The sequence below is a fragment of the Apodemus sylvaticus genome, chromosome 18, assembly GCF_947179515.1.
Source record: "Apodemus sylvaticus chromosome 18, mApoSyl1.1, whole genome shotgun sequence".
Classification (NCBI taxonomy): Eukaryota; Metazoa; Chordata; class Mammalia; order Rodentia; family Muridae; genus Apodemus; species Apodemus sylvaticus.
In genome coordinates, this window is record NC_067489.1 from 37,717,922 (window position 1) to 37,790,010 (window position 72,089).

The following is a 72,089-nucleotide window of genomic DNA, read 5'->3' on the forward strand; positions in this document are numbered from 1 at the left end:
TCCAGTTTTTTTTCTTTCCTTTTCTTAAATTTATTTTTATTTTTTATTTTCTTTTTGTGGGGAGGTTCCAAAGATGGAGGGTGGATATGGAAGGACTGGGAAATGAATGGGATTTGGGTAAATGATGTGAAATTCCCAAAGACTTAATAAAAAAAATCATGTTAAATTTTTAAATAATAGAAACAAATAAACAGTTAAATATATATTTAAATACTTATAAAATTATTAAATCTGTTAAATTATTTAAAACTATATTTAACTTTGTAATTCTTTCACATTTATAAACTCAATAAGGACATGTCCCTTAATAATAGGCTGCTGATTTGTTGTCATTAACTCTATCATTAATTCTATCTATCAAAATAGATGTTCTGAGTCCTACTAGAAAGAACAAGTCCTCAATAAAATCATGGTCATAATCTAGAATAAGAGACAAAATTATGTCAGTCATAGACTAGCGATGACAATACAGAGCAATGTGCTTTAGGAAAAACTAGGTTTAGAATTAACACTATTTAGTAGCAGCTATGTGGAACCCCTTCTATAGAAACAATTGAAATATCAGCCTTTGAACAGGGCCCAAGTAAACCCATGAACCCCATAGTATTCACCTATGGTTTCGACATTTAGAACTCCATCATCACATGCCTAGCCCACAGAGGCTGAAAGCAATTCAACATAATTTTATTCAATCCAATATTCATTAGTCAATGAATAGAAACAGAATTAGAGACTGTCCTGGGGAGGAAAAATAGTTTTAGAATAAGCAGACCCGGCGTAGCTAATGGTATAACTAGAAAGACAGACATTTAACTCTTTGAAATTTTTTTAAATCATTTAAACTACAAATGGCTGGGAGGGACTTGAGAGACTTAAAAGTTGTGAGCAGAAAGCAAGCGATTTCAATATTCTACTGTTTCATTTAATAGAATGCAACCTTTTTTTCATAAAAATAGTTATAATGGTATAAATGTTGTAAAACCTCTCTGAATGTGTACACTCTATCATTTTGGGCAAATGCTGCATAGCAGACACCAAAGGCACATTTTATCACTCTCAGTAAGGACCTTGGAAATGTGTTTCATTTGGTGTTTTGCACTCATCTCTGATCTCTTCCTCAAAGTCTGAGCAATTTGGAACTGCCTAGATTTTTACAAGTCTGTTCTTTCCGAAATGGCTAACAAGACATCCTTTGATCTCAGAGAGATTCATCAAGTAGAAGGCCAAGATTAATTGCTGGATTTTTACCTGGGTTCTCCATTTAAAAGCAACATAAATTACTGAAATCAAAGCCTATAATTATTAATTTGAAGTTAAACCAGTGAAGATATTCCTCCTTAAAAATCATATGATAATCATCTAGAAATCTATAATCTTCTGTGAAAAGAAAAGCATGCATTTCATAATTAGAATATAAATTCTAAACAAACACAAGAGAAGTTAAAATATGTCAACAAAATGGAGAACTCTGGGTTCTAAAAACGAAAAGTCTAAAAGCTGAATAATTATAACTTTCTCTAAGTTAAAGAGAGTGACTCAAAGAAATCTTAGCACTATTGACACAACAGAAGTCTTACTGAAATCAAAAAATGTTATTACATTTTTTACATACGTGTGTATGTGTGTAACTGCAGTGTGTAACATGTTGAACACATGAAGATCTGAACACAACTTGTGGTAGTAAGTTATCGCCTACAACATGGTCTTAGGAATTGAACTCAGATCCTTAGCAGAAACTGTCTTTACCTGATAAGCCAACTTACCAGCCATATATTAGACATTTTATATTATGATTAAATGTTAAAGCTATGTTCCTGGTTTATACACAATCCAAAGTGGACATCTTTTGACACCGAGTGAAGCTTCCAGTACCAAAACTGGGTTACATCTATTGAGTAGTTGGCCAAAGAATGCCCATTGGAAACCCCAAAGAACCAAAGATATTGCCAAGACTATAGGTTTTTCTCCACAAATGGACAGCAAGGCCTCATTGCCCAAGAAAATCCCTACATAATTCGCTGAACATGGAGAAGTCCAGCTAGTGCTTACATAAAGCCTTCACCCCTATATGCTAGCATCTTTGGTATAGAAAGGAAACTTTCACACTATCAAAAGAGAAATGTAAACACCAAGCCACCCAGAAACCCATATCTGATTTGACTTAAGACTACTTTATGAGACAGAACACATACCCAATGCTTCTTGGGGGACCAAGAACCTGAGATTAGATAGTTAAGGGATCCAGAATAAAACTAAATACTACTGCTCTAAAACAAACAAACAAACAAAAATGTACCAATAAAATGACCAATAATGACACTCATTTATATCCATAGGTCAGTGTCTTGCTCAGACATCATCAGAGAAGTTTCCTCCTACAGAAGGTGGTAACAGAGAGATACACAGTCAGACATTATACAAAGAGTGAGAGCCTTTGGAACACTCAACCCTAAATGAGATGTCTTTACCAAACCCCTCTCTGCAGGGATCCTAGAACCCTGGGAACAGAAGGTGGAAAGGATGTAGGAACCAGAAAAGATGGAGGATACCCGGAAAACAAGGACCTCTAAAACAACACAGCAATGCTTATAGGAACTCACAGAGACCGCAACAACAAACATTGCCTGAATGGGTTTGCTGCAGGTCCTCCATGATATATTATGACTTCCAGTTTAGTGTTTTTATGGAATTCCTGGGTGAGCCATGGATCTCAGATACTTGTGCCTTCTCTTGGGCCCTTTCCTTCCAGTTTATATGTGTCTTCTTCAACTGTGATGTGTTCATTATTGCTTTATTTTATTTTATTCTATTATTATCTCTTAGAAACCTGACTTTTTTCCTACTTAGAGACAGGAAGGGGGTGGATCCAGATGGAAGGAGGGGAGGGGAGGAACTGGGAGGAGCAGAGAGAGGGGAATTGTAATCAGGCATATTATGTGAGGGGAAAAATTGTTTCAAGAAAATGGAAAAAAAACAAGCATTTTTTTAAATGTTTAGCTAGTCATAAACACACAAAAAATCTAATAAATAATGTGATTTAACATTTTCCTTCCACACTACAATTGTAAAAATAATATATCAGAAACAATCAAATGTGTTTTACTCCCTATATGATTATGCAACAGCTTAGCTCCACAACATATCACTGTCCTTCCTGTGTGCCGCCATGCGATCACATAAAAGCACAGGTGAATATCAGTGAACTGCAGTGCATAGATAGATGCTGAGGTACAGACATGCCATAGTCCAAAGAGCACGGGCTCTGGAAAGAAATGTCAAACAAAACATTAACAATGGGAGTTTAGGGCAGAAAAAAGTAGAGGTGGCCTTGAGACAATAATACTTCACAAACCTTGTGAACAGAGTCCTGTGAATGAATCAATACTACCGTCAACTTTAAAATCCCACAACAAAATGATTTTATAGATAGCTCTTTGATGTCCATGCTAGATAGTTTGTGCCTGGACTATTTATCCTCATTCTCCAGCCACTGCCTCATCTTTCTTTCTTTCTTTTTTAATATTTTTTATTTTCTATATTCTTTGTTTACATTCCAAATGATTTCCCCTTTCACGGATTCCCCCTCCCCATATGTCCCAAAAACCTTCTTCTCTCCATCCATTCTCTGATAACCTCCCTCCTTTTTCTCTGTCCTTATATTCCCCTCCAATGCCAGATCAATCCCTTCCAAGATCAGGACCCTCTCCATACTTCTTCATGGGAGTCATTTGTTATGCAATTTATGCTATTGGTATTCAGGGCTTCTGGGCTATTTAATATCCACTTATCAGAGATTGCATTCCATGTGTATTCTTTTGTGATTGGGTTACCTCACTTAGGATGATATTTTCCAGATCAATCCATTTGCCTAAAAATTTTGTGAATTCATTGTTTCTAATTGCTGAGTAGTATTCCATTGTGTAAATATACCACATTTTCTGTATCCATTCCTCCTTTGAGGGGCATCTGGGTTCTTTCCAGCTTCTGGCTATTATAAATAAGGCTGCTATGAACATAATGGAGCATGTGTCTTTATTGCATGCCGGGGAATCCTTTGGGTATATGCCCAGGAGAGGTATAGCAGGGTCCTCCGGAAGTGTCATGTCAAGTTTTCTAGGAACCGCCAGACTGATTTCAAAAGTGGTTGTACCATCTTACAGCCCCATCAGAAGTGGAGGAGTGTTCCTCTTTCTCCACATCCTTGCCAACACCTGCTGTCTCTTGAGTTTTTGACCTTAGCCATTCTGACTGGTGTGAGGTGAAATCTCAGGGTTGTTTTTATCTGCATTTCCCTAATGACTAATGATGTTGAGCACTTCTTAAGGTGCCTCTCGGCCATCTGAATTTCTTCAGGTGAAAATTCTTTGTTTAGATCTGTACCCCATTTTTAATAGGGTTATTCGGTTCCCTGGGGTCGAACTTCTAGAGTTCTTTGTATATATTGGATATTAGCCCTCTATCTGATGTAGGGTTGGTGAAGATCCTTTCCCAATTTTATGGTTGCCATTTTGTCCTTTTAACAGTGTCTTTGCCTTACAGAAACTATGTAATTTTATGAGGTCCCATTTGTCAATTCTTGATCTTAGAGCTTAAGCTATTGGTGATCTGTTCAGGAACTTTTCCCCTGTGCCCATGTCCTCAAGGGTCTTCCCCAGTTACTTTTCTATTAGTTTCAGTGTGTCTGGTTTTATGTGGAGGTCCTTGATCCACTTGGAGTGAAGTTTAGTACATGAGATAAGAATGGATCAAAATTTGCATTCTTCTGCATGCTGACCTCCAATTGAACCAGCACCATCTGTTGAAAAGGCTACCTTTTTTCCACTTGATGTTTTCGGCTCCTTTGTCGAAGATCAAGTGACCATAGGTGTGTGGATTCATTTCTGGATCTTCAGTTCTATTCCATTGGTCTACTTGTCTGTCACTGTGTCAATACCATGCAGTTTTTAACACTATTGCTCTGTAGTATTGCTTGAAGTCAGGGATACTGACTCCCCGGAATTTCTTTTGTTGTTGAGAATAGTTTTAGCTATCCTGGGTTTTTTGTTATTCCAGATGAATTTGAGAATTGTTTTTCTAACTCTGTGAAGAACTGAGTTGGGATTTTGATGGGGATTGCGTTGAATCTGTAGATCGCTTTTGGCAAGATGGCCATTTTAACTAAATTAATCCTGCCGATCCATGAGCATGGAAGATTTTTCCATTTTCTGAGGTTTTCTTCGATTTCCTTCTTCAGAGACCTGAAGTTCTTATCATATAGATCTTTCACTTGTTTGGTTAGAGTCACACCAAGATACTTTACATTGTTTGTGGCTATTGTGAAGGGTGTCATTTCCCTAACTTCTTTCTCAGCCTGCTTATCCTTTGAGTATAGGAAGGCAACTGATTTGCTTGAGTTGATTTTTATAACCAGCCACTTTGCTGAAGTTGTTTATCAGCTGTAGGAGTTCTCTGGTGGAGGTTTTCTGGTCACTTAAGTAGACTATCATGTCATCTGCAAATAGTGATAATTTGACTTCTTCCTTTCCAATTTGTATCCCCTTGACCTCCTTATGTTGTCTAATTGCTCTAGCTAGAACTTCAAGTACTATATTGCAAAGATATGGAGAGAGAGGACAGCCTTGTCTAGTCCCTGATTTTAGTGGGATTGCTTCAAGTTTCTCTCCATTTAGTTTGATGTTGGCTACCGGTTTGCTGTATATTGCTTTAACGATGTTTAGGTATGGGCCTTGAATTCCTGTTCTTTCCAAGACTTTTAGCATGAAAGGATGCTGAATTTTGTCAAATGCTTTTTCTGCAACTAATTAGATGATAATAGAGTTTTTTCTTTGAGTTTGTTTATGTAATGGATAGCATTAATGGATTTCCTTATATTGAACCATCCCTGCATCCCGGGGACGAAGCCTACTTGATCATGGTGGATGATCATTTTGATGTGTTCTTGGATTCAGTTGGCAAGAATTTTATTAAGTATTTTTGCATCAATATTCATAAGAGAAATTGGCCTGAAGTTCTCTTTCTTTGTTGGATCTTTGTGTGGTTTTGGTATCAGTGTAACTGTGGTTTCATAGAACGAGTTAGGTAGAGTTCCTTCTGTTTCTATTTTGTGGAATAGTTTGAAGAGTATTGGTGTTAGGTCTTCTATGAAGGTCTGATAGAATTCTGCACTGAAGCCATCTGGTCCCATGCTTTTTTTGGTTGGGAGACTTTCTATGACACTTTGTATTTCTTCCGGTGTTATGGGACTGTTTAGATGATCTATTTGATCCTGATTTAGTTTTGGTGTCGGATTTCTGTCTAGGAAACTGTCCATTTCCTCCAGATTCTCCAGTTGTGTTGAGTATAGGCTTTTCTAGTAGGATCTAATGATTTTTTGAATTTCCTCAGTATCTGTTGTTATATCTCCCTTTTCATTTCTAAGTTTGTTAATCTGGATACTGTCTCTGTGCCCTTTGGTTAGTCTGGCTAAGGGTTTATCTATCTTGTTGATTTTCTCAAAGAACCAGCTCCTGGTTTTGTTGATTCTTTGTATGGTTCTCTTTGTTTCTACTTGATTGATTTAGGCCTTGAGTTTGATGATTTCCTGCCTTCTACTCCTCCTGGGTGAAATAGCTTCTTTTTGTTCCAGGGCTTTCAGGTGTGTCATTGAGCTGTTAGTGTATGCTCTCTCCATTTTCTTTTTGGAGGCACTCAGGGCTATGAGTTTTCCTCTTAGCACTGCTTTCATTGTGTCCCATAGATTTGGGTATGTTGCATCTTCATTATCATTAAGTTCTAAAAAGTCTTTAATTTATTTCTTTATTTCTTCCTTGACCAAGGTATCATTGAGTAGAAGATTGGTCAGTTTCCACGTGTATGTGGGTTTTCTATTGTTTTTATTGCTATTGAAGACCACTTTTACTCCATAGTGATCTGATAGGAGGCATGGGATTAGTTTGATCTTCTTATATTTGTTGAGGTCTGTCTTGTGACCAATTATATGGTCGATTTTGGAGAAGGTACCATGAGGTGCTGAGGAAAAGGTATATTCTTTTGCTTTAGGATAGAATGTTCTATATATATCTGTTAAATCTAATTGGTCCAAAGCTTCAATTAATTTCACTGTGTCCATGTTCAGTTTCTGTTTTCCTGATCGGGCCGTTGAGGAAAGTGCAGTGTTGAAGTCACCCACAATTATTGTGTTAAGTGCAATGTGTGCTTTGAGCTTTAATAAAGTTTCTTTTATGAATGAGGGTGCCCATGCATTTGGAGCATAGATGTTCAAGATTGAGACTTCTTCTTGTTGTATTTTTCCTTTGATCAGCAAGAAGTGTCCCTCAGAGTCTCTTTTGATGACTTTGGGTTGAAAGTCAATTTTATCTGATATTAGAATGGCTACTCCAGCTTGTTTCCTGAGACCATTTGCTTGTAAAATTGTCTTCCAGCCTTTTACTCTAAGGTAGTGTTTGTCTTTGACCCTGAGGTGTGTTTCCTGTATGCAGCAAAATATAGGGTCCTCTTTACATATCCAGTCGGTTAGTCTATGTCTTTTTATTGGGGGCATTGAGTCCATTGAGGTTAAGAGATATTAAGGAATAGTGACTATTACTTCCTGTCATTTTTGTTGTTATTTTTCAAATCTGATTGGTTAACTTCTTTTGAGTTTGATGAAAGAAGGTTACTATCTTGCTTTTTCCAGGGTAAAGATTCCCTCCTTGTATTGCTGTTTTCCTCCTATTATCCTTTGTAGGACTGGGATTGTGGATAGATATTGGGTAAACTTGGTTTTGTCATGAAATATCTTAGTTTCTCCCTCTATGGTGATTGAGAGTTTTGCTCGGTATAGTAGTTTTGGCTGGCATTTGTGTTCTCTTAAAGTCTGCATGAGATCTGCCCAGGATCTTCTAGCTTTCATAGTCTCAGGTGAGAAGTCTGGTGTGATTCTGATAGGTCTTCCTTTATATGCAACTTGGCCTTTTTCTCTTACTGCCTTTAATATTCTTTCTTTGTTTTGATTATTATGAGACGGGAGGTATTTCTGTTCTGGTCCAGTCTGTTTGGAGTTCTGTAGGCTTCTTGTATATTCATGGGTATCTATCTCTTTAGGTTATGGAAGTTTTCTTCCATAATTTTATTGAAGATATTTGCTGGCCCTTTAAGTTGTAAATCTTCACTCTCATCCATGCCTATAATCTTTAGGTTTGGTCTTCTCATTGTGTCCTGGATTTCCTGAATGTTTTGGGTTACAAGCTTTTTGCATTTTGCATTTTCTTTAACTGTTGAGTCCATGGTTTCTATGGAATCTTCAGCATCTGAGATTCTTTCTTCTATCTCTTGTATTCTGTTGTTGATATTTGCATCTATGTCCCCTGATTTCTTCCCAAGGTTTTCTATCTCCAAAGTTTTCTCCCTTTGAGTTTTATTTGTTTCTACTTCTGATTTTAGATCCTGAATGGTTTTGCTTAGCTCCTTCACTTGCTTGTTTGTGCTTTCCTGTAATTCTTTAAGAGCTTTTTGTGTTTCCTCTTTCATGACCTCAGCCTGTTGACCTAAGTTCTCGTGTATTTCTTTAAGTGATTTTTTCGTTTCCTCCTTATTGGCTTTTGTATTCTCCTGAATTTCTTTCAATGATTTTTGTGTTTCCCTTGTAAGGGCTTCTAACTTTTGATCCATTTTCTCCTGAATTTCTTTAAGTATGTCCTTCATGCGTTCCTCTACCAGCATCATGACCAGTGATTTTAAATCCAAATCTTATTTTTCTCGTGTGATGGGGTATCCAGGACATGCTGTTAAAGGAGAATTGGGTTCAGATGCTGCCATATTGTCTTGATTTCTGTTAGTGATGTTCCTGCGTTTGCCTTTTGCCATCTAGTTCTCACTGGTGTTAGTTGGTCTTGTCAGTGCTGGACTCACCAGTGCAAGATGCCTCTTCCCAGGTGGCCTCTGGTGCACAGCTGCACTGCCTGGAGACAGGGTGCTGTGGCCCAGGCTGTTCAGATCCTGAGGTAGACACCTGAAGGCTCCCGCTAGGGCCTGTTGGACTCACTAGAGCACACTGACTCCTCCCAGCCGGCCTCTTGGGTGCCCCTCTGGCCTCCTGCAGGACCTGGAGATGTGTTGTTGCAGCCCAGGCTGTTCTGGATCCCGAAGCAGAGATTAGAAGGCTCTTGCCTGAGGCCTCAGGACTAGAACCTAAGCTCTGTGGTGCTGACCCACTGGAGCAAGCTGTGCGCTCCCAGTCTACCTCCGGGTGCACACCGGGCCTCTTGCACTTCCTGGAGACCGAGTGCTGTGGCCCAGGCTGTTCAGATCCCGAAGCAGGCACCTGAAGGCTCCTGCCAGGGCCTGCTATACTCACCAGAGCACACTGACTCCTCCCAGCTGGCTTCCCGGGTGCCCCTCTGGCCTCCTGCAGGACCTGGAGATGAGGTGTTGCAGCCCAGGCTGTTCTGGATCCCGAAGCGGAGATCTGAAGGCTCCCTTCATCTTCATTTCTTGAAGGAAGGGATTTTTTATGGTTTCTTAATAATCAGAATATGGAGGATATGATAGTAAAGTCCATGACTTTGCAATCAAAGTTGCAATAAATGGAGGCAAGAATGAATCCAACTTTATATATTACCATGACTAACAAATAGATAAACCATGTTGAATACCTTCAGAAGCAACTGACACACATCATTTTAGCACTATTTGTAATAGTGATAGTAAAATTCTTGTTGATACTGTCATTATAATTATATAAACATGTCTCACTCACTTTAGTACATCATTAATTTTTTTTTCAAAACAGGGTTTCTCTATGTAGCTCTGACTGTCCTGGAAATCACTCTGTAGACCAGGCCAGCCTCAAACTCAGAAATATGCCTGCCTCTGCCTCCCAAGTTCTGGGATTAAAGTCATGCGCACCACCACCACCCGGCCTGCATCATTAATTTTATCTACTATCATTCTTACTAATTGACAATAATTATATCTTTTCTACAGTCCAAATACATTGGAAGTTGTTAAGCAACTTTTAAGTAATATTTATCAAACAGTAATCCTAAAAGCACTTAAGTATTGGTAGTGAGAGAATGACATACACATTATCATCTAATATTAAGACTCATTGCTCAAAGGTTTTAGAGAATTATGAATTAATAGAAAATATAGTTCATGATTTTTAATATGGATTAAAAAACGGGTCCGCAGAATGTCTCTGGAACAAGTATTTCTACCACATGAGAGAACACTGAGTAATTATCTATAACATTTTTTATATTAAGTAATATACATAATGGTATCAGAAAATATAGTCTAAATACATATGAGACTTTACACAATGTTGCATTTTAAATTTCATTTTACATTTCTTTTTTCCATCTTTTTAAGTGAGGCCCAAATCATCATTTTAGATGAGTAATAGACACTTGAATTTATCATTCTTCACAAAAGCCTCACCATCCCCCCAAAATGCCACAATGTGATACAGGCTCATACTAGACGAAAGATTTGGCAAGCAGTGATCCACAGGATCCCAGCTCTCAGATGTAAGAGAGAACTCTGTCTCATGGAAGGAGAGTAAAGAGCGGACGCCCTCGAGTGGAAGAGAACCCGTGAGTCTACGTGCAGAGAGACTCCGTGGAAGGAACCCCAGACTCCAGTAAACATCTGCAACAATGGAGAAAGTCTCATGCAAAAATATACAGCACGTCTTACACATTCTATCTTTTAAAATCTTTAAATGTTCTCATTCTAAAGTGTATTGTTTTTATTTGTTTCTCTGTTTTGTGTGTGCATGTGGGTGTTTTATGTGCCACAGCATGTATGGAGGTCAATAGGCAAGTTGCAGAAATTAGTTCTCTCTTTCTGCAGTATAGGCTCTAGTCATCAGCTATAGCAGCAATTCCTTGACCAACTCACTTGCCCCACTGATCTTCAAAATCTCTTTAGCAACCCCTATTTAAACACCTTTGCAATAAAAATCTTGAAGGAACTACCTCTTCACTCAGTATCCTCCTGTATCTTAATGATTGAGTCATAACTGGATGTAAATTAGTAAAAATCTATCTAGAAATAAAAAGCATCATTCTGAATGGCCTATTTCCAGTACATAAAACCCAGTGGGGGCGATCAAAGTGGTAAATGGCGGGACATGGAGTTACCGTATGAGAACTAACTATTGGAAAAGTTTTCACTAATGAATGGTTTTCTATACATTTTACAAATGAAGTAAAACAGAGATGGTTAAGGGGTAAAAAGGAGCAGGAATCTTGTCACAAAGAATGAGGGAGAGAGCCCTGCAAAATTATGTGGCACACACATCACTATACAAGAAGCAGCAGTGTTTTACAAAATTGTTATCATGAAAATCTAAAAAGTTAAAGTTGAGTTTCAACTTTAAAAGAACAATTTTAAAATTCTTGTCCAATCCCCTACCCTTGTCTTTTACTTTAAGGAATTTCAAGAAATGCCTGAAGTTGTGCTACAGTGAATTGCCTCATTGTGTGATGTACTTAGAGGTCTGTAAGAACAGTCCTTTGAAATGAGAATTTTATACAGCAAGACTATCTACTCTCACAGAGAAAGCGATGGGTATCTCTCAGCATCTTTTGGCCACCCATGAACAAGTCAGAATATCTCTGATTTTGCAAATTACTAGAAAATATAAAGTATTTATCACACTGAATCTCACTTCTTTTTAAGTAATTTTCTTTTCCATTTGAGGGCATTTGCTGATCTGGGAGATGAACAAGAAAAACAGAACAAAAATCTAACGTATTCCATCAGAATGGATTGACAACTGGTGTAAATTTCTGCCTATCACTTTAAGATCAAGAAAGTGACTGTTAATAGGGTTGGTTAACCATCCAGTGCTGATTGGTTTCCAGTGTGTGGACCCTGATTTTCAAATAGGCAGGATCACATAAGAATGTCAGCCGTGAGGGTGGAAAGGAATCTCTAGTCTCAATTCCCTGCTTTGATTCTTCTTTTATATGATCCTTTGTCCTACTTCTTCTGTTCTCTTTCTTTACCCTGCAAATGCCCTGTCTGTCCCTTGGTCCGATTTCTCAGTATCTCCTGTCTCCTCTTTCTATGCCCTCCTTTTCAAGTCTCCTAGAGGGAACCCGCCTCCTCCCACTTCTGAGTCTCTCTGCTCTAAAAATCATCTTCAGACTCTCAGATCCCGCTTTGGTTTTTGTTTTGTTTTTATTGGGTATTTTATTTCTTTGCATTTCAAATGTTATCCACTTTCCCGATCCAGCCCCCAGAAACCCCCATTCTATCCCCATCCTCCTGCTTCTATAAGGATGTGTCCACACCCACCCACCCTCTCTCGCCTCCCTGCCCACACCTTGAACTGAACGCACCAGATCTCATCAGATCCTGCCTTTGTAATCAGTGCTTCCCAGCTCACTTTTGTCATTTCTCTACCTACTCTCCTTGGCACTCAGTCTCTGTGAAGTCCATCTGTTCAAGCATGCTAAGTACTGGAAGATAAGTGCTTATTCTAACCTAGTCTTGACCATCAAAATAATAAATCAAGTGTGAACCTGGAAATTTTAGTCATTCAAGGAACATGCTTCCAGAAATGCAAAGCCAATCTGAACCATATATATTGTATGAACACACTCCCAGAGAGGTTGTTGTCCTTGGTGGTTTGGTTTGGTTTGGTTTGGTTTGGTTTGGTTTGGTTTGGTTTGGTTTGGTTTGGTTGGTTTGGGTTGGTTTGGTTCGATTTGATTTGGTTTGGTTTTATGTACTAGGAATTAATTACTAATGAATTACACTTCATATGTGTAGGGCTACTTTTAACACATTAAACTATTTGACTTCAGTCAAGAATTACCGTCAATGGCTATGTTTAAAGAGAAGAGAAAAGATGAATTTAACAAGCTTAAGGAATGGAAAACGTGGAATTTAGAAGCAAAACTGCAATGATTTTCCTTGGATGTCTGCTAGATGGCGCTAGAGCATGTCTGTGGCATTGAACGGGACAGCTGCTCAATAGAAAATACAAGGCAAACAGATGCTTCCGTGTATTTTAGAGTATTCAGATTCTTTTAGGAATTAAAGAATATACAATAATTAGAATTTTAAAAATCTAACACTTCTTGGAGGAATACGTTGTATCTTTGAAAGAAAATATCCATTAATATTTCATATGTATATGTGTATGTGTATGTAAATGTGTATGTGCATGTGCATGTGTATGTGTATGTGAATGTTTATGTGTATGTGTATGTGTATGTGTATATGTATATGTGTATGTACATAGAAGCTCCATCCATATTCGGTCAGATGCATTTTTAAAATATTTTACAAGTTTTATCCATTAGTTAATGATATTGACATTTTTTGTGAGTTTTAAAAGTTCTTCAGTCAAGGGAATAGCTTCCAAAACCTGAAGGATCTTGGGTTTCTAGCATTCTGCCAGCTTTGCCTTTGATCAAAACTGACAAACTCCCTCTTTCAAAATTGCTCAATTCTCAAATAACTTTAAACAGTACCAGTGGACACACATGATTTGGGCCATTTGTGTGGTGTGCATTTAGGCATACGTTTAGCTGTTGTGTGGATTACTGTTTAGAAATGAGTATTAATTGCTTTTAAAACTTCTGTGATCGAACAACTGATAAGAAGTAGTTAAAGGAAGGATTTCTTTTGGCTCTCACTTCAAGGGTAGTCTGTCCTGGAGGGACAGCCATCGTGATGGGAGCCACGGGCATCTGGTCACATTGCATCTGCAGTCAAGCAGAGAGAGAGAGAGATGAACACTGATACTTAGCTCAATTTCTTCTTTTTATTCAATCTAGGATCCCAGCCCAGGGAATGGCCCCACCCACCTCAACAAGGGGGCCGTCCCATCTCATTTAACTGAATCTACAAAATCCCTAATAAGTAAACCCAGCAGTTTCCATGGTCATCCTGAACTTTGCCACGTTGATGGTCAGTGTTAAAAATAGCCCACATTTATCAGCAAATTTGCTGTGGAGATCATGGGACTCCCTCCTACCTCATCAAAAGAGTACAAATTTAAAATGGCTCATGGGTAACCTACTTAGCAAAAAGCTGGAGAAAGAGAGAGGGAGGGAGGGAGGGAGAGGGAGAGGGAGGGAGAGGGAGAGAGAGAGAGAGAATTAGTGTCTAGTACTTTTCAGAATATTTATTTTCTCATAGGCATGATATAGATAATATAGATAGATAATTTGAATCGTTTCAGGAATTTTCAGAAAGTAACCAAGAATGAAGCAATTATAACTGATATCAGTACTTAAATATATTTTATAATTTCTCTGCATAACAAATATATTTGACTAATTCAGATATGTCCATTAAAGGGATTGAAATTAAACCTGTCATTTGTGACAAACTCTACCTTAGTTTTAGAATCCTTTTATATCCCCAGAAGTGCCTTGTAGAATCCCTAACTCAATAGACTTCTCCTGTCTTATTGGTAAAGCCTTTACTGTGTACTCAAAATACAGAATTTAAGGACACCTTATCCTCTACACTCGACTCTGCAAGTAGTGTAAATAGTTGGAATACGTGTTTCATCGAAAGTGTCACATTCGTCTTGATCTTCTTGATTTACTCTAAAAGATTCAAATAAATAACTCGTAGTAGAAGGAAGGAGAGATTAAAACTGACTTATTCTACCCTTTTCTTCAGGGTTGTTCTGGAACTGTAAACAGTGTGAAAACTTTTCAAGCTTTATGGAGTTGCTGATGAGCCAACTGCGAGGACCTGTAGCCCCAACACCTCATCCACCCATCGATCTATTCGTCCTTCCACTCATGTATGTAATATTTATTGAGCACTCAGTATGAGCCAGGCACTTTATGAGGCAATCCATTTAAAACAAATTATGATGGTCTTCCGATACATTTGGAAATTCCTAGAATACATTGGTCAGGAAGATGCTTAATCGAGCACATGAAGCACAGTGAGGAGCATGCGATGTTGAAGGGATAATGACGATGAGAAACCAAGATGGCTTCCTGGAGCAGGCAGTATCTGACGCAAAGGAGGAGTCCTCCAAATCATCTTGACTCATAGTAGGAGCTTTAAAACGAAGCATGCAGAGACTGGCAAGAAAACAAAAATTTAAGGATTAAATAGCTCAATAACAAACTCCTCTCTCTTTATCCACTATTATCAAATAGTAGAAAAATAGGCCAGGCTGTGGTGGTGCACACCTTTAATCCCAACACTTGGGAGGCAGAGGCAGGTGGATTTTTGAATTCCAGGCCAGCCTGATCTACAGAGAGAGTTCCAGGACATCCAGGGCTACACAGAGAAACCCTGTCTCGAAAAACCAGAAAAAAAAAGAGCATAAATATGTCTAAGAGCTGAGTAATATTCTATTTGTATTTCACAATTTTGATGAGATAATGGCTAGAGGTGTCTGTTAATTTGTTTGCAAAAATTAAGAAATCATTTCTTTACAACCATAAAGAGTTGTAAAAACTGCATGATCTCATGCATGCAGTACATTGTAACTATTAATTTCTTGCCATCTTTTGTTATTAGTCCCAAATACCTAAAAAAAAAAAATTGACCTGGAGTTTGGAGAAAAAACACTATGGAAAAAGGACTAGATATGATGTTGGAAGATTTTAATTGATGCTCAACCCTGTTATAGTTACTAAACTCATAACTTTGAGTCAATGGAGTATTTTTTTTCTTACAGAGCCATGGGGTGTATTTATACAAAGCAAGATGACTATACTGTCTCTAAGTGATAAAAATATATGAAATCCAGTTTGTGGTTCATTGTTAAACAGTGCATAGTTGTCCAAAATACTAACTGTCGGGGTGGGGGTGGAATAGACACCAGTCAGAAGCTTCTAATCACGTCGGTGAATGTCTCAATTTCTTCTTTCTATGTATTGCTTTAAGCATAGTTCATAAAAAATAAAACTTTGCATGAATATAAGTAATAAATTGGTTAAGTCATTGAAGACTGACACCTAACAAAATATCCAAGAATACTCACCAAGCTCTGACAAAGAAATACTTATGTAACTTACAACTAAGAAACTACTTATGTAGCTAGCCGCTCAGGAAAGCTTTTTAGTCAAAGAAGAGAAGAAATATTCACCATTTGGTACCAGATGTTCCACAACCTTTCTGTCATTGAAGTTTGGCCTTCAGATGGGCACACTGTTTTGGGAGATCCTGGAAGCCTTGGGAGGTAGGGTCCAGGTGGAGAGATCAGGCTGCTAGGGCTGAGGCTTTGGGAGGTATCCTGGCCCTGGCCCCATTCCTTCCTTGCTCTCTGTCCCTGTATTCCCTAGGGTGGAGAAAGTCCCACAATCATCATATCTCGCCTTATTCTATACCCAGAATCAATGAAGTCAAATCAAGTAACCATGAATTAAGACAGCTAAAATATAAAGCCCAAAAACATAAGGCCCTTTAGCTGTTTCTGTAGTTGTTTTGGTCCTAGCAGTGCTAAATTAACTAACACAGGAAGGAGGCGGGGAGAAGAAGCAAAAGAAAAAAGAACTTAGTAGATATTGGTTATTTAAAAAACTTAAATGTTGGGGCCTAGAGAGGTGGCTCAGTGGTTAAGAGCACCGACTGTTCTTCCAGAGGTCCTGAGTTCAATTCCCAGCAATCACATGGTGGCTCACAACCATCTACAGTGGGATCTGATGCCCTCTTCTGGTGTGTCTGAAGAGAACAACAGTGTACTCATATAAATAAAATAAATAAATCTTTTTTAAAAAAGAAACTCAAATGTGTGACATTCTAGTTTAAAACTCTACTTCTGCGTACAAGCACTGCAAGGGGCCAGATATTGTAAATGCCAAATTAAAAACATAAAATATTCATTATTGTTGTTATGAAATTAGAGCTATGTCTATATAATTATAGTTAAGCTTTTCTCCTGTGGTAAAGGCACATTTGGTTACTTTGTTAATGATTTATATTACAGTGAAGAGGAAGGCTGAAACAAATACCTCTTAATATAATAGTCTAATTCTACTTCACAAAAGCAGGAAATTATTTTTTTACTTAGGATTTCTTTACAAAACAAAATTTAAAACCCCATATGACTGCTTTATTGTAATCTTTCTTTCCTATAACTAAAGTGGATAGTATCATGAGAACTGAACACACTTTCCTTTTACACTAGCCCAGGTTCTTACGCTTCACAAAATCACTTGTGGGAAGAAAGCAGAGCTGTCTCTGAAAATAAAAGGCCTGTGTATCAGCCAGGGAGCTTATCTGATTAAGGAAAGACAAGAAGGGTTACAGTCCAAGAGCAATCCCCCAGCATCGCACCACAAACTCAGCAGCAGAGGATTGTGTCCTGTCCCTCTAAACTCCATTCACAAAAGGCAAGAGGAGTTTTTCAACTCTTCAGGCATCATTGATGCTCAGTTGTAGATATGTGGCCCAATCTCTGGCAAAATTTCTGGGAACAAAGAACAAATACTGTCATTCAACAGTAAACTGGAGTTGTTCTGCCTATGGCGTGCATAAAATTGGAAGCCAGTTTCACTAAAGGAAGTAAAGTGTGTGTTTAAAAATAGATCCTTTAGCAAGGAGCCTCCTCCAGTGAGGTTTCTTTTCACAGTAAGAGAAAATAATTTGGTACTAACCAATTTTCATGTTTAAAAAGGATGTTTTACATCTGTAAGTCTATTTGTAAGTCCAGTTAAGGAATTAAATAAATAAATTGACGGGAGGTGTAATTTGTTTGATAAAGAAGGATGAGGAAGAAGAGGGTGAGGAGATAGTTGAGGTAGATGAGAAGGAAAAGAAAGAGAGTGAGAGGGTGAGAGGGTGAGAGAGAGCGAGAGAGTGAGAGAGAAGGCAAGAGAGTGAGAGAGAGAGAGAGAGAGAGAGAGAGAGAGAGAGAGAGAGAGCAAGAGAAAGAGCAAGAGAGAAAGATTATTTTTAAAGTTACAGGACTTAACATTACTTCATTTTATATTGAATACAGTGTTGGTAACTCCCATAGTGGATAAACAGGTGTCAGTTCTAAGACTCATCTTCTCTCATGGGCTTAAAACTCCAAAACAGCCAAAGTCAAAAATAGCTTGCTGCTTGTTGCCTCTTCCGTGTGAGTGCTGTCTCTCGACGACCTGCATTGAAGATATTTAAAAAGGGAAAGTTCAAAGCCTGAAAAAGACAAAGCAAGGAGCAGACAAATGTTTCTCCCGCCGAAGGCAGAAATTTTCTCCTCACCTGCCTTTGTTCTGCCAGAGTGCTCAGGGGTGCGAATGTTGTTGTTATGTAAGCAAAATGATATTGAATCATTATCAAAGCAGCAACTGTAATTCAACAGTTTAGTCACCAGACTAACCACAGAAATTCCACATGGTTGAACTGAGCCGGGAAATTAAGTTTCCAACTGGAGTCAGGACGTGAGTTCTGTTTAAAGAGCCCTGCTCTCCCTTGAGGGTACGTACCAGAGACAGAATGCAACAGATAATGACTATTTTGTTCCTATCTTATCAATGAGAACTTCAATATAGATAGAGAAAATGAAATCAATTTTGTATTGATTTCTTCTTAATTTCAATTTTTTCTTATTTTACCACTAAGGAGTCTAACCTTGGTTAATCCTATTTATCTACCTACATTGCCCAACAATATCTTTTTGGATATTGCAATATATCTAGATTTAAATGCTAATTTTTCCCAGTTACTACTTATAGTACCTTCAAGTAAAAAAAAACAATAAGCAAAAGCAAATATTAATAATCAATGCCACTGAAGCAAAAGTCCTTAAGCCGTATCTGCACAACAGCCACAGGTTTCTCTGTAACCATAGGAACAAAAATTCTGCCAGTTTAATGTTGGTATATAAAAGATGCCTATGGCACATTTTATACTGAAATCTGCAAAGAATATTTTTATACTTGATGAGGGAAAGATGACTGTAAATTTTTGACAACTCTATCTTCTTCCCCTAATCTAGTAGCAGATAGAAATCACTGCTTAACACCAGCAAAGAGTGAATAAATGTAAGAAAGTACAACCAGGAGAACAGGGCTCACAGACCTCAACCAAATGGGGTTCATAGAAGTTCGTAGGGACTCACAGAGACCTACATTAGAAGCAGCATTAATGACCCTACACGGGGCTGTGCTAGGTCTTCTGCATATATGTTATGATTGTATAGCTTGGTGTTTTTTGTGGGACTCCTAACAGTGGGAGGGGACGTCCCTGACTCTTATTCCAGATCTGGAAGCACTTTTGCTCCTGTGTTACTTCTCGAAGCCTTGGTATAAGAGTTTGTGCCTAGTCCTAGTCTATCTTGCTATGCTGCGTTCAGTTGATATCCCTGGGGAGCCCGCTCCATTCTGAAGGGAAACACAAGAGGAAGGTTTCTGGGGGCAAAGAGGAGGTGGAGGGCAGATCTGGGAGGAGTGGAGGGATGGGAAACCACAGTTGGATATATTGAAAATATTTCGAAGGAAGGAAGGAAGGAAGGAAGGAAGGAAGGAAGGAAGGAAGGAAGGAAGGAAGGAAGGAAGGAAGAACAGCAGAGCAACAGAGCAACAGAGCAACCCAGGTTCTACATTTCACCTGGCTTTCAGTCTCAGCAGAATCAAGCTTGTTCAACAAGAGCACACCAGGCAAAGTCACACAAACAGCCACAGCTTTCCTGAACAAATATCAAGATCACCATGAGCCAGCAGTGGGAAATCCCAATGGAAGTTACTTCACGGTCAATGTTGCACCGTGAAGAAATGTGACAAGCAAATGAGATTCTCTCTAGATCCCCATTGAGTTATATATTATAGCACCTAAGACAGTTCTCTAAACTTTAGCCTAAAGGAAAGGCCCTTCTGGGCTGGGGGGGGGGGGGAAGGATGTGGGGGAGGAGTTCGGTGGTATAGCACTTGTTAGTATGTGTAAGGTCCTGGAGAAATACAAGAGCTTTTTAGCTACTTTGCAATGGTTTTTCTGGAAAGTTGTCTCTAAAGAAAGCTGCAGGAGGAGGAGGGAAAGGAGGAGGGGGGAGGGGAGGGGGAGAGGAGGGAAAGGAGAAGGAGGAGGCTGAGATGGGCATAGGAGGGTTAAAAGATTATCTCTAAGCCACTTTTTTTCTCAGAACTACAGGAAAATTCCAAGACACCACTTCTTATTGGATGACAAGAGTGGATTTGAGATTCTTATCTTTTGACCTTTACGAAAATCTCTCTGGTTTTCCCTAATTTCATTTGTTTTCAAACTGTTAATAATCCTCAGAAGAAAACAGCACAAGGTTTTACATTTCAAGGACTTATCATTTTGCAAGCCATTTATATCTACTGACCTTTAAACTAATGCAGACTACAAGCTGTGTGAACCGTTTGCAGAATTTAAAAGCGGTGACATTTGCTTATTATAAATACTCTGATAGCATTTGGATATTTTGGTTACAACTGAAATGCACTTTATACTCACACTGACATACAAAACTAAGGTGAGCCAAAAATGTATTTTAACTTTAGAATATAGAAATGTATATTATCCCACCATTCCATGGGAAAGTCAGAAATCTTATAAGCTTCAAGCTCAGTACTTCATATAATTCATTTTTTCTTTTTTCTTTTATATATTCTTTGTTTACATTCCAAATGCTTTCCCCTTTCCTGGTTCCCCCCTCCCCATATGTCCCATAAACCTTCTTCTATCCACCCATTCTCCACTCACCTCCCTCCTTTTTCTCTGTCCTGGTACTCCCCTACAATGCTGGATCAAGCCTTTCCAGGATCAGGGCCCTCTCCTTACTTCTTCATGGGAATCATTTGTTATACTAATTGTGCCTTGGGTATTCAGAGCTTCTGGGCTAATTAATATCCACTTATCAGAGATTGCATTCCATGTGTATTCTTTTATGATTGGGTTACCTCACTTAGGATGATATTTTCCAGTTCCAACCATTTGCCTAAAAATTTTGTGAATTCATTGTTTCTAATTGCTGAGTAGTATTCCATTGTGTAAATATACTACATTTTCTGTATCCATTCCTCCATTGAGGGACATCTTGGTTCTTTCCAGCTTCTGGCTATTATAAATAAGGCTGCTATGAGCATAATGGAGCATGTGTCCGTATTGCACTCCGGGGAATCACAAGTTGGCTGGAGAAATAGCTTAGCAGTTTAAATGCCCTGGCTGATCTTCCAGAGGACCTGAGTTCAATTCCTGACACCTACATGATGACTAGTAGAGATTTGTAACTTAGGTTCCAGGAGGTCTAATGTTCCTGTCCACATCCTTGAGCAATGCACACATGTGGTACATAAAGGCAAGTAAAACAAAACCCATATATATATATATATATATCAAATATAAATATATAAATAAATATCTTTTAAAAAATTACCAACAAATAGTTCCCTTACTGTATCCTTGCAAGATTAACATTAGAATTAAAAATATAGGACGATGAGGGTATACAAGTTACAAGAGTAGAATGGTTTTCACAACTGTAAATTACACAAGAAATGGTAATATAGAGTTCACACATAAACTGTGGTAAATTAAAGAGACAATCAAAACCATAAATAAACTATCAGCATAACAAACGGTGAATTTTTGGTAATAAACCAAAAAAGTAGCTGTAATTGTTACTTGGTTGTCAACTTCACAAGATCTAGAATCACCTAGGAGACAAGGCTCTGGGACCCTACAAGGCATTATCTAGGTTAGGTTAGTTGAGGGGAGAAGACACACCTTACCTGTGGGTGCCAGCATTCTATGAGCTAGGATGCTGAGCTGAATAAAACTGGGGCAATGCGATCAGGGGGCTTCTTAGTGCTTTCTGTGCTGGGTGAGGAAACAATGTAAGTAGCTATGCTAACCCCCTCAGGTCTCCCTTCTCCTTCCCCACCATGATGGACTGCATCCTCAAACTGTGAACCAGAATAAACCCTCTCCTACATCACTTCTGTTGGTGGGTGTATTGTCATAGCGATGAGAAAAATAACTCATACAGGAAGCAATAGAGGAGGTGGATTTTAAAATACTTGACTGAAATATAAAAGAAAAAATAGCAAAGAGGAGTACACTATATTCTGGCAAGAAAGAAAAAATATTAGAAATCACAGAAATAAAACAGCACAGATTAAAAATAAGACAGAGAAACTACACACACACACACACACACACACACATTCACACACCTCTTAATGCAGAAGGCAAGAGATCTCACGGAGTCCTTGTCCTAGACAATTACAGAAAACTCATGATTAGACTAATGAGATGGAGAATTAGACTCTCACAGGGATGGGCCCCTAATGGATTATCCCTATAGTGGTCATCCCTAAAACCATATACAGACTATATATGTATGTATGCATGTATGTATATATGTATATGTATTTGTGTGTGTGTGTATGCAACAATAATAATCAAGGGGGGAAAGGTCATCAATTTGAGATGGAAACAGAGAAGGGACATGTAAGGGACTGGAGGGAAGAGAAATGATTAAGAATGGAGTGAGAAAAGGGAGAGGCGAATGGTGTGACTACATTTTAACATAAAATACATTAAAAATGAAAAGGTATTTTTAATATCAGACAAAGCAAGCTTCCAAGAAAAATTTAAGCCAAGTCAGAGATAAGGAAGGATACTACATATTAATAAAGAAGACAATCCATTAGAATGATATGACCATTGATATGGTTTGTACCATAACATGGTACAAACAATTTCATAAAACAAACATCAATCAGAAAAAAAGAAAAGATAGGTCCAGATATGAATAGTGGTGCCCTACAAAACCCCATGTGCATCAACTATCCAGATTCAAAGAGATTAACAAAGAACCTTCAGAGTTAAATAGCACCACATGAAATGGACAGAATAGAAATCTACAAACTGTTTTATCCAACAACTGAAGGATATTATGTTCTTCTCAGCAGCATGTGGAACTATCTCCAGCACAGATCACATAATATGCTATTAAGCATTCCTTAAAAAATACAAAAGAAATTAAATAAGTTCTTCCATATCTAGGCAAACTAAATGAAATCAAACTAGATGTCAGCAGCAAAGGAAATTGTAGTATCGGAAAATGCAGGAAGGTTAAACAGTATACACCATTGGATAAGCAGCAGGAAACCAAATAAATGAGAGGCTGTGCAGAACCTCTGAGACATGGCAAGTTCAATGAGAAAAGTATACAAGTTTAAATGTCTAGATTAATTTTAAAAAATACAGAGAAGGTAAATAACCTAACAATGCACCACAAGGTCTTTGGAAAAAAAGAATGAACAAAACCTAAACTTAGTAAGAAAAAAACAACAACAAAGATCAGAGAAGAACTGAGTGGTGTACAGCAATATGAAGAGACAACAAATCAAGGATGTGTTTCAATAGAAAGGTAGCTAGTATTAGCTCTCCCTAAATCAAAATAGCAAAAAGAAAGAAGAAAGAGACAAAGGAAGAGAAGGCTAAAATAACCAAAATAAGCATTCAAAAGAGAACTCTGCCATCAAATACCAATAAAATCCGAAGAAAGGTCAGGAAAATTTTGAAAACATATAATAAAAAAAAGTATAAAAAATGAAAATTGGAAAGTTTCTAAGTACATATAAATTAACAATTTAACTAAAGACCAAGAATCATAGTGAATGCTGTGATCAGTTCTTAGGAGCCTGAGGCAGGAGGGTTGCCACAAATTGAATGTCAACCTAGCCTCTGCACAGTGAATTCCCAACTGTCCTAGTCTACAGAATGAAGTTTATTTTTAAAAATGAAATCAGAAGTGTTTTATTATAATTATATTATATTATATTATATTATATTATATTATATTATATTATATTATATTATATTATATTATATTAGAAGCAAATCTATAATGATATTGAAACAGTAAGAGTCTCAACAGAGAAAATCTTAGAAACAGAGTCTCAGCTAAATTCCATGAGGCCTTAAGAGATTTGACACCACTGTTCTTCAAACTATTCCATAAAATATAAAGGAAAGGAATGCTTTCACGCTCATGCTATGAGTCCAGTACTGCCCTGATACCAAAAGCAGACAAGAGCACAATAAAAAAAGCAAACTGCCAGCGCAAAGTCTCTCAGTTAAATGCTAGCAAATTGCAAGATCATATACCATAACCAAATGGGTCTCATTCTGGAGATTCAAGGGCGGTATTGCAAATACAAATCATTAAATAAATTAACAGCAGGCAAATAGTCTCAGGTCAGAACACAAGATCATCTCAATAGATGTACAATTCAACATGCCTTTTATAATTAAAAAGCCTGAAGAAACTAGGGAAAGGAAGCATACTTCAACAAAATCACCACTATATGTGACAATTTAATAACATACTAAATTGGAAAAAATTACTTTTTTAAAGTCAGGAATAAGAAAATGGTGACCTCAATAGCACAGGCCCCAAGACCAGAAAATCATAAATGGAAATTTATGAAACTGAAAAGCTTCTGCATGGCAAAGAACACCATCATTCAGACAAAATGGTTGACTACAGAATATGGAAAGAGCTTTACTAATTACACGTCCAATAGAGAGTTAATATCTAAAACACATAAAAAACTAAGAGAAAATGGGCACCAGTAAAACATCTCAATTTTAAAGTGATGCACAGAACTAAACAGAAAGTTTTCAAAAGATAAAACACAAATGGTTGAAAGGTACATAAAGAAATGCTCAAAGTTTCTGTAAGGCAAAGGACACTGTTAAAAGGACAAAATGACAACCACCAAATTGGGAAAGGATATTCACCAACCCTACATCTGATAGAGGGCTAATATCCAATATAAACAAAGAACTCAAGAAGTTAGACCCCAGGGAACCAAATAACCCTATTAAAAAATGGGGTACAGATCTAAACAAAGAATTTCACCTGAAGAAATTCGGATGGCCGAGAGGCACCTTAAGAAGTGCTCAACATCATTAGTCATTAGGGAAATGCAAATCAAAACAACCCTGAGATTTCACCTTATACCAGTCAGAATGGCAAAGATCAAAAACTCAGGAGACAGCAGGTGTTGGCAAGGATGTGGAGAAAGAGGAACACTCCTCCACTGCTGGTGGGGCTGTAAGATGGTACAACCACTTTGGAAATCAGTCTGGCGGTTCCTCAGGAAACTGGACATGGCACTTCCGGAGGACCCCGCTATACCTCTCCTGGGCATAATACCCAGAGGATTCCCCAGCATGCAATAAAGACACATGCTCCATTATGTTCATAGCAGCCTTATTTATAATAGCCAGAAGCTGGAAAGAACCCAGATGCCCCCTCAAAGGAGGAATGGATACAGAAAATGTGGTATATTTACACAATGGAATACTACTCAGCAATTAGAAACAATGAGAATTAGAAACTAAATCACAAAATTTTTAGGCAAATGGTTTGATCTGGAAAATATCATCCTAAGCAAGGTAACCCAATCATGAAAGAATACACATGGAATGCAATCTCTGATAAGTGGATATTAATTAGCCCAGAAACCCTGAATACCCAAGGCACAAATCGCATAACAAATGACTCCCATGAAGAAGTATGGAGAGGGTCCTGATCCTGGAAAGGATTGATCTAGCATTGGAGGGGAATATAAGGACAGAGAAAAAGGAGGGAGGTGATTGGAGAAGGGATGGAGAAAAGAAGGTTTATGGGACATATGGGGAGCGGGGATCCTGGAAAGGGGAAATCATTTGGAATGTAAACAAAGAATATAGAAAAAAAAAAGAAATGCTCAACATCCTTAGTGATTGGGTAAATGCAAATAAAAATCACTGTGAGATTTCAAGTTGCACCAGTCAGGATTGCCAAGACAAATAAAACAAATGACAACTCACGTTAACGAGGATGTGGAGTAAGGAGAGAACTCCTCCACTGTTGATGGGAGGAGTTGAAAACTCGTAATCACGATGGAAGTCAGTGTGGTTGCCCCTCAGGACACGGTGACTAGGTCTATCTCATAATCCAGCTGTATTATTCTTGTCATATATCCAAAGGATGCTTCTTCCTACCACAGAGACACTTGTTCATCCTTGCTTGTTGCTGTTTTATTTGTAATAATCAGAGATTGTAAACAGGCTAGATGTCCATCAACAGAAGGATAAAGAAATGTGGTAAGTTTACACAATGGAAGATTAATAGTCTCTCTCTCTCTCTCTCTCTCTCTCTCTCTCTCTCTCTCTCTCTCTCTCTCTCTCTCTCTCTCGGTTTTAGATGACTGTTTCATTTTTGAATGAGAGATCACAAGAAAAAACTGACTTTGAGTGTGCAGGGAGGACCTGGAAAAGGGAACCTTAATCAGAATTTAATGGGTTAAAAAAATCTATTTTCAATTAAAAAAAAGAAAATGTTAACCCATAGCCTCCACTCCTGAATACTGCGGCTCTGAGCACATCCCTCTTACGCTACTTTTGTATTTATAGCAGGATTAAAGATTCATTTACATTCTTTTGAAATATGAACATATATATGTTCATATGAACATATATATGTTCATATCATTCAAAAGCATGTTAAAGCAAGTTTGTGAGCCTGTGTTGACTTATTTCTCTGAGTCATTTTTGTAATAAACCAGGTGGTATTTCTTTTCTTGGTTTTTTTGTTAACTGAGGGTTGTGGCATGTATTTCATTTGGTGATAAACACCGCTGTTCACACAGAGAAGCATGACTCTATATAGAGAGAGACATATATAGAGACTCATATATAGAGACATATAACTCTATAGCTTTCTGCATAGTTTTAAATATAATTTTTAAAAGTTCTTTCTGAAAATTGAACAAACCACCTGGGACTGAAAAGGAACTCTTGGCCTTAAGCCAGAAGAAAATTTCAACCTCAATATCATATGTAATGAAAATATGCCAAAGGCCATTGTTGGTCTCTTGTGTAATGACTCTTACCCCAAGTCCTGAACCCTGATTGGCATCATTGTCAGCAGTCATGACACTACGAAGAGCCAGCAAGACAAAACTGGAAATAAAGTCATAGATCAATCCAAGTCCTCCTTAACTTGTGACGGTAACTGCCCTTATAGAAATTCCTTATGCAATATCACCAAAAGAGCAAATACAAAATGTAAGCACATGACTCAAGTCAGGGGTGGGTTTCATTTTATGAATTTGCTTCTCACAAATTGGCACTTGCACAACTTACATGTAGAAAACTTGCATTAGTTTCTATGTCGTCTGTGGAAGTGTAGAGTAGCTTCCAGTAGTATTGCCAGCAGGAAAGAGTTCAGATTGTCTAGAGGGCATTGAGTCTAGAGATTCTAGGCTTGCCAGACTTTAAAGCTATTAAGTCACCTTAATAGCTTTAGAACTGAAATTATAGCTCTTACTGGAACAAGGGAAAAGAACACACCACCACTTGCTGAGTTTTGAAGAGCAGAGAGAAGACTCACAAATCATATAGGCACCTGAGGATGAGAACTGAATAGCCTAATATCCCTGAAAAGTCTCATAACTATTTATATAGAGATAAAAATCGACTCTTCCATTGTTTAAGCTACCCCAGCAAAACCCAATCCTTAGACCATGACATTGTCATTACAGGTGCAGTAAATTCTTAAGTTTTTCAGACAACTGCTAGAACAGAATCTAGGCATTTTCAAAGTGCTTTTTCACAACTTTTAAATAGAGAAATATGACTGGTATTTCTTAAATACTTTAAAAATCTTGGGTGCTAATTGCAAGGCATTGAGAAAAACTTATGAGAAAAATTAATAATAGCTCTAGCAAAAACTTTAGTAATTCTGACCTTACCAAGAGACATCATAAAGATTATATTCCTAAAACCCACAGTCCTATGATTGGTCAAGCTAAAATGTATTCAGCAATACTGGTTAATTACAATACTATGAGAATTTTGAACTCTAAATAATCTGGTTTTATTAACAGTAATTTTTAACATTTAAATACATTTTAATATAGGTTTGGGGAGGTTAATTAAAGTACATTGTTTTTATAATTATAATGATGTTTTGATAATTTGCTAATATCATTTGGGCACTGAAACTATGCTTGATGATAATAATAATCAAACAGTGCACTGGATTTAGACAGAACACAAAATACAAAAAAAGAAAGAAGTCTGGAATATGGTTGACAGCATTATCAAGCAAGAGATGTCAAAATTCAAGAAGCCAAGGAAAGTTCTGTATCACATTGTGGCAACTCATACATGTAGTTCACCAGAGCAACACCTCCTTTCTTTTAAAAATATTCTTGTTTTGTGGTGTTTTAAAATTATTCAACCTTAAGGACTACTCTTTCCCTTAACTACTTCTGTTTTATGAGACTGTAAAACATAAATTTTCTACTATCCTCTTTTAATGAGTATAGTCCCCATCTTGCTGCTAGAAGGGGTTGATACCAGATTTTATTAATTTTTGTCTCAAGGGCTAATTACCACATAGCACAATTAGAAGCCAATACTTTTCATGTGACCTGTAGTTCTGTAAAATTCAATACATATTGCATCCTAAGCAATTTCACTCTGTCAATGTCTGGGGTGATGACTGTGATGGTTTGCATATGCTAGTCCCAGGGAGTGGCACTTTTAGAAGGTGTGGCCTTGCTGGAGGAAGTGTGTCACTGTGGGCATGGGCTTAGAGATCTTCCTCCTAGATGCCTGAGCATGCCCAGTCTGTTCCTGGCATCTTCTGGATAAAGATGTAGAACCCTCAGCTCCTCCTGCACCATGCCTGCCTGGATGCTGCTGGGCTCCTACCTTGATGTCAATGGACTGAACTTCTGAAGCTGTAAGCCAGCTCCAGTTAAATGTTGTCATTTATAAGACTTGCCTTGATCATGATGTCTGTTCACAGCAGTAAAAACCCTAACTAAGACAATGACAATGTCCACACTCAAACCACAAACTAGGGCTCTTTGCCACTCTGTGACAGTATGGCCTAAAAGCACCAATGAGTAATTAAAAGGGGAGAGGGGACCCTAATACCACTTGGAAAGATGAGCATGCGTTCTTGTTGTTCCTACCTTTGGAAGTCAAGTTAGGATACAACTGTCTGTACCCTAAGAAAGTCAGAAAGCAGAGAAAGAATCTCTGGGAAGTTTGATTCTGTGTGCTTCTCCTTCTAGATGCAGATGCTCCTGGAATCAGTAAGCTTTGCATGGACATAAGCTTTGCAGTGTCCTTGAGAATATGAGACGTAGAGATCACTTAACAGAGGCTGCGAATGAGCCCGTGTGTGTTAAAATAGCAGAAGAGCAAAAAATAGAAACAGTTACAGAAATATCAAAATTGCGTCATAAGTGAATCAGGCAATCCTGTTTTGAATGATTTCACCAACTTAATCCTGAAATTCTTTTTTTCCCCTACTAATATATTTATTTATTCATTTTACAACCTGGATCGCAGTCACCTATTCACAGCCACCACCCCCCAGTCACATAGTCCCATGCCCTCCCCTTCACCTCTAAGAAGAGGGAAGTCCCTCCTGGACAACAAGGGAGAGGGGGAAGAGCCCAGGAGAGAGGCCTGGAGACTGAATGGAAATGTGGGGAGGACCACTGGGACATGCCAGAGACCTGGGGTGGGGGAGGCTCCAGGCAGTCCACTGTGGTGACTCTAGCTGAGACCCCAGCAGTGGGGGATATGGAACCTGAAGTGGCCACGACCTGTGTAGTCAGGCAGGATTCCCAGTGGAGGGTGCAACCAACCCACCCTCAAAACTTTTGACCCCAAATTTGTCCTGCCTACAAGAAGTGCAGGGACAAAGGTATCTTGGAGACAGAGGGAAATTTGAAGTTCTGAACTCACTCTCTTAAGATTGAAAAAAAAGCCTTGAGACTTTTCTGTATATCACACCCATACAATTTTCCAAACTTAGAAGGTAAAACACCTTTGTCAGTCTATCAGAACAAAAGTTTTCTTTTTTTAGATTCTACCTCGATCTTCAAAGAGGCTTGCAGCTAAGACTTGGAAAGCACACTCCATAGGCAGAGGGTGTGGGTGGATGCCTGTAAACACAGTTCTCTGCTCTCCTTTGAAACTACACTTGTAAAAGTTATTACACAGGAAATCCCCATGGATGAGTAATGCATAACTACCCAACACGTCTTAAAAATCCTAGAAATAGTGATAGAGGAAAACAGTCAATGTCTTCTTCCACATTTCTGAGAAAAACAACTAAACACCTTCACTAATCATTTACCCGCTGATGAAAAACAGATGCTTGGCTGCCTGCTTAACATAATGAGATTCAGTAGGAACATACAAGTTCAAATGTCAATATTTTCCAACGTAAGTGCAAAATCAAAATACCGTATTTTAATTTCACTCACATTCAGAATTTTTAAAGATTTTTAAGAATCTCCAGAAATTTAGTGTATTTTAAACTTTTTTTATTTTATGTGTATATGTACATGTATAATATATAACATATTTGTATGTGCATATATATAATATATGTATATATGTGTGTATACATATACACACACAGACACACACACATATATATGTATATATACATATATATGTACATATATATATACATGTATATGTATATATATATATAAATGCACATACACCACATACATGCAGATACTCATGAAGGACACCAGAGATATCATATCCCCTGAGTGAATATAGGAGCTGGAAACAGAACACAGAACCAGCTGTAAGACCAGAAAAGGAAAATTCGGGAACACTGAATTTGGTGTATCATTGGTATTTGATGTAGAAAAGTAATTAAAGGCCAGAGAGATGACTCAGTGGATGAATGCATCTTCTACCAAGAATGATAAGCAGAGTTCGGTCCTAGGGACACATACAGTGAAGGAAAAAAATCCACCCAGCATTATGACACACACATACACACCAATTCAGATACACAACAAATTAACTATGTAGTCAAGACAGTTTTTTAAGCTTTAGGTAACCTTTAACAACTTACATAATTTAAAATAATAGGGGAATTTCTAAATATATAACACCAGGCAGGCAGTTTAACAGGATGACTAAGAGTGTAAGGAGCTTGAGGGCAGATCAACTAGAGTTGTAATTCTGATCTAATATTCGTCAGCAATGTTGCACAATCAGGAATTTAATAAACTGATGTGGGTCTCAGTTTCCTTCTCTGTAATACAGGAGATGATAAGAATGCCTACTTCTGTGATAGGTACAAATCATGACTAAAATATATTTAGTTTTAAAATGCTTTAATTTAAAAAGAGAAAGAATACTACCTCAAAGACATGTGTGTAAAGACAAGTAAAAATTCATGAAGGAATTAAAGGCCTACCTAGCTTCAGAAAAACAATAAATGGACATTATTGCAATTGGGCCTCATCATGGTGCTTCTAGAATCACTTTTGGAGGGTAAGGGTGAGGCTAGCCCAATGCTGCATAGGTCTACCTGTGATAACTCGAAGCCCAGTGAGGATCCAGGATTCTCCAACCTACCCCAGCAGGCTAATTTCAATGCCTAAATGCACTTTGTTAGTACATCCCATGACTGTTGCGAAGTGAAGAGATTTCTACTCTCCACTCACAATCATCTTTCCCTGCCTTTAATTCCAATTACTTCTTTATCTCAAACATTAACATAGTTTTGCAACCCTTTGAATATGCTCTCTCCACTAAGGCAACATAATTTTACGTTGTTTGCTATCTGATATGAGAGAGAGAGAGAGAGAGAGAGAGAGAGAGAGAGAGAGAGAGATGCATATAGTCCACCTGGTCTGTGGGTTTCTACAATTTTGTTTTAATATGATTACATGTAAAACCTAAACTCTTTTTTTTAAAAAAAACTTTAAAATAGTTTTATTGCTATACAGTTCATCTCTCACAAATCCACCCATCTAAAATGTACATCCTATTCCTTTCAAGTCCACAGCTCCATGTTTTCAAACATTTACAGTCTTGGCTCTGGGACCTCATATTAAAACATTACCATAGCACAAGGAAGCCATGCACATGGTCGCTGGCCTCATGTTTCCCGTTGCCCTACTAGATTTCTCTAAACTACAGCTTTTTCCCCCAAATGTCTTCTCCATAATCTTTTCTTTGATGTCAAACTTAAACTTTTTTTTCCCAAAATAACCTAAGCTTATCTTTTCCTATACTTCTGTCAAAGTAGCAAATTATACCTTTTCCAATTTAGCTACCGTGTTTTCCTTGACTCTGTCACAGTCTTCATTTAACACTGATATCTACAAATCTTTTCTGGAGACATGCATGAAATACAGTCCTTGACTTTCACTGCCAGTTGGTTGGTGTCTGCACATTAAGAGAGGCGCCAACAGGACTCAGAAACATATTTATTCGTGTCTTATCCACAAAATTATGATTTCACCTGAAGATTTACACAGAAGAGACACAATGGTCACAATTGAATTGTGACCAAATATAAGATATAAGATTATCTGAAAAACTGTCATGGTTGTCATGGTGTAGAACAAAGTTCTTGTGTCTGAAATCAGCTCTGTGGCTGACATGGGGCCCATTGTTTGATTTGGTTGAACCTGATCCCTTCAGCCTGCCTGAGATCACATTACCATGCTACACATGGATACGTAAAGCTGTCTGAGTGTTGTTTTAGAATATGCACAAGGAAGGGCATGATGGTGGGGTCATCTGCTGCCAGGAATATGGCTTCATGGCAAGGTGTAGCTGTTTAATGGTCCATCGGTATTCCTTCAGACACCTGCAGTGTTTAAAATTTTAGCCACGCAGGGTGTATAAAACAATGGTAGTCAAGCTTTAGATATATCCTTTAGAGTATTTTTCAGCCCCTGGGCTAAATTATGGTTACAGTTTTAAAATTCAAGTATATGAAAGAATCACAGAGAAAAGCAGAGCAAAGCAATGTTTCTATCACGTTGCATTAATACAAAAAATGCTTTTCCTCATAATCTTCTCTCTAAAGTCAGATACATTGTTTCAAACATTGGCTTGCAATTAAATTGTGACAGAATGTAAGATATAAGATTATCTGAAAGCGAATCACCCCCATCATCTCTTTTTTTTCTTAAAAAGGGGGAGGGGTTAATTCGAAGGCCTATTCTTCTGAAATTTTGTTTGTGTATGTACTGTACTTGTTCATATATACATGTGATATGTATATATACACACATCATATACATATGCATATATCAGATAGAAAGGATTACTCATCTCTGACACTAAAAATTTAAGTGAAATCAACATCATGATTATCTCACACCTAAAAAAGCCCTTACATTCTCAGTCTGTGCCTTCAATCTCAGCCAGAATCCACAGTGGCTCAGGTTAGGGAGGAAGTAAAAAGATGAAACAAAGGAAGGGGAAATAAAATGTATTTGCCTCTCTTCTGTATCAGATGGTCCTTCATTTCATGAGATGCTCTGTGGCCCTAAGTTTGATGCACTGACTCTGAACCCACACATACTCCTTTCTATTTGAAGCATTCATACTTCAGATTCAGTTGCTCCCATCAATTTGTTATCTGGTTCAGCAGTAGCAGCATAGTTTCTGGTAGGTTGGCTCATAATTATTTTATTTTTAAATATACTATCGGGGATTCCATGCATGTAGTAGAGTGTATTTTGATCATATACACTTCCTGCCCTCTCTAATTCTCTTCAGGTCCCCATCACAACTCTGTCTTCTTCTGTGTATTATTTTTTTATGGTGTATTGAGTCCAATTAAAGAGGGAATAAAAACTCAACACATGGTTTACAACTAAAGGACAGAAGGCCCTTGAAGTGGCACCAGGTTTTTCCACAAATAGAGATTTTTGTTTGCTTGGTGAGAGTTTTTCAGACACGGTCTCGTTATATAATCCAGGCTGTCCTCAAGCCATCTGGCCTCCTCCATCAGCCCCCAAAATCTGTGATCACAGCCATGCACCCTCACACTCTGCCTCAAATAAAAAATTATAAGCTTTATATTTTTAAATCATTTTCATTATACTTCAATCAGAATCATAGTATGTCTCAGAATGTCTTGGCGCTTCCAGGGTTTACTGTCTCAATACTAACATTACTTTATATCACCTATTCTCTTTGACCTCTGTAAGGTGGTTGAACTGTAAAAGAAAAGCCCCCAGATATTTGTGGTTAAAGTTTCTTCTGGTACACAGCTTTTTTGAGGCAGTGATAAACCGCAAACCTACAGTTAGAGATTAACCTCTGTATCATGTAATAAGAATCCCAAGTGTCCCTTGAAGTGGTAAAGATTGTGGTGTTCTACTCAAGAAACTGTGGTGGGATTTAAAGCTAATAAATTAATTAATTAATTAATTAATTAATTAAAAAAATCTCCCAAATCGAGGATTAAGTGGGAATTTGCTTAAGTATTTTTTTTTCTCAGCAAACTTTTAGAACCAGGACTGCCTTTATTTCTTTCTTACGTGCACTAATGCCTTTGAGTGAGCAGGCTCTTTCCTGGGCTAGGATCATTCTCTTACCTCTTCTTCACAATTACGGACAGAAGATTGCATTGCGTGGGTTGACAAAAACAGGAGAGGTGTGGTAGGGAGATTCTATGGATAAGCAAATATTATATTTTTTTAAAAAAATAGCATGAAGATGGGGAGATGAATCAATCACCCAGAGTTCTGTCCTGCGAGGAAGCATGAGGACCTGAGTTTGATCCCTATCACCCAGAAAATAAGGTTGTTATCCCAGCGTGATAAGCAGAGACAGGCAGATCCCTAGGACTTATAGTTAGCCAATCAAATTAAATTGGGGAATTAGTTGTTCAGTGAGAGGCCCTGTCTAGAAAAAAGAGATAGACAGGAATGGAGGAAGATGCCAGACATCAGAATCAGGCCTCTACACAGGCATCCATCGCATGTGTATGCCCACACATATATGCATGCATATATACTCCAAAAGCTATAATATCAATCCATTTCATTTTAAGATGTCTGATATTATCAGAAATAACATGCACTCTATATTTCTCAAAGTTTGCTTTGATTTTTTTACATCTTGGAGAGTGTAGAGATCAAATTCATTTTGTCTAATGTATTTCTCTATATTTTTCTCTTCTGTGATGTAGGAATATTTGATTCATTATTCTTTATCCAGGAAAAATTTAATTCTACATACTAGATAATCTGAGGTTTGTAGGTTAATGAAAGACATGTGAAAAAGAAAGTTATCTAATTCACTAACATACATAACATATGTAATAAAATCTCCCTAAGCTACAGACACAGGCTTATGACTTATGCAATCTGCACATAACCAGATACATATATCATGAGCTTTGCGGGATATAATGAGACATTGCTAGATTTCCTAGTTTATCACAGCAATTAGCAGAAGACCTTGCAAACAGAAGGGCTTTGCTAAAAGGAATTGAACAACCACATAATTGCTGGTATTCACAGTCAGGTCCTCTGCTTCTGCTTCAGGAGTAGTTACTAAAGACATTGCCCGGGAGTCGTGTACAGAGTTCACACACAGGGAGACAGGACTCTGAACTTTATCAACTTAATATAATCATTTGATCTGTGCTTTCATAGATGGTAAACTTCTAAAACCATTTTCATTCTCATGAGTAAACAGGTTGTCTTTTGTTCATAATCAGCTCCAAAGCAACGTGGCATCTTATTCCAATATTAAAGTTCACTCTAGCACCAGTCCCCAGAGACCCCTAAATGAGCTAGTTGGACACCACCTCTCCCTCAAACTCTCCCATGCCCTAAACCCAGCACCAAGATTTTCAGGGATGTTTTTGGCAGCCACAGGTCCTGTCTCTGCATGTTCTCCAAGCTAAACATGCTTGGTCTAGCGCACACATCCCAGTAAGCAGTCCAACTTTATCGACGCCCCAGAGCTACCGTGGGCTGAGACCTCCTTAGAGTTCCCCGAAAAGGTTCATGAAGGGAGCCACCGTTAACAGAGGATTTTAGGCTTGATAAAGAAACAAAACAAGGAGAGCAGGCTGTGGATGTCATGGAGTGGAAGCATGCATGCCCGTGTGTGTGTGTGTGTGTGTGTGTGTGTGTGTGTGTGTGTGTGTGTGTGCACATGTGCATGTGAGCTCACACATACACACACACACACAACACACACACACACCAACAAAATGGAAAGGTGTTCCCCAGCTCATCTATGACATAGCTTCCTCCGGTGTACATGAGTTGGTCTGATGCCAAGTCATTAAGAAAGTAATGAATTTCAAGGGAGTAGATACGTCACAAAAAACGTCATTAAAGGGCAATATATCGTTTTGTTTTGTTTTTACATTGTGGGGAGTGTTGTGTCTAAAACCATTCAGAATTATCATAGTTGTGTAGTTACATTTAAAATTGGGTTTCGTGCATTGTGCATCTATTTTTTTTTAAATTTTATTCGATATATTTTTTTATTTACATTTCAAATGATTTCCCTTTTTCTGACTCCCCACTCCCCGAAAGTTCCATAAGCCCCCTTCCCTCCCTCTGATCTCTCACCCATCCCTTCCCACTTCCCTGTTCTGGTTTTGTCTTATACTGCTACACTGGGTCTTTCCAGGACTAGGGGTCACTCCTCCATTCTTCTTGTACCTCATTTGAAGTGTGGATTATGTTCTGCATATTCCAGTTTTCCAAGCTAATATCCACTTATTAGTAAGTGCATACCATGATTGATCTTTTGAGACTGGGTTACCTCACTTAGTACTGTTCAGCCATTAGAAACAATGAATTCATGAAATTCTTAGGCAAATGGATGGTGCTGGAGAACATCATACTAAGTGTGCATCTATTATAAAAACTCTTCGTTCCTGAACAGCCCAATTAAACCAACATTTTCTGAACCTCAAACACATGCTGAACATTAGACCATAAATTTTATACACATAATTTGATTTAATACACGTATCATTTCTTGGTAGATAGTGAGTCCATTGTATAGACTGTTAACCCTGTATTTAAAGATGTTGGGGAAAGAATGTGAAGGATCTACAGTTTAGGAATTAGCCACCTAAAAGCCAAGCCTTTCTTCTGTACATTGCCCAAAAATATAAACTTATGGTACCTTAAAAAGACAGTTTTCTCAAAGGAGTGCATCTCAGACTCACAGCAACTTCTAGACTGTGCTCTTTCTGTTTTGAAAGTATCATGGAGTTACAGGCACAAAACCAGAGCCAACTCTGCCTTCATTTCAGCCTAATATTGAAGAGAAAATGTGTCAGATCCAAACGTGGTTACCTTAACTGGGAGTTAACTGCATGCTTTTTCTTTGACTTCAGGGAAGAAAAAAGGATCACTTTGATAATGAGTGACACACACTTGGGTATATCTAAAATATGAATAATTCTAATCTATAGAAACTAGAACCTACCTGTCTTCCTGTTGTAAGACATTCTAAGTGTAAGATGGAGCGAGACATTTTTCTTCTATTATACATGTTCATAGCATACTTAACTTGTGCAACTACATACTTGGTAAAGCTAATAAAGGCATAATTGAAAAACTGTGCTAAAAGTTACATTTGGCAAGTTTATTATTATATGCATTGTGTTTTCCAATGTACACAGCTTTGACAACAATGTCATTTGTATAATGACATTGGGCGTGTGACAAGGAACTCGGGCTGCCGGCAGGGCGATTTGAGTAGCAATAAATAATTAATGCAACAATGTCACCTGTGGGAGGAGGGTGAAGGAATTTTCGCACATTGTATTGGCTCCAGTGATTTTTTGCACGCACTGACCTAACAAATCATCCTCTTTTAAAGTGTACAGTTCTCTATACTCAAAGGGAAACAAGCAGTTTTTGCTCACTGTTTTGAATACAACTATTAAATTCCACCTGGTATTTGTCAAGGATTGGAAGCAGAGCATCTATCTGTGATCCCAGTTCGTGGTGCTGTAAGGTCACTTTGGCAGGGAATCAAATGCCTTGTCTGCATCTAACTATATGCTAATTGTGACCCCTCCGTTCAGTAAATGCGAGAGCCCCGACAAGCACTTTGCGGCCTTCTCTCTCTACGTTTTCCTGCAGAATGTGATTGAAGTGTAGGAGAGCAGAGCTTTTAACATCGTTAACCTTAAAGAGCCCTAAAAGCATCCCACACCCTCCTGAATGTCGAATGCCTCTGAAGTAAGGAGGACGTGTTGCATCTCAAGGACATCTGATTTCTAACCTGCGACCTCTTACTTTCAAGCTTTCACAGTCTCGGGAATTGCAAAGAAAACAGTATAAAAGCCCCCTCGCAGATTAGCAAAGCATTACTATCCTCAACACTTCAGCAGATGAACCCACCCTGATCCCAGACTATAAAAACGCCTTCAGAAGGCTGTCCAGCTCCGCTTTGATTTTTGGCCCAAGTCTTAATTTTCTCACAACACATAGATCTGTATTTCATTAGGGATACCATGTTAAGCCCCTCTGTGCCCCAACTTTTTTTGACAGGATTTTTTTCCCTACAGATTCATTTGTATCAATTTTGAAGATGAACGAATAAAGATCAAAATACATTTTTAAATCAATCGATTATTTGAACTGAAATTTTATCCAAGTAAATTGCCACAGTTCTGCTCCTGAATTTTTCTCGTTCCTGTCTGGTACACAGTCTGAATATTATAGCCTTATGTGAAGTTAACTTATTCAGATAAGGTTGAGACTTCATTTCCTAGCTTTCAACATTATTCTTGTTTTTTCCAACTCTGTCTATAGATTCTCAAATGACAACCACCAAATCACAAGGAAGCAGCAAATTAGATCACTGAGTAAAGGTAATTGCAACAAATTCTAATGAACCGAGTGTCAGTCCCCAGGATCCACAAGGTAGAAGGAAAGAACCAACTCTATCAAAATGTCCCCTGACTACCATACTCTCCCCAGAGTGCACACACAGCGATACCACACTCTTGCCATAGTAGGTACAGAGATACCACAGACACACTGAAAAGATAAAATAAGAAAAATTATCAAAATGTTACAAAGTCCTCTTATTCCAAACAGCATAAATAATGTCGACAGAGTCCAGGTCCATGTACAGAAACATAGCAGTAGTTAACAGAAAGCAGAGACTCTGACTTTTCTATTAAGTATCAATGACAATTCCAGAAGACCCTGCTATACCACTCCTAGGTGTATACCCAGAGGATTCCCCGGCATGCAATAAGGACACATGCTCCACTATGTTCTTAAGCAGCCTTATTTATATAGCCAGAAGCTGGAAAGAACCCAGATGTCCCTCAATGGAGGAATGGATACAGCAAATGTGGTATATTTGCACGATGGAATACTACTCAGCAATTAAAAACAATGAATTCATGAAATTCTTAGGCAAATGTTGGAACTGGAAAATATCATCCTAAGTGAGGTAACCCAATCACAAAAGAATACACATGGAATGCAATCACTGATAAGTGGATATTAACTAGCCCAGAAGCTCTGAATACCCAAGACACAATTAGCATATCAAATGATTCCCAAGAAGAAGGAAGAAGAGATCCCTGGTCCTGGAAAGGCTTGATGCAGCATTGTAGAGGATTACCAGGACAGAGAATTGGGAGAGTGTTGATTGGGGAACAAAAAGAGGAAAGAGGGCTTATGGGACTTATGGGGATGGGGGAACGGGGAAAGGGGAAATCATTTCGAATGTAAACAAATAATATAGAAAATAAAAAATAAATAAAAAATAAAAAAGATATTCAATGGTTCATATTCAAAGTATTAACCAAAGAATTAACAATTCCAAAGGCTAACTACTTCACCTTGTAAGAAATTAATTTAAGAAAAATAATTAAAATGAATTAAAACTAAATAGTTTTATTTTATAGGATCACTTGAGACAAATGTGTGTGTTTAATCACAAAATCACTGCCTTGAAATGGAAGCTGATGTCTACGGACACATCGAAAATTCTCTGTCTGATTTTTCTAAAATGGCGCAGTGTGTGTTAGCTGGAAGGACACATGGTATCCATTGACCCAGCTCCCTCGACATGAGTCTACCTAAATAGAAAACCCATAGAAAGAATACCTATCTACACAGCTTGGCAGACAGCAGAGAATCAATCATTGGCGTAGATTTAATGTGTTAGCTTTTTAATAAGAACGAAAACAATATTCTATTTTGTAAGACAATACTAAAAGATTAATACTAAGCTTCATGGACAGAATACCAGAGCCATCACAATTCTCAGAAGCAGTTTTGGGTTGCCTTTATCATTAGGGAAATTGTTAGCAACCCTCTCTGATGTAAGATGAATATAATATAACTTTGTGCATCATTGAATGCTTTCATGAAGTGTCTAGATAAGAAAGAGGTTTATATTATATGCGAACTGATTCAAACAGGGCGCCTTCCTCAGGAACCATTCAGGCAAGGAAAATGAACTTTAAATAATATCAATTCAGAGCAGATATCTGTATCATGGGATCCTTTAGATCAATGGTTCTCAACCTTCTCAATGCTGTAACCCAGACACAGTTCCTCATGCTGTGGTGATCCTAAGACATAAAACAATTTGTGTTGCTACTTCATAACTGTACTTTTGTTACTGTTGTAAATTGTAATAGAAATATCTGATATGCCGGATATCTAATGTGTGACCCCAAAGGAGTTGAGAACCCACAGGCTAAGAGCCACTACTTTAGATGCTCATGGTAAAAATAGTGCCCTGACTTCAAATCTGAGAATCTGTTTGACTCCTTTTGTACAATGATTATGCTAGATCACTGTTTCAATAAGTTGGTTATGTTTTTATTAGATTACTGTGTGGAAAAATAGTTATTAAAATGAGCAGATTATAGGGAAGATATAATATCTGTGTGAATAATATATATACATATTTATTCTTCAAGTATTTCTATAAAATATTTTATGTGATGCATGCAAGATATAATCTGTGTGAATAATATATACACATATTTATTCTTCAAGTATTTCTATGAAATATTTTATGTGATACATATAGTATTTATAATTGTTCATGTAATGAAGAGACTCTGGGTAGAAATGATCAAGACAAAATAAAAACAAGACCGACAGTCCTTAAAGCCAATTAATAATCCTTAAAACCCTAGTTCTTAAAATCAGCCTCTAATTTGTCTCTGTCTTCTCTAACAGACAACACAGATCAAAACAGAGCGCAAACATATTAAGATGCAAAATCCAAGTTTATCATGAGTTTAAAGATCCAGCTTTCATCAGAGAACTTGGGAAGTATCTTCAGTAGGGTTTCTCATACGCGATATATAAAAAGATAAAAAGAACAGTATAGTAGCAATAAGCCCTCAGTAAACACAGAAGACAACGTGCTAAGGAGTTAATTCTAAGACTACTAGGGTGTAATGTGATATGCGCTTTGTCAGATGAAGCCTCTACCTGAATTGATCTGAGGGAAGAGCAATCCATAAACTACAGGGGCACAAATCGGCAAAGGCTGCTCAGTGGGTCTTTCCCTCCTTGATAAAACCAAGAAAGTAGACTGCAGTGGTCTGAGGTCTGAAGTCAACAGAGGCTCTGAGTGGCTCACCTGAACTGATGAACAATATTTACATGAAAGGGAAAAAAAAGAGTGATGTCATTAGAATCTTGGCAACAGGAAACAACTGGAGAAGAAATACTATTTGAATGATGACCCAGTGCCCAGTTGCCAGACCAGGGACTCTCAGTTCACCATCACAGTAGAGCTACATACTTTGGAGTAAAGCACCTGGCCTTTACTCCACATATGCTGGAAAACTGAAAAGCTGTGCAGAATTATATTCCAAAAGAAGTACTGAAAAAATGTCTAGGAGAAAAGAAGAAATCCTAAAACTCATGCATGTCTGACTTCATAAAAAGCTATGTGCACATATTTTTCTATATTTACTTGAATATAAAACAAATAGTTTGGAGTTGGGTTGAGGGTTTTTGCTGTTTTACTTTTAGAGTTTTTTGTTGGTTGGTTGGTTGGTTGGTTGGTTGGTTGGTTGGTTGGTTGGTTGGTTGGTTGGTTAGTTTTGAGAGTTCAGGCTTGCTGTGTAACAGCTAAGGATAGCTTTAAATTCCTGATCCCCATACCTCTGTCTCCTAAGTGCTGGAGTTATAGGTACAAACCACAGCCCTCAGCCTGCTAATTAGAGGTTTTGATCATATAAAAATATTGCAGATGTCAGTGTGGCAATGTGCATACAAATTTACAAATACAGCAAGATCATATATGATATCTACTTAGCAGTTAAGTATGAAAATGAATAAGAGGAGTAGAGACGGATGATTAATTAAATTTGTTAGCCTATTTGTATGTGAGCTATATAGAACTTCTGTATTCACATCTGCGCAGTGAAGATTTTCTCCGCCAAGGAAGGATGCGGCACCCAGCCATAGCTCCACAGTGGGAGGTCCTGTGTTCAAACTCTGAATTCCCAGCTTGCTTGTGAAATTAGTAGTTTTGGATCTGTTCACTCTGTAAGAGGGAAATGTCTTTTTCCCTCTACTTCAATATCTACGTCAGTTTGTTCTGACAAGTGGAAATATCCATTCCAGTATCCAATCAGCTCATCTTTTAATTCTTTTTTTTTCTTTCTTTTTTGTTTTTGTTTTTCGAGACGGTCTCTCTGTGTAGCCCTGGCTGTCCTGGAACTCACTCTGTAGACTAGGCTGGCCTCGAACTCAGAAATCCGCTTGCCTCTGCCTCCCAAGTGCTGGGATTACAGGCATGCACCCCCACCGCCCCCATCCTTTAACTCTTAAATCTCTCTCTCTCTATCTCTCTCTCTCTCTCTCTCTCTCTCTCTCCCTCTCTCACTCTCTCCCTCTCTCTCTTAGTGTGTGTGTGTGTATGTATGTGTTTCTCTCTGTGTCTCTGTCTGTCTCTATCTCTGTCTCTCTGTCTCTGCCTGTCTCTGTCTCTGTTTCTCTGTCTATCTCTGTCTCTCTGTCTCTGTCTGTCTCTCCTCCCTCCGTGTGCGTGTGTGTGTGTGTGCGCGCGCACACACACACACACACACAAGTATAACATTATTTTGGGAACAAAGACAGCCCAAATCATATTTTGATAATGAATATACTTAAACTGAAAGTATAATTAATTAAAATATATTATTGCCTTACTATTTTGATGACTGCAACTATGAAAACTCAGCTAGTCTTAATTTTATTTTGTGCATTCATATAAACATTAAGGAGCTTTGACACATGGAAAGCAAAAATTCAGCTTTTATATCTTGTCATTCAATTTTCAGATGAACATTTTATCAGCATACTCAAGAATAAATTTTATATCATTGTATCTTGCAAGTTTTAATATTAAAATATATAAAAATATAAAAAACTTCTCTCATTGCAGTGTCTATGGTGTAGGATATAAATAAATTTAATTGGAGCCATAAATCATTTTCAATTTGTCAAAGTCTTACATTTGCTGAGCCTCTCCTCTGGAATGATACAGACAGCTATATATTAGCTCAGTTTAAAAAAAGAAATGTACGATATAAAAGGTATTTAGGGAAATGTTTGTTGTCACATAGAGCCTTTGAAACCTTTCTAATACTTCTCCATGAAAGGGAAGAAAATTTTTCTTTTAGGGTCATATGCAGACTAAAACCTTGATGCATATAATTTCACTTGGATTACATAATGACAATGTCACAGACACTAGAAGGAATAGGGCTCACTGGGTTTGGGGGTGTTTTTCTATGTTTGGTTATTATAGTCCAAACACAAAAGCAGCAATGATAGATTGTTACATCAGCATCTGGTTAACATTACCCGAATGAATCACAAAAAAGCAGTGACAGGCGGATTGGAGCCAGGGCAAGCAAGAGATACCAAAGATAATGCCTGTGTTTTGAAGCGAGAGGCTTTCCAGCATCTCTGACCTAATACGTCTTAATTTAAAGTGAAGGGTACTGTGATAACAAGCGAGAACAATTATAGTTTCAACTTGAAGGCTCAGACCAAATAGAAATGAGTTAAGGTAGTGTATTTTCCAAATCCAGCAAGAGGTCATCTCTGCCCAAGAGCTCTTAGAACCTCGAAGTTAGTTAGTTTTCTATTCAAAAGTGCTTAACGTTTTCTTTCTTTTTTTTTCTAAATATGCAATAAACTGTATGGTTTTTTTTTTTTGTCAAGTTAAAACAAGACTTTTATCTGTAAGTTTGACAGGTGAAGCCACACGAAGCTTTACAACTTTAAACCCAGCTTTAAAAAAAAATCACAAACACTGTTTTATGCTTCTCAGGCTAGACAACAAAGTCATAAGAGGGTTTCCCCTTAGCTTTAGTGAAAATGTCCCCACCTGCCACATCCGAAGCCTGACTATCAAATGCTGCTGCTGCTGTTCACACCTGCAAGTTCACAGCTGCCAACAAAGGGAGACAGGAACTTCTCCCACATACACACCTGTCAGATGGGTGGATGCCTTTAACCCCTTGTCTTCTCTGGGTCGATCCCCACAAGAAATGGAAAAGAGAGCGCGCGATACAAAGAGGTTGGCTGGGGCAGGGGTGCCAGGTGCTAAGGAGAGCAGACAAGCAATACTTCTCCCATTTAAGACAAGCTTGAACATTTACTTATAGAACGTTGTTGCTGGCAACGTATGAGAAGGAAAGCTACATTAAGCAGTGGAAGGACTCACACCACCTCCTAACAAAAAATGAAAAAAAATAGGAGATTTTTCATTTAATACCAAAAGAACATAAATTATTATTTGAAATAAACTAAACTTACGTATGTTATGTCACAGTGTGTATGGTAACCAATTTTTAACATTAGAAAATTTATTAGGGATAGCTTTTGTGTGTTTGTGCATATGTAGTTTCCAAAAATGTACTACAGAATGCAAAGGGAAAATGTATAATTTGTAGAGATTAAATGTTGGCACACTCAATTCAGTGTCTGGTGTGTTCATTTGATTTAAAATATAACATACAACTATTTAAACTACTTTTTTTTTACAGACTTTAGTTGATAATAGATGAATCAGTGAGAAATGAAAAAAATGCATCCATTTGAGATAATGTTTAGTACATGAAACTACTCATTAAAAAGTATAAAAATGGTTTTTAAATCTTATCATTGTAAAAATTAAAAGAATCACATTATAAAAATCCAAAGTATTTCATTTTGCAGAAATATATTAAAAAGTACATATACATACACATGGAAAATTTAGGCAACTGTGTACATTAAAGCAATGGACATGGAATTGCATTTTTAAATACCTTGGAACTCAGGTTTAAATTCTAGTATCATCAAACAAGTGATCTTTCAAGCCTCTAACTGATAAAAATAATCAGACTATCCAAATGGGCTCTAATAGTTAATAGTTTGGGTGCTCAGGCATGATTTCATTTCATTGATAAAATGGAGATACAAGAACACCACTGTATTTCTAATATTGTGGTTTGTTTTAAGGCTTCAGGGAGAAAACTCACAGCTCGTGTGTCTTCCAGTGTTAGATGAGGATAGAAACAAATCTCTTTGGAGTTTCTTGGAGATGAAAGAATGGGTAACTTCTTTTCATGCTCCTTCCTTGTCAGAGATAGGGCAGTTTGGTGACGCTCCCACTGAGCCACAGACCATTCTAGCTCTGGAATTTCCCCAAAAGTTGTAAGAACTTTTCCCCCCTTGCAAACAAAGTGATTTAATCATTTGGGCAATGGCACCATTAGTCCGACCAAGTCCACATCCCAAACCAGAGCATCATTTGTCACAACCCATAATTCAGTGGCCACTTCTGTAACCATGAATGAACTTTGGCAGCAGTTAAAATTCACACTGGACTGTCCACTCCCCGTAAATGAGGCTAAAATGTGCTGACAGTGTGTGGATAAGGGCTGAGCAAGCTAATAGGTCTGAGTGTCTGAAACTTTTGATAATCCGGTCTTAAGTGTCAAGGGTCTTTTAAGGTGGACTCCATCTGTCTTATAAAGCTGTGTATTGAAACATAATGCACCCTTTGATCCCCTTTGTAAAAACCTTATGAAGTCAACCGAATGTCCCATTGGCTCAATAACCAGATCCCCAACCTGTTGACATGAAAGATTTTAACACTTCTAAAGTGTTGGCAAACAGTAAGTGACCTAGATGCTGAAAGGTTTCCTGCCAGAAAGCTCAAGATAGGATGAGCTATACCAAAGGTGCAGGCTCCCCTTCTGTGTTCTCATCCCAAAGTGAAGCAAACTAGCACAGGTCAAGCCATGCTCAAATTTGATAGTGACCATTTATAAAGTTAATTTTTTATTATTATTTAATAAAGTATCTTGAAAAGTTAGACATCACTTGTTTTCTATATTACATATGTTTATTGGCAAAGATAGTTCTATAACATTAATGTGTATAAACTGTCTTAAAGAATAACTATAAAATATGCATGTGTATACACACAAATACATATATATTTCTATATGCATCTATTTGTTTATGAACCTTGCTTTTGTGTATGTTTAGGTGATATTTACTCAAGACAGGTATATATAGGCAAAAATAAACAGTGAAAATTCAACATATATTTGTAGCCAGAAAATCCAAACTGGGTATTTTTCTTCTTTCTGGTCTTAAAAACACGTATTGGTTTATAGGCAGGGTAAACATGTGTGCAGCAGAATGTGTGTGGAGATCAGAGGAAAACCCCCTCTCACCACATAGATCCCAGGAGTCAAAGTCAGATCATCAGGCTTGGCAGCAAAAGTGCCTTTGCCCACTGAGCCATCTCCCCAAATTCAGCTCTTTTTTCTTACAAACAAAGAGGTATCAGCCCTGCTCTGCTGACTTCTGATTAGTTTTATGAATTATTTTCCAAATAGCAGCAATCAAGATATTATTTCTCCCCTTTCTTCTTCTTCTTCTTCTTCTTCTTCTTCTTCTTCTTCTTCTTCTTCTTCTTCTTCTTCTTCTTCTTCTTCTTCTTCTCCTCCTCCTCCTCCTCCTCCTCCTCCTCCTCCTCCTCCTCCTCCTCCTCCTCCTCCTCCTCCTCCTTCTCCTCCTTCTCCTCTTCCTTCTTTTTCTTTTTCAGTATCAGGTTCAGTATATAGTTCCAAGGTTTTAGCCAATTTTATCATTTAATTCCTCTCCTATTCTAGTACTAATATTTACCTACAGACTCTTGGGTCACTGGGTACAGAATCAACGACCTTGTTTTTCAAATGACAAGAAAATGCGATCTGTCTAGAGTCTACAGTCCTTTGTTGTCTTTTCCCCCAAACAAGGCTGAAGTCTTGTCCATCCTTCAATACCTCCATTCCTGCTTGGATAATAATTATAAGCTGTTCTTTTCTCTTTTCTCAAATCTTTGCTCAGTACTTATTAGATAGTATAGCGATTAGTTCTGGTCCTGTATGTTTCCTCTTAGAGAATGGAGTTGCACAAGGTCTAGATCTATGCCTGATACCCTCAGCATGCAGCTCAGGGAGGCTGGTAGGCAGAGAGCATATTGAAATTGGAGCAGGGAGGAAGAAAAGAAGTAGTATTTGCCTACTTCTTTGTGTCTTTGACCACATACTCATTGAGGTTTAAAAATAAACAAACAGTGGCCATTTAACTGGAAGAACCAAATAGTTTTAAGTCCTTCCTGATCTTGTGAATACAACTGTTATTTCAACATCTTTCCGTCGCATTCTCAAAGAGCTGCTAGTTTTCTGACACCATCTAGCCAAGTACACAACAGATGGCTCTGAGATCCGCTCTGCATTTATGTGCAAACCAACAAATGTTCTGTTCAGTGGCATATGTGCTCAAAATAGTATCAGTGCTAGATGCTGTGAGATTGCAAACAAAGCCCTGACTGAGGAAACAGACACATATTGTGAATCTATCCAAACATGTTAGCCTTTTAATTGATTCACAATTAGTAGAATACTAAGGTGTAATTTCCCACTGATGCATGTAGCTCCTTTTTATCTTTCATTAATATTACATACCTTCCTTTCTGGATCCAGTTTGTACTATCTCTTCGAAAACACACACACACACACACACACATACACACGTATCTTTACATGGAGTGTCTCATCAGTGCTTTGTCACAATAATTTTTTTTAACCTGTGAACTGCCAAATACAAAGCATGCAACTCTCCCATTAGCTGAAAGCATTGTAGGCAGTGCTTACTGCTCTATATCACAATTTACACACCATGGAGCTACTATAATGAAGCTACCTTACAATATCCCAACTAAGCTCTTTTAAGTTCTCATGCTTGTCCAATGAAAAATTATACTCTTTCTTCTAGGTTGCATATTTTAGTGAGTCCTCTTGACAAACTTTCCATGACACCACTTTTCTCTCAAATCCATGGAAGAGTATCTACTTTGCACCTGTCACATCACCTATAGACACGATGCCATGTCTCACAACACAGTACCATAATTTGCACATAGACATTTGCTTCATGAGGTTAAATGTTATTTGTGAGTAAGAGCTGATTCATATTCATTACTTGTTTATTCAAAGCCTGGAATGTAACATGCTTAATTATTCAAGTGAATAAATTGTATAAATTATTTTCCAAAAAGCATTTAGAGTAACTTTATATTGTCATGCATGAAATTATAAAGCTTAAACAAAATGTCTGGAAACATAATTGAGATTTCGGTATCAGGACCAGGATGTTAGCAGACAAGAGTGGTGTTAGACAAATATGCTTTAAGTTATGTCGGTGTCTTTAAGTAAGATCCAGTCTGTTTTATTTGAAACCACTAGACAGCTACCTTCTTACTAGCCAAAAATTCCTTGAAACTCCCAGATAAGACTGATTCAGGCAGTAATACATTCAATTGAGTCTCCACCCTCTTTTTTTATCAAAAGGTGAATGTAATAAAGGTTTGTTTTGGTTTAATTGTCTCCCAAGATCCAGTCAATAGAAGAATGCAGCAAGGCAGCCAGGGCATTAGCTCCTCTTGAGATGTTACATCTTTGGAGAATGATGAAAAAGCTGAGTCCCACAAAGGCTGTAGCAGAGCAGAGTCTCCATTCCAGCTAAGCAATAACACCTATCACTCACTGAAGTGGCCTAAGGGGATTGATTATTCTAGCTCAATCCTGATAGTAGGATTTGACAATATTCATGTATCTTAATTTTTTTTCTAATTTGTTTTGCTTCCTAACTTAAAATTGTTTTATTGGATGTGTCATCGCTAGGATACTTCTCTTTTATTCTTACTAAAAACAAAGCACAAAAAAATCTTTAAGAGTAAAGTATCAGGAAGGGACCCAGAGGCCCACCGCAGTGGGTGCTATTACCATGTGCAAATACGTGGCAGAGAGACAGGAGAAAGAGAAACGGAATGGTCTGAGCACTGTGAAGAGAAGTGGAACTGGAGACACAAGGCTGGAGAGGAATATAGCCTGTTGTGACTATCCTGCCCTGCCACTTGAAGCCATAGTAAAGTCCCAGCCAGTGCTGCTGCAAAGGGTCATATCTGGGTCTGTGGCCACAAGGCAGCATGACTCCTATTACCACCAAAGGCCATGCCAATGTCCCTGCTCTGGGCTGCCTGCCCCCTGAACAACATAGGTACATAGCTGGCCCTGCCCCATATTGGCTGCAGCACTTGGGACAACTGGCCCAGCATCATTCTCCAGTAACACAGTAGAGCTGACCCTCATTGCAGGGACTGAAACAAGCCAGCCCCCAAAGATGTGAAATGGAGAGTTGACCCTACTGCTGGTCTGCCATGTGGTGGCATGGGCAAAAGAGAGATGCCTATCTCCCTCAACTCCCACAGATGGGAAAACTGACTCCAGGGGCTGGAAGGATGAATCAGAGCCCAGAAAGGGTGGAGTCTGCAGGATCCCAGGCTGCCTGGAAGTACTGGGGGAAGGGGAAATGGGAGTGTTCTCTGAGGATTTTAGTGTTACAGCTCTTTTAAATGGTATTCAACAAAACACCTCTTAATCTTCAGTAAAACAGCTTGTGTGAAGACACTTATTTTGGGGTGAACAAAAGTTATGCATGAACTTTGGGGAGTGGGAAGGAGTTTTCAGGGGGACTGTAAATCATTGGTTGTAGCTTAAAGTAATGGGAATGCCTCATTTGTAGGGAGAGGCATTCCAGGAATCCTAGGTACTTGCTGGATGGGTTCTTATTGAGAAAGGGGAAGATTTGCCCAGGGCTATGTAACCTTCCTCAAGTAGAGCATATGGGGATTGGGCGCCCCAGATTAGGTCAGAAAGAAGAAGCCCTGCTGGAAAAGGGGGTCCTCCATCTTGCTCCAAGCTCAGAGAAGCTATCCAGACATGGTAGACTGAGACCTTAAGTAGCTGTGTTTCCCAGTGTGTGTGTATGTGTGTGTGTGTGTGTGTGTGTGTGTGTGTGTGTGTGCTCTTCAATTTCCTCACCTACTAGATGAAGGAAAGGAAACATGCAAAAGCTGAGTTTCCCTGACATCTGCTGTTTCTGCTGTTGTACCTAACTAGTAATGGTTAAATGTAGCTCTGTTATAACTCATTATAGATAAAGAAGCGCTATGTTAGTCCATTTGTTCTCTATAAACCCTTTTTACTTCCTTTGAGTATTATTTCCAACATTGTTATATGGAATTGTAGAGATCATATGAATCATGCTCTTTAGCCATGACTTTATTAAATCATTTTTCGAACACAAATATGTTATCAGTTTAATTTAGTCAGTAATTTACCAAACAACAGTAATGTAGCAGGCAACCTAATAATAAGTAGGAATGCCATTCTAGGCTAAAGAGGGCTCCCTCCAATTCCATGAGTTTTATCATCTAATGGGGACATTACATGTAAAACACGCAAGTAAGAACTTGTGAGACATCTTATGATGCTACGTACTATGAAAGAGATTCTGAGAGTTGGAAGTTGGGCTTGAGAAAGAGTTTACATTTTAAGCAAAGTCTTAAAAAGAAGTGAATATTTTGCTATAGGACATGATTTATTTTTACAGAACTGTGTTCAGGAAGAGAACCTCTGGTTGTTTGTTGTTTTGTTTGTTTGTTTGTTTGTTTGTTTTTCTCCTTGGACACTAGAAGATGACTATATTCCCTATTGATAATACTGTAGAAGCCAAAGATAATCCTAGCAATTAGCAGTGAACTAGATCTGGTCCTGCTCCCTTGTTAAATGTGTGGATAATTCACTTCACCTTGGCCAGTGTCTATGAGATCTATCATATTGCACTGAGGGGAACATGACCAACCACAAAGTCCACAAGGATAATCAGGCTCTTAGGGATCACAGATTTTCTCTTTTTAATATCCAATGGTTCCTAATGGTTCATATATTTTCTACCTTCTTTAATTGTTTACTTGAATGGGAGAAATTTTTCTATTTTCATTCTATTTGGTAGTTCTCATCTATTTGAAAATATTGAGCTTTACAATCAAAGGAAGAATTTGCAGAAAAATGAATAAAAGATGTGGACTAGTTAGGAATACCTAACATCTCTAATTAGCTTCTATTGCTTAAAGATATCAAAACATCTAAAATACAAACTTTCATGCAGAGGGAAGTGTGGATTTAGCACAATTTGAAAGGAAAAATTATGAAATCAAGAATAGTAGTCATTCTGTAGACCAGGCTGGCCTTGAACTCAGAAATCCAAAATCATTTGGAATGTAAACAAAGAATATAGAAAATAAAAATATATAAATAAAAAAAGAATAGTAGTCATTACGATAATGGTGTGCAGTTAGATATACACATTAATTATAATAAGAGAGCAGGAATAGGGGACCCACACTTTTTCATACATAAAAAATTAGCTTCCAAAATGCTATCAAGTTGCTATTAATTATGACAAAAAATGACCGGTTTTTAAACTATGATTTTGAAATCCCATACTCTATTCAATGAACAAATTCAGAACTAGTAGCATTTTAAAATACAGTTCGATTTCTACAAGCAAAACTTGTTGATTTATTTAAATTAATTATGTGTCTGTTGCCCTTATGATATTGGAGATTATTACAACTTTTCAGTTCAAGATCCAGGCATGAATCAAAACTGCAGTGATACCTGCAGACCTTCATCTGAGAGAAATACCTCAGGAGAAATGCCTCGCCTGTGGGAGGACCAGTCTACAATTCCCCACCACTAAGAAAGCATTTCCACCCAGAGCAGACAGGACCAACAAATTCTGGAAGAAACAAAAGAGATAAAGGGTCATTCAGAACCTGTCACAGTAACGACAACTCAACATCTTACATAAACTGAAATTATACACAGATTTATATCACACATAGATAATAACACATTTGAGAAGAATGTGTTTTCGGGGAAAGAGCACTCTCTCAGTTCTGTGTGAATAGAATTCTAGGTGGGTTTCTCCTTAGTGTCTGATGTCATTCATTGTATCTGTCTCCAAGGGAGCAAGGTTTCATAAGAATTCTGAAGAATAAGCAAACAGTAGTTTGCTTATAAAGCTTAATAAAAGCATGTTAGAATCTGTAGATAAAGGAAAATTTTAAGATTCTAATTCATATATTTGCATACCAAGTATAAAATGACCAACAATAGACATTTTAAGTTTTTAGGTTTTTTTTTTTTAGACACACTGTATCTTCCTTTATTTCTTCCATAATGTTATTCCATAATCAGCCAATGGGATCAGACCCATGCCCCAATACCTTCCATTGGTGTAGCCAAGCCTAACCATGCCTATAGTCCTTCATATCGCTTCATGAAATGCCACTACTTGGTACAATCCCATCGTGGCCTACTGCTCCTAATGGTCCAGCCTTAGGTAAGACATTTTTGAGGCCTAGGTGTACAGACAAAATTACAGGTTTTTTACTTCGCCTACCCTGAGTCACTTGTAAATTTTCCCTTGGGCTCCATTTTATGGCAAAGAAATCCTCCATGTTTCAGGTCAGCACAAGGTCAAACCAGAAGTTCATTTTGTAAATATAAGCAGAGCCCTTCCAGTTATTTGTTTCATTTCCCTATGCAAATGTTATTTGAAGTGGAGAGAACACATTTGTAATTGATAAAATCTTTTATTGGGCTTTAGCTTTGTACGCCGGCTGCTCTCCGACTTCAAGAGAGTTGTTTGCATGCTTCTACTTGCACACAATTAAAGATCAAGATCAAAATTTCCTAATTAACATTGGCCTCAGGTCTTTGTGACTCCAGCAGAGTTAGATGCAATTCTTAGCATCAAGCGAAGCTGAGAGGGACATTTATGTAATTTATGTTTACTGCATTAGATGGCAGCATAGTATACAAAACCAAAGTCTAGTGTTTTGTTAGGGAATACGGTGTTTCCTCAAGGCTGCCTTTAAACACTGTGATGGTTAGTTCTTTGCCAAGTTGAAACAAGCTAAGGTCATCTGGGAAGATAACCACAAATGAGAAACTGTCTCCACCAGACTGCCCTGAAGGCAAGTCTGTGGAGCATTTTTCTTGATTAATGATCGGTGGAAAAGGGCCCAACTTGCTGTGGGTGGTGCCAGCCCTGGGCAGGTGATCTGGTTGTATATGAAAGCAGAATGAACACCTCACTGAAAGCCAGGCAGTAAGCCCCACTCCTCCATGGTCTGTTTTTTCCTCTATGTTCTTGCCTTGAGCTCTTGCCCAGATTCTCTTGATGGTTGACTGACTATACACTATAAGTCAAATGAAACGTTTCCTCTTCCAAGTTGCTATCAGCCATGGAGTCTTATCACAGCAATAGAGAACAACCTAGCAACTAGTATTTATAAAAGTTTAATGTATCTTTAATGTGTCCATCTGTCTTAGTGAGGGTTTCTATTGCTGTGGGAGACACCATGACCATGGTAACTATTATAAAGGAAAATATTTAATTTGGGCTGCCTTACAGTTCAGAGGTTTAGTTCATTATTGTCATAGCAGGAAGCAAGGCAGCATGCAGGCAGATGTGTTCCTGAGGACAGCTGAGAGTTCTGCATCTTGATCCACAGGCCCCAGAAGGAGACTGACTTAAGTTTCATTGGATGTAGCTTGAATTTATGAGAACCCAAAGCCCACCTCCACAGTGACACACTTCCTCCAAAAAAGCCACACCTACTCCAATAAGGTCACATTTCCTAATAGTGCCACTCCCTATGAGCTAAGCATTTACACCCATGAGTCCATGGGGGTCAATCCTATTCAAGCCATTACATCATCCAAACTCAAACATATTTTTGAAAATTGATTTAATATCATGCAAACTTGTATTTCTGTCCATCTGCTACAAACATATAATTGAGTACCTACAAAAGGACAAAAGGACTGTTCTAGAAGCTTCAGCTGTGAATAAGAGAGAAAAAAAATCTTTTTTTTCCTGGATCTTAATTTAAAAATAGAAAAGACAGTGAAAATGTTAGTAAATTATCTAGTATTTTTTAAAAGTGGTGTGCAATGGTTAATCTTCATTTTTACCTTGACTGGATGTAGACTCTCTTAGGAATCAGACCACTGAACTGTCTCTGTTGGTGTTTCCAGAGAGGCTTAACCAAGAAAAGAAGACTTACCTCAAATATGGCCAGCACTATCCCAAGGACTGGGGTCCTGAAGCAAATAAAAGGAGGAAAGAGGGAAGAGAATAGAGGACCAACATTCATCTTCCTCCCCCTCCCCCCCGCACCCTCCCCCACCAACTCCCGTGTGTGTTACAATATTACAAGTGTGTGTGCTCATACACTTGCCTATATGTGTATATGTAAAACACAGAGGTCAGCTTTGAGAATCTTCCATGATTTCTTTCCACCTTATTTTACTTTTGAAAAGGATCTGTTGCCAAATCTGATGCTCCACGCGTCAGCTATAATGGGTGGCCAGCAAGTCCCTGGGATCAACTCTTTGCCTAATTAGGCCTGCTGTTATGGACACGTACCACTGTAACTATTTTATTTTAAATGAGTACTAGTTATACATAACAAACACTCTTACCCACTGACCCATCTCCTAAACCCTTTTTATGCTTTCTGTTTATGGATGCAGATAAAATATATCTGTCTTACTTCCTTTCCCGTTGCTATGATAACACATTAGAACCAAGGCATGTTATAAAAGAATTTAATGTGGGGTTTTGATTTCAGAGAGTTAAAGTCTGTGGCCACCTTGACAGGCAGCATGGCAGCAGGCAGGCAGACATGACACTGGAGCAGAAGTTGAGAGTTTCCATCTTGAGACATAACCCAGAGATAGTGAGGGTTAACTCAAAATGGTGAGAGTCTTTCAAAATCTCAAAGCCTACTCCCAATGACACACCTCATCCAACAAGGTCATACCTCCTAATGGTTCACAAACAGTTCTGCCAAGAGGGAACACACAAACAAATATATGAACCTATGGTGACCATTCTCAATCAAAACATCATAGTATCCAATTGCCTCACACTTCTGAGGTCATGTCTTCCCCTCTGTAGTGGACTTATAAGCCAAAATAAATCCTTCTTTCTTTAAGTTGATTTTGTCAAATGTATTGTCACAATTAAGAAAAAAAAATGCATAATAAGTGTTATTTTAGAAAGTAGTGTAAAGAGAAAAATGAGGAATACTAGGTGGGGTAGGAAAGTGAGAAGTTAATATTGCATTGGAAAATCAATGTAGGTTTCTATTAGTTACTTGCTGTGACAAAACACTTCATAAAAGCAACTAGAAGGAAGGGTTTATCTTAGTTAACAGTTCAACAGTACAGGTCATCATGGTAGGGATTTTATGGTGGCAGTAGACTGAGGCTGTAAATTTCACTTTTATTTCCTTGGATGAAGCGATTAGATGAGAGCTGTACCCATGCTGTGTAAATGCATACCTTGGACTGAGCCAGAGCATTTTCTTCTCTAACTATCCCTAGCCTCTACATGATCTAATCTTTCAAGATGACTGATTCAATATGGCTTTTCTCGGCTTCTGACTGAATTGCTCTATCTGGCCTCATATTAACTTTGTTCCAATCTTCTTGCCCCTTCTCACTCTGGTTAGTTCTATCCCATTAAAACTGTCATACACACACACACACACACACACACACACACACACACACACACACACACACACACACACACACACACACACCACACACACACACACACACACACACACACACACACCACTCACCACCTACCATGCAGCACCCTTCCCCCCCCCCCTCACTACTCTTAAGTAGCCTCTCTTCCTCTGCTGTTCCAGTGTGAGTTAGGCTCATCCTATCCTCACTCATCCTGTCAAATCTTTCTGTGATTGTCTGCCCCTCAATTGGAAGTCACTTTAAAACATGGCTACTTCCTCCTGCAAACTAATCTTACCTTAATTGTTAGGGATTAAAGATGTGTACTAAAGGTGTGTCTGGATTCCAGCCAGATCATACTGTCATCCAGGACATGTCTGCAGTCTAGCAAGATCACATGCTTGGATGTGATCCCTTGCCAAAGCAGCCATGTTGCATGACTAAAATTCCTCTACATGAGGCGATTGGTTTACACTGCATCCCCAGACACAAGGCAGATAAATTAATGAAGCTACCAAGCTCTACTTTTTATTCAGTCCAGGACCACAGCCCATGGAAGAGTGCCACCATTTTTAAGTTGGGTCTTCACATCTCAATTAACCTAATCTAGACTATTCCTCACAGGTGTGTCCAGATATTTGAATTGCTATGGTGTTTCTAATGTGACAATCTTGTCACATTGATAACCAACATTAACCAACTCTTTCTCTTTTCAACTAGATCCTTGAACAATCTCTTTTAAGCCATAACCACTTGTTCCCCTACAGTCATAGCCATTTCATAATGCAAAATACATTCAATCCAACTTTAAAAGTTCCAACTGCTTAAAAGTCCACATTCCAAGTTTTATCTGAGATTCAAGACACTCTCATAATTGTGAATTCCTGTAAAACTCAAAAAGAAGCTATATATTTCCAATACATGATGACACAGAAGAAACACTCCCATATAAAATGATAAGAATAGGAATATAGCAAAGAGTTGTTTGACTGAAGCAGGAACCAGACCCAGCAGGGTAAACACCAAATCATGTTCTTTCATGTCCTACAACTAAAGCACATGATACAATCATCTGGGTTCCAAAAAAGATAGGTCCTACTCCCTGCTGCATGCACACCCTCTTTCCTGAGCTGGCTTCACTCCTTATCTACAGCTTTCTTGGACATCACTCCATGGTACTTGTATCTCTGACAACATGGTGTCTCCATTATAGCTCAGGCTACCCCTCTACAGCTTCATGCAGTGGTCTCTTAAAGACTCCATGTAAAAACTTTGACTCTGCCTGACCTCAGGAATGTTTGTGCCATAACCACCTACCCTTTATTCCCATAGGCCCACAGCTATCTCAAGATGCATCTCATAAAGTGTAAAGTAGCACTTCAGCTTTCACATCTTTTAGACCGGATATTTCAAATTCTAAAAATCACCAAAGGTAAGAGTATTAAAAAAGCAATAAAGAAGAAAATGAAGGTCTGAATGCCAAGGTACTCTAAATTAAAAGTGGTAAAAAGGAGCTACCTACAAAGGAGAGTGAAGGGGAAGGAATGTGAGCTGAAAAAAGAAAAACAAAAAAGGTATGGTGTCTGATAAAAGCATGCCAAATTGATCTGGAAACAAGATTGGAAATTGAAAGCAAATGAAAAGTCTTTACTTTTTATTAAGACAATGGGAAAATGGCAACATGATTATGTATCAGTTGAAATAACCCATCAGAGGAAAAAAAAATGATGGTGCTGGAGAGACTGGAATATTCCAGAAATAATATCCTTGAGCAAGTGAGAAATATGTAGAGGATGGGAAAGCTGTGAATGAAGATGAATATGATGATAGGTATAGAAAAGTGTGTGAGGAAGGAAATGGCCTGGGGGCATAGAGCAGCATTTCCTGGTATGAAGAGGCTACCTCATGAGTATAGTTAAGATAGAGAGTGTGATCTAGTGATTGTCTTTAGTACCTCTCAGCTTTGAAGTGAGGGTAACTAGTAGGTAGATATCTTAGCTCCTTTTCAGTGGTTATCACAAAAGACTAGATCCTAGGTCTAGGTACTTAATCATAAATGGTTTATTTATTTAGCTCACAATTTGGAAGGCTGAAAAATCAAAGATTTAGCATGCTATCTGTTCTTCGGTAGTGAGATATCCCTTGCTAACTCACAATGTAACCGACAAGTCCAAAGCAAAACAACAGTGTGAAGAAACTGTATAAAAGCCTGCTTTCCCAAGAACCAACTCACTCTGAGAGATAAGCACACATCCTTTCAGAGAGGGACCTAATCACTTTGTTCTATGTACTATCTCCTAAAAGTTCTACTCCATTAACAAGCCACTCTGGGACCAAGCTTCCAGAGCATGGGCCTTTAATGGATAATCGTAAATCATATTCAAACCAAAGCAGCAGGACTGGATTCCTGAACATTTTGATTTTGGAAAGTGAATATGGCCTCAACAATGCTAGGTGAACAAAAATCTCAGCATGAGAAATGGCCAAAAACTTTATGTCACATTGGAAGATGAACAAGAACATGAACATGTACAGACTATTAAGAGGATGGCAATAAGTGGAGGTATTGGGATATGGACAGGGCCCAGGCAGAGAAGTCTTGAAAACAAAAATGGCTCTCACCAGAAGAAAACAGGGACTCGACATTACAGAACATTACAGTTCTGTTAATAGATTGCAAAGGCAAAGAGTGACTGAGACAGGGCTTGATAACTGTTGAGGTCAAGCCTTTAGTCCTCATCATTCTGAAAACACTTTCCTTATTGTTTGAAGCTTCTGTTCGCCTGTAATAGCTAGAAGTAACTTTAATATTTTATGTATTGCCCACTTATTTTTCAGTGTCATCCTAAATGATCTATGGTGAACAATTAATTGACAATAGAGTAAAATTTCAGTTTTGTAACTTGACTTGCATCATCTACCTTTTGCTAGACTTTCTTAGTCAGGTTATGAGTTTCTGTCATCATGTATTATCCTTATAGAATCAGAGTCTTGGCTGTCTCAGCATAGCTATGATGCTTCTCACTAATAGCTTTCTTTGTATTATTAATGAATTGATGGTTTTACCTTTTGATGGGATACAACAAAAGGCCTATTGCTGTGTATTGACATTCTTCCTTTTCTGTGTTTGTTTTCCACATTTATTATGGAAAATTCTATAGCTTAGGGATGATGCCTACTCCTCTTATGGGGTTGCCTACAAAGTCATAGTCAAGATAGCAAAAACAGCATCTTCTCTTCTCAGTACAGGATGATATACATACTCATGATTGACAGGATGTGCTAATGTTTGCACTCAAGAAAACTTCCACTAATATCAGTAGTACCTTGATATAATACTGGAAGTGTCTGTTTGTTTACAAAGAGAATCGTTGGAAATGAAAGTAACAATTCACTTACTTTGGAAACTGTATTTGTTATACTTAGTGACAACCTTAAACAAGTATTTCTTATATAAATGATATATTTTTAAACATTTGCTTTATTTTTATTTGGGGGAAGCCAAAGGAGGGTATTGAACTCCCTAGAGCTGGGCATACAGGAGGTTGTGAGACCCCTGACATGGGTGCTATGCAGCCTCCCTGATGTGGGTTCTTAGAGTCAAGCTGATTCTCTACAAGAGCACCAAGGTCTTCTACCATCTAAGTCATCCCTAGTCCTGCTTCACTGATTTTTAATAGTTTTTTCTACCTAAACGCGCACATGAACCACACTAAAACTATTATTTTACATTTGTTCTTTCTTTAGTAGTGATCTATAGTCTTTTCGTGAAACTTAAACCAGGGAAAAGGATCTCTTGGCTCCTTTATTCCTATTTTTAGTCTATAAGTCTTTTAGAATTTTGATAGGTTCCTCTCACTCATTTTCCCCTGGCTAATCACAAGGTAGCTAACACTTGCTTTGTGATTCTTGTGGTTCGTATATTTTAAAACTTCAAAGACCCTTTGAGAGTAAACAATTCCATGGATTTTAATTGTGTTAGTTTTTATCCATAGCTTAGTGTGAGGTTGATCCTTTCGTGAATTACTCAGAGCGTTCATGTGCATGAGAGTCTGTCTTTGATGAGAGTGAACTTGCACGGACCCAGTGGATTCCTCCTCATCTTCATGTTACCTCCAGGGAGGGAACCGTCACTTTGAGTTGCACTGTTTCAAGAGGAGACATTAACTAATCTGTTCATGTTGAAGGGTGGCTAGCCCAATTATTCAGTTACTTACGTGATGCTTGGTCGTTTTAGGTTGCTGCACAGGATCTAATATCCCAAAGAAGACTTAGATTTCCTTGACCCTCTGGGTTTATGAAAGGCTGCACCCAGATTTATGATCTTCTGAGGTCAGAACAATAGGCTTGCTTTGGAAGGTTAACACTCCTCCCCTTTTTATTGCCCTCTTCAAGCCTATTTTCCATTTCTCATCTTTCAGTTTTGTTTTCTCTCTCTGTGCTCTCTTGGCCTGGCTGCAAGAAGTTTTCTCCATAAGAGATGAATGTTTGAACAGAGTGAGATGGGATGCACAACTCTTTGTTAGTCTTAGAACTCTATCAGAACGCTGTAGTGGAAGGAGCCCATCAGCTCAGTCTGAACTTTGGAGCTTCTCGAATTCACCAGGTCATAAAGCCAACCTGGACTTTCCAATTCCATCATTATCCAAAAGCATTCCTTGAAAGCAATATTCAGGTGAATTTAATTTTCCAAATAGAATCTCCAGTGGTTAAGCAGCTTGTGGGTGACAGGTTGTATGCATAAAAAAATGTTCTTGCATTTCACGTTTTCTCAAAAATGAAGTCCATTGTTTTATGCTATTTTAAAGATACCTGAAAAAAGTCAGAGCTTTGGAAAATTCTAACATTTTCAAAACCATATTATTAAATCAGGCAAACTACTTTAAGGATAAACAGAATGCACACAAAATATCACTAACATCTTTGAGAATAAAACACTGTATGTAATAGTAGCCTAATTTAGATATGCCTAAAAACACAAGTAAACAACAGGCAATCTACCTGCAGTAATAGTTCTTTTTTCCTTTTGTGATTTAATAGTCTAGCAATTATATTCACTACATTCTGTATGAAAGCCAAATATGTCATCTTGGATCCATTCCCATTGGTTTCTTCAGTCATTTGTCAGATATATCTGTAAAACAGCTAAGATGGCGGAGCTGATAGAGAATAAAAAGGCTCCCAAGTGGCCCTGAACTTCAGGGAATAAGGCTGTAGTGGTGGACCTGTCACCCACATGGTGTGGAGCTTGCAGAATGGTCAGGCCTCCTTCTGTTCTCTCTGTGAAAAGTGTTCCAGTGTGGTATCATTGAAGTGGATGTGAAATGATTGTCAAGATGTTGCCATATTGACTTAGAAATCATAGACATGACCAACTTTTGGTGCTGGATCAACTGTAAGTCTTATGCAGAAAAATGCAAAGCAGCCCATTCTTATCTCCTTGTACAAAGCTGAAGTTCAAGTGGATCAAGGATCTACACATAAAACCCGACGCACTGAAGCTTATAGAGGAGAAAGTGGATATGAATCTTGAACACAGGGGCACAGGGGAAAAGTTCCTGAACAGAACACTTATGCTCTAAGAACAAGAATCGACAAATGGGACCTCATAAAACTGCAAAGCTTCTGTAAGGCAAAGGACATGGTCAATAGGACAAAAGGGCAACCAAGAAATTGGGAAAAGACCTTTACCAACCCTACATCCGATAGAGGGCTAATATCCAATGTATACAAAGAACTCAAGAAGTTTGTCTTCAGAGAGTCAAATAACCCTATTTGCTTATTTATTTTGGGGGGTTACACATATGCGCCATGTGTGTGTGTGTGTGTGTGTGTGTGTGTGTGTAGGTTATAGGACAACTTTGGGAAGTAGATTCTATCCTTCCACCATGTGAGTACCAAGGATCAAATTCTGTTCATTAGGCTTTGTGGCAAGCATCTCCATCTGTTGAGCTATCGTGCCAGCTTGTAATTCTTTCTTAATAGAGATACCCATATTTCTTCATTAAAGAATATCTCCTTTTCTCCATCTGTATTACAGTGGAAAACGTTGATTTTAATAATCAATCTTTTTCTTTGACTTTAGTTTTTATCAATTTTGTTAAGAAGTATCAGCACATAACTTTTGCTTGGGTTTCTTGTCATAGCAAACCCTTAAGTTTGTTGTGTTTGTTTTTGTTTTAGTTGAGTATTTTGGTGCTGCTTTATTCACTATAACAAAGAATTTGAGCCAATCTCTTATCCATTAGCAGATGAAATTATAATGAGAATTTGGAATAAATGTATAACAGAATATTTCTAAGCTCTAAAAAAAATGAAGTTAATTTGCAAGAAATTGGATGGATTTATTGAGCAAGGTCACCCATTCTTAGAAAGAAAAAATATACATGTTCTCAATCATATGCAGAATCTAACCAATAATATATGCATACATATAAACAAATGTACACATGGGTATAATATAATATAAAAGAACAGAACAAGAACGGATAAATGTAAGGGTATAGGGAAGGACTGAGTACAGGGAATAGACACAAGTTATAAAGAAAATATACAATAATTCTTTTTGCTGGTTCTAATTCTGTTGTGGATTTTTTTGTTTGTGGTAGATGAGTGCATAAGACACATTCAATACTGAAAGTGTGAAATTTAAAGCAAAGCTCCACAGTTTCCATTCTAAATGCCTGCCCTAACACATAAAAGTTCATTGAGTTGTATAGACATGACATCTGGTTCATTTTGTTGGGTGGTATTTTTATTTATTTGCAATGTGTTTTTTCTATAAAGTTCATAAAATTTTAAAACTTCATTGTGATATATTATATAAAACAATTTTAGTAGACATGGAAATAACATAATGTTCTATTATTTCCTCCAACTTTATCAGTAACCATTAATTTCATGCATCTAAATATATTCACGTTCTTGAGTGCTTTTCATTTTCAATCTCTAGCTCTACCACAGTGAGCAGAATTTCCGTCCCTCTTCTGTGACAGAATGAAAGAGAAAGCACACATCTGACATTTCCCAGATGGATGGCTTAGATCATTAGCTTGCATCCTTTGGTCAAGTTCTAGGCTAATATCATCAGTAAGATATTTCTTGGATTTACAGGATTAGGGAAAATAAATATTCTAAACTATGGAAGACATCATGTACCTGGCACAGAGCAAGCACCTGTTACAAAATAAGCCTTCATCAAGAGTTGATTTTGTATGGCTATCATCGTTGCAATGGATGTCATCCAGGTAATGAAGGACATAGCTTTGATTATAGAGGATGTTGGAATGTGGCGGCACAATAATAAAACCAGTAACGTAAGATTCAACCTCTGGCTCTACAGTGACATTCTCAAAGCCATTTCACTCATTATTTTAGTCAGCTGCCTTCTATGTGGAACTGCTTTTCAATTTCATGGTCATGTGAAACATTTCACAAGAAACCATGAATACATGATTTGCAGATTTGCTCTCACAGGCCACTGGCATATAAGTGAACATTAAAAAAAAAGTTTTCAAATGTCTTTGAAAATAGAAACAAAAGTGTTTAAAACATACCCATAGACAGATTTTTCAAAACCTACTTTTAATAAGGGATCTTGAATGATTTAACCTGCCTTCTAGCCCACCACACTCCAGAGGTAGTGAGAAGGAAAGGTTAATAGAGCTAAGGAGGATGTGGACCTGCTTGGAAATAGTTCTTTGTAGCCAATCCAATCTGCATTGTTAGGATATCAGCAGTTCAGTTCACATAAATCAGTAGCAGCCACTTGATCCACTCACAAGAACCATTCACAAATCAACACAGGTAGGACTCACAAACTCCAGGTCAATCCAGGAGAAAAGGCAAGGATCTACCAATCCGCCAAGTCTCCGGAAGCCACCAGAACACCACCAGAAATGTTTTGGTGCATTTCTATGAAGACACCACAAATGATGACCAGCAAAGAATGGTAAGGCATACCAATAATATCTAACACCCTCCACCACCCTAGCATACCAATAAAACCCTAGCAAAGCCCAGCAATGAGCAGCAAAGAATGGCAAGACATACTAATACCATCCAGTGATGTCCATTGTCCGTTGGGCTGTATTTATATTTTTCCCAAGCATCCCATGTTCTCTCAAGCATCTGCTCTAGCAAAACATCACATGCTCTTTTTCCAGGCTGCCTCCAAAAAACCACCATGTGTCTGCTTAAGCCAAAACATCCTCTTCTAAGACAGTCTCTGGATAAACATCACATCACTCAACTGAAGCTCCAAAGAAGTCAGAGATTTTGATGTCACCTGCTACTACATCTAACAATAAAGTCTAAACTAGCTAGAATACTGATAATCATTCTTAGATATGTCAGAGAAGTGAGGTCACAGGACAACTTGCTATACTCCAAATATATTAGACAGATAATACAACTTACATTAGGATAAGCCCATATGGCTTTGGGAAGAAAACATTCTAGGCCTAGATAAGATTGTATGGAGACTAGAAGATTCTAGGACTAGGCCTAGGTTGGCAGACAGAGGCAGTAACTCTCAGAGATGACAACTACCTCAGATGAATAAAAATATATTTACAGGTTTCTATTTTACTTTAATTGGCTTACATCTCTACCATCTCTACTTTATACCAGTGCATAAAGTTCTTATTTTCCTACATCTCCACTGATACTTACTATTGTTTTAGCCTTTGCAATAATAACCATTCTACATGGGATGTGATAGCCCGTTGTAATTTCAATTTGCAGTTCCATGTTAGTTAGGAATATTGAGCCTTTATCAGGTATTTTTTGGCCATTTCTATGTCTTCTAAAGAAGATATGCTAGGTCTTTTTAGTTGATTTTTTTGTTGCTGTTCCTCGTGTACTTTAGATATAAATCTACTGTTGGATGAGTGGATTTTAAATATTTTCTCCCACTCTTCCAGTTCTTTTTACACTCTGTGAGTTTTCTTTTTTTCTATACCCAGGCTCCTTAGTTGGATACAAATCCTTTTGTCTACTTTTATGTGTCCTCACATACATAAAAGTTATAAAAATTGTTTATGTAGGTCAAAATAGCCCAGCTAAGAGTGCATTAGATTGCACAGTGTATTTCATGAAAATAGAAAATGGTTACTATTTACTTATTAACAACAAAAATTAAGAATCTTAGAGAAATAGAATCATAAAAGCTCTTGTGGGTCATGAGTTTTACTCTAGGACTTCTATAGTAAACATCCAAGAAATGCCTCCCTGTGGTTCTGACTAGAGATACAATGGGGAGATGTATTAGTTACTTTTCTATTGCTATAATAAAAACACCAAAACCAAAGCAACTTACAAAAGAAAGAATGTAAGAAAATGTATTTTTATTAGTGAAGGCATAGTGGCAAAAGCAGCTGGGAGTTCAGATCTCAAGTCGTGAATGGGAGGCAGAGCACAGACTTGAACTGGTAAAAGTATGAATCTTTTGAAATCTTGAAGCCCTCCCTCCCACGATCCCTGAACACCCACCTCCTCTAACAAGGCCACACCTCCTAATCCTTCACCAATAGGTCCACCACCTAGAGAGCACTATTCAAAAGTCTGAGCATAGAGGATGCATCTCATTCAAACTAACATGGGAGAGGGGGATACAGGGTCAGATATAAGTTTTTTAAGTGTGTCCAGAACACTTCACAAGCTCTGCCCTTAGAAAAAATAGATTGCTAGAGGTTATTCTACTGGGGCTCCAGTCAACCTGAGAGAAGGAAACTATCAAATTTCTGCCCTCTCTAACCATCCCATAATAAGTACAGTGAGCAACAAATGTGGAAGATGTTCACAGTAGGAGGAGTGAACCTAAGACCAAATCACATGCTCTTAAGACACCTTCTTCTCCTACATCTTACTGGCATGCCAACAAAGCCCATTTGCTGGAAATCCATTCATTCAATATATTGTGTTTTCATTTCAACGACACTGCAAGGCATGCCAAAACATAGGAGAAAAACAAAAAAAGCTTAAAGTACCTAAACACAGGAGCCTCCAGGTAAAATTTTGTGAACTAGAAGCTACCTTTATGTGACTCAATAAAGAAGAGTCAGACTATTAACAAAATAAATAAATTCTATTCTCAAGGCAGAGAGTAGAAGCTTTGCAAAATCACAAGAGTACAGATAAAAAGACACTAACATACCAAAAGCAAACAAAAGCAGCAGGGGGGTCAGCCCAGACACTCAAGTATAGTGTCAAGTATAAACACTCAAGTATATGGTCCTAATGGCTAAGACCAGAAAACAAGCCTCTTGCTTCATAGACCTGAGCTTGAGATCAGCAGAGAAATCTGCCTTGGAGCTGCCTGTCCACTGTACAACTGGTGAACTCTGACCTCCAGCCATTCTCCAGACATACATAGCTGTGTGCTGTGGCAGGTTAATAATTCTTAGAAAGTCTGGAAACATGAAGACAGGTCCTCCACCTGTGCAGATCTGAGAGCACATGCTCAGAGTGCAAAGCTAAGTAAGGCTAGCACAGGCCTCTGGTACACAAAGAAGGAAACTCCTAAGAAGGAGACAGCGCTGCCTGGCATCACACACTTACCCAATGTGGAGGATACATGGGAAGCAAGACAGTTCCCAAGCTCAGTTAGCAGACACTCAGATGTGAATGTAACTGAAATCCATAACCCTCTTCAGGAGTCTTCAGAACTAAAGACAGCTACAGTGTACTTACATATAATAAATAAATAAATCTTTTATTAAAAAAGGAAGAAAGAAAAACAGTTCTTTAAAAAAAAAAAAGAGCCAAAGTAAAAGCACAAGAAATGCATGTAGACACACACACATGCACACATTCACATACAAGACAAAACTTAAAGATTATAAGCTTAGCACAAAACCATCAATATCTGGGGGAGGGGAATCAAAGAGCAGAGCAAATACGTAAATATATGATTATAACTTAGGACTACTCTATTACAAACACACAGGTGAAAAAGAAAAATCAAGAAATACTTCAACACCCCTTAAACAACTGGATAATTTGGCACCTATAGACTACTTCACCCAATAAGAGCAATCATAGTTATCAACCACATATGTACCATTAATAAATGAAAATCACATTCAGTTCCATCAAGAACAACTTAACAAATCATACAATGTTTGCTCTCAGACCATAGCAGAACTATACTAGAAATCAATGACAGAAAGACAACTACAAAATCCCTCTCCCTCAAAATATGAAACAATAAAAAACCAAGACGATTAAACAATATACTTCTAAAAATGGAAGGTTCAAAAAATTCCAAAATACAAAAATTATAAGTATACATTAGAAAACAAGAAAATGGAGAATATACTCAACGTGAGGAAAAGTACAGAAATAATAAATTTAGGACCAAAATAATGCAGTAAAATGTAAAACTTCTTTAAAAAAAAAAACAGTATAGGAGAAATCTAGATGGCTGTCTATTTTAGTCTTCTTTTTGTTGCTGTGATAAACAGCATGAACAAAATAAATTTGGGATCACAGTCCATAACTGAGGGAAGTCAGATCAAGAACTCAATGGCAGAAATTTGAAGCGGGAATCAGGAAGAAACATATCTTACTAGCTTGCACTCCACAGTTTGCACTTGTACAGTCCAGCAACACCTGTCCTAAGTTGGCACTGCCTACAATGGGGACTCCTACAAACCGACCATTAAGAATAATGACAACAATAGCAACAATAATAATAAGTCACACAGACATATCCACAGTCCAATCAAATGGAGGAGATTCCTAGATTGAGATGCTTTCTTCCCATGTGTGTCTGTTTGTGTCAACTTGACTAAAAACTTATTACCATGCCTTCAGTATAATCTAAAGTTTCTATTCTGTGAAAGATCAAGTCCAGACAGTAGGAAGACAAGCCACAAACAAGGATAAATATCTGCAAATTATATATATATATATATATATATATATATATGTGTGTGTGTGTGTGTGTGTGTGTGTGTGTATGTATGTATGTATATGTATATATGTATGTGTGTGTGTATATATATATATATATATATATATATGTAAAGGATTATTGTGTGAAATGTAGAAAGAATAAAAAAAAAGTCAAGACTGAAAGTCAACAGAATGTAAAATACATGATGAATTTGGCTGACAATTACTTTTCTTGTCACTGTGACAAGGTGCCTGACATTAGAAATTTAGAGTTGGGTAGGATTTTTTCATGGTTCTAAAGACTTGAATTCATAGACCACACTTTCATTGATTTAAGAGCCACAGTGAAGTCAGTTACCATAGAAACAGAAGCACTTAGAGGAGAAATCTTTTGACTTCATGGTACACAAAAAGCAGAGATCAAGGAAGGGTCTGGGAACCAAACGTTTGGATACATGCCCCAAGAACGTACTATGTCCAAGTAGGCCCCACCTCCTAAAGTTTCTATTGCCTACCAGTACATCTCCACTACCTAGAATCCCAGCATCCAGTACATGAAACTAAGAAGGCTGCTTTATGCTCAGGTCATAGTATTCAGAGTTCTACTTTAACCAAAGCGACTTGAAGGAGGAAGACTTATTTGACACATATTTTGACATGTTTCCTCAAATGGCTACGTGGCACTGTGCACTTGGGCAAAACATTATGGAGGTAGAAGTTCTTAACCTCACAGAAGGCAGACAGCAAAAAATGGAATGAATCTCATCACCAGAGATAATCTTCCAAAGTAGGCAATCAACTACCTCCAGCTAGACCTGTCCCCTAAAAGTTCCACTCCCGGCTGGAGACCAAGGCTGTGGGACATTTAATGATCAAGTCTAAAATCCTAAAGAGTTTCTGCAAGAAAGATGATATAGAGGTTAATAATCAAGCCTGTGAAATACTCTCAAGATCACATGTCATGAAGGAATTGCAGGTTAAATAACAACAAAACACATTTGCTAGGATAATCAAAATCCAAACATAATCACCAGCTTGGATGGATTTGTATGCAGAGGTCTCATTCATTGCTTGTGGAAATGAGGAGTGTTCCAGCTATGTTGAAAGACACTGATCACTTTCTTACAAAGCTGTATATACATAGTCTCACCACACAATCTAGGAAATGAGATCTGTGTTTTCCAAAAGAAGTTGAAAACAGGTATACTCTAAAACTTGAACACAAATGTTGGCCTGTCTTTTCATACTTGTCAAAAGTTAGAAGCATGCAAGCTCTCCTACAGAGGGTAAGTGGATAAGTGAGACAATTGAATATTCTTTAGCATAAAAAAAGAAATGAGTTCTTTGTATAAATTGTATATTAGTTCTCTGTCAGATGTAGGGTTGGTAAAGATCTTTTCCCAATTTGTTGGTTGCTGTTTTGTCCACTTGACAGTGTCCTTTGCCTTACAGAAGCGGTGCAATTTTATGAGGTCCCATTTGTCAATTCTTGATCTTAGAGCATAAGTTGTTGGGGTTCTGTTCAGGAAAATTTCTCCTATGCCCATATGCTCAAGGGTCTTCCCCAGTTTCTTTTCTATTAGTTTCAGTGTGTCTGATTTTATGTGGAGGTCCTTGATCCACTTGGACTTGAGCTTTGTACAAGGAGATAAGAATGGATTGATTTACATTCTTCTACATGCTAGTCTCCCGTTGAACCAGCACCATTTGTTGAAAAAGCTATCTTTTTTCCACTGGATGGATTTAGCTCCTTTGTCAAAGATCAACTGACCATAGGTGTGTGGGCTCATTTCTGGGTCTTCAATTCTATTCCATTGATCTACCTGCCTGTCACTGTACCAATACCATGCAGTTTTTAACACTATTGCTTGAAGTCTGGGATACTGATTCCCCCAGAAGTACTTTTACTGTTGAGAACAGTTCTCACTACCCTGGGTTTTTTGTTATTCCAAATGAATTTGAGCATCACTCTTTCTAACTCTGTGCACATGGAGTTGCCCATGGCTCCAGACACATATGCAGTAGAGGATGGCCTTGTTGGACATAAAAGGGAGGAGAGGCCCTTGGTCCTAGAAAGATGCCACAGTGAGGGGGAATGCTGGGACAGGGAAGCTGGAGAGAGTTGACTGGGGAACAAGGGAAGTGGAGATGGGCTATAAGACTTTTGGGGGGCCGGGGAACCAGGAAAGGGGGCAACATTTGTAATATAAATGAAGAATATATCTAATAAAAAAGTAAAAAAAAAAGAAAAGAAAAGAAATCAGGGTAGGTGGAAGTGAGTTGGGCAGAGGGGCATCTTGTTGGAGGCATGGGGAGGAAGAATGGGTTGGGGATTTCCTGGAGGGGAACCAGGAAAGGGTATAACATTTGAAATGAAAAATATATTCAATTGGCTAAGGTTAAAAACTCAGGAGACAGCAGGTGTTGGCAAGGATGTGGAGAAAGAGGAACACTCCTCCACTGCTGGTAGGGCTGTAAGATGGTACAACCACTATGGAAATCAGTCTGGAGGTTCCTCAGAAAACTGGACATGACACTTCCAGAGGACCCTGCTATACCTCTCCTGGGCATATACCCATAGGATTCCCCAGCATGCAATAAGGAAACATGCTCCATTATGTTCATAGCAGCCTTATTTATAATAGCCAGAATCTGGAAAGAACCCAGATGTCCCTCAATGGAGGAATGGATACAGAAAATGTGGTATATTTACACAATGGAATACTACTCAGCAATTAAAAACAATGAATTCATGAAATTTTTAGGCAAATGGTTGGAACTGGAAAATATCCTAAGAAAGGTAACCCAATCACAAAAGAATACACATGGAATGCAATCTCTGATAAGTGGATATTAATTAGCCCAGAAGCTCTGAATACCCAAAGCACAATTAGAGTAACAAATGACTCCCATGAAGAAGTATGGAGAGGGTCCTGATCCTGGAAAGACTTGATCTAGCATTGTAGGGGAGTACCAGGACAGAGAAAAAGGAGGGAGGTGATTGGAGAATGGGTGGAGAGAAGAAGGCTTTTGGGACCATAGGGGAGGGCGGAACTGGGAAAGGGGAAATCATTTGGAATGTAAACAAAGAATATAGAAAAATTTTTAAAAAGGAAAAAAAGAAAAAAAGAATATATTCAATTTTTAAAAAAGGGAAAAAAAAGAAAGGAGCTGTTACAATCAGACGTGGCTTCACATGCTGATAATCCTAAGTGAACAAGAGGGTGGATCCAGGAGGTTGCTGATTCACAAGCTTAGAGAAAATGGTACGATTCAGGTTCAGTAAAAGAGAGTGATGGGAAAAGACCAATGTGATCCTCTGGACCACACACACACACACACACACACACACACACACACACACACATTTGGATAATTGGTTTGTAGATACACCCACAAACTCCCATGTATGCAATGTACATACATACTAAATTAAATAAGTAAATGATTTTTTAATAAAGCCGTGAAAAGACAAAGAAGACACTTGAATGTGCATTACTAAATAAAATAAGCCACTGGGAAAGACTATCTAGTATATGATTCCAGTAGATTTAAGACAAAAATATACAAACAGACTATAAGTTAATGGTTGCTAATGGTTGCAGAACTAAGTGAGAAATAAATATGTTTGGTCAGGGTGAAAATACTCCACACAATAAAATATCCCAAACAGTATCTGAATTAGTGATGGATATGTGTCATTATATAAAACATAAATATTTAAATAAAATGTATGTAGAAGTATATAAATAAAGTCCATGAAGGTTCACGAGTATCACAAATGTGCCACTGTAGAGAGGGATGCCCACCATGAGAAAGGCTGTCCATTCATAAAAGAAAAAGTAGAGAGCACAGCCTTGAGAATGAGACAGGAGTAGTGCGAGTTCTGATTCCACAGCTGACTAGCAGGCTAACGATGAACAATTTTAATTTTCCCCGCTGCTGAAGTGCATCCTGTAATAACCTCCCTACTTATTTCAGCAAGAACTGATGGAACTGAAAACAGGAACAATTCAAACTAGTAGTTGAAATTTTAAATTTATCCTGATCCCACGATCCCTCTTTCCAGTGTATAAGAAACTGAATGCCTCTCAGAACCAAATCAGCTTACTGAGACTTCTGGGCCTCAGTTGTGGACGCGTGTCAGATGAGGGAGTTGCATCTTATCTCATTACTATTCAAGCTCTAAAGAGAGAGTGTGTAAGATGAAAGTTGTAAACAAATCTAATCCTTCTTTGTAGCATCACAGATCTATAATCCCATGATATGTATATTTATATCTCCATTGCAATTGCTTTACATCTCTGTGTTCTTATTCTGTGAACTTCTTGCATATGTCATGGGTAGCAATTTTAGCATCATCTCAAAATGCTCAAATCAAATCCCCTGTTCAATAACGAACCAGTTCCACATTTGTCTTCATTGCTTCTGTGAATGCAGCACGTTTTCTCATGTGTCTTCCTTAATCTTCTCTACTCTTCCTTAT